The following is a 72,089-nucleotide window of genomic DNA, read 5'->3' on the forward strand; positions in this document are numbered from 1 at the left end:
CCCGGGGAAAAAAGATTATATATAATTATATATAAATATATATGATTATATATTAATTTTGTCTCTATATGATCATATATAATTATTACCGACTTCACCCCGGTCTCCCCTAAGCTATACATGTAATTTTATATAGAGTATCATTAAAGGAAGGTTGGTATTGACCACTAAAAAAAACGCATTAATAATAATATATATTACCTTATGGGTGACGTGAAAAGCTATTGAAAATGTTTATAAATCATACATTGGTGGATAAGATTAGCTAGAACACAAATGTAATAACACAAATAAAGTCATTTAAAAAAAAGACGCCCGGGCGAAGCCCCGGGTAACCAGTATATTATATATCTCAAAAGCTAGTACTTTATACTGTGCTGCAGGCTTACGATCCGTCTATCTCTTCCTAAGTCTATGGTTGAACAAACAATCATAATGCACAAATAGCTAGACACGATGTGTTCAGTTATTATAAGGCTCTATAAATGTGAGTATTCTCGTCCGACATTTTGTATCCAACCATATGTGAAAACATAACCTTTCAAGGAACCTTTTCGTAAACGTCAATACGCTTTTCGGTCTCGTATTTTCTGCTTCCAAAATGACTGGCTGCGTTGCAATTAATTGCAGTAATAGAAGCGAAAAAGGGTTTCGACTTTTTCCAATTCCAACAAATGTGGCGCGACGAAAAAAGTGGAAAACATAAATCTTTGCCGTGAACAGTAGTGGATATCAAGCAAGTCAGGTTGTGTCTGTGAAGTACGTCCAACGCTGTAAAAGCAAAGCATTATTTGTGCCTCATTAAATTGAAAATTAATTGTTTTCCTTATTACAGGTACACTTTGAGGATTCACAGTTCGAAAGTAGACGTGCCGACGGTTGGAGGAAATTGAAGCCAAATGCGGTTCCTACGTTATTTCATGTTCCTAATCCACCTCCCAGGATTGATTCACCTCCAAGGAAATCGCTATAAATTCTTGAATATATGCAACATATTTGATAGCATATCAATGGTTTTCAGAAGCTACGAAATGAAGTTACTGCCACGTATGAACCCTTTGAAACTGCTTGTTACTCTGTAATAAATATTATAAACAGTTTATAAGTATATGTATTGTATGAAATAAAGAATTGTTTTTAAAAACCAATTCCTCTGGAGATATTGTGAGCATGAGTTTTTATTAATCAATGTACATTATTATTATTATGCAGTTACAGTGTTATTTTTGGAGTAACAATCTTTTGGAAAATGAAATTCATTTCATACAGTTCAAAATTATTTTATTTGATACAGTTTGTACAAAGTATAATTAAATAAATTATTTGACATTGTACTGTTGCAAATATTCAGTAACTTTCGGATAATAAGAGAACATTTTAAAAATATGATGTAACCGTTTCAGCTGACTCTTCAGGTAGAGATTTTCGGCCAACAAGCTTTCAATTTTTTCATCTGTGTAATACTCTTGAAGCTTAGGGTCCTAAAATGAGTAAAAGAAAAGGTCTTTCGTTTACTAATTTAACACTCCATTTATCATCTTTAATATACACTCATTTTAGGACTCATTTTAGGAGTCAGCTGAAACGGTTACATTATATTTTTAAAATGTTCTCTTATTATCCGAAAGTTGCTGAATATTTGCAACAGTACAATGTCAAATAATTTATTTAATTATACTTTGTACAAACTGTATCAAATAAAATAATTTTGAACTGTATGAAATAAATTTCATTTTCCAAAAGATTGTTACTCCAAAAATAACACTGTAACTGCATAATAATAATAATGTACATTGATTAATAAAAACTCATGCTCACAATATCTCCAGAGGAATTGGTTTTTAAAAACAATTCTTTATTTCATACAATACATATTTATAGACTGTTTATAATATTTATTACAGAGTAACAAGCAGTTTCAAAGGGTTCATACGTGGCAGTAACTTCATTTCGTAGCTTCTGAAAACCATTGATATGCTATCAAATATGTTGCATATATTCAAGAATTTATAGCAACTTCCTTGGAGGTGAATCAATCATGGGAGGTGGATTAGGAACATGAAATAACGTAGGAACCGCATTTGGCTTCAATTTCCTCCAACCGTCGGCACGTCTACTTTCGAACTGTGAATCCTCAAAGTGTACCTGTAATAAGGAAAACAATTAATTTTCAATTTAATGAGGCACAAATAATGCTTTGCTTTTACAGCGTTGGACGTACTTCACAGACACAACCTGACTTGCTTGATATCCACTACTGTTCACGGCAAAGATTTATGTTTTCCACTTTTTTCGTCGCGCCACATTTGTTGGAATTGGAAAAAGTCGAAACCCTTTTTCGCTTCTATTACTGCAATTAATTGCAACGCAGCCAGTCATTTTGGAAGCAGAAAATACGAGACCGAAAAGCGTATTGATGTTTACGAAAAGGTTCCTTGAAAGGTTATGTTTTCACATATGGTTAGATACAAAATGTCGGACGAAAATACCTACTTTTTTAGAGCTCTAGTTATTATCTGATTCGGATGCGACTAACTTATTCGTATGATATTAGCCGATGACACTTTTTAAAAAAAATTAGGTGTGAAATCGATTGTATTTCGTTTGTAGATTATTGTAGTGCATTTATTTTTGTTTGTTAGTTCATAATTAATTTTTAATTAAATATTTAAAGTGACGGTCGTCGGCTAACATCATACGAATGACTATACACTTCAGATGGAAGACATTACCCACTCGGCATGTTATGTTGCTGAAATATTGAAATATTCGGAAACAATGCAGAAACACTTCATTAACATGTCACTTGCAACTATGCATCTAAAATATTTCAAAAATGTACCTGCACCATGTTTTTTGCAATATTGCATTAACAATATGTCTGAAATCTTTCAGAAAGTTGTTTACAATATTTATAAGTTTCTGTAATATTGCAAAAAAAATGTAGCAGATGCAATATTTCAGAAACATTTCCAAAGCACTACAAAAGCACTATTACGTTTACTTTGCACGAATAATATTTCTGTAACATATCAAACGCAACACCGCATCTAAAATACCTGTGAAAAATCTCCGAAAGATTGCGTCGGTAATGAAAAATTGAATTGCAGGCAGTGAATTTTCTACAATATTGCGGGAGAAATATTGCAAATGCAATGGTTTAGAAACATTTCTGATACATGATAAAACTATTATTACGTTTGCATTGCACGCGTTATATTTTTGAATGTTTCACATACAACATTGCATTTGTAATATTTCCGAAAAGTTGCTGACAGACTTTAGAACTTATAAAAAATTAAATTTATTATTATATTGTATAATTATTGCATTTTTTCTCTTTTATTAAGAATTTTCTGATATTCCAAATTTTGTCATATGGCATTTTTAATATAAAATATAAAATATTTAATAATATTTAATATAAAATAATATTTGACGCTAACTGGCAAAAAAGATTTATTCGTATATCTGTATTGTTAATATTGTTATGCGATAGCTTTATGCTCACCAAAATAAGCAAGTATATAAGAAAGAAAGAAGCGTCAGAGTCAGAGGATCACCACTACCCTGTTCGATCATCGATGTCAAGCGACAAGGCGCCGGTATACTACTTGGGTGACCGGTTGAGAGAGCGGATTTCTTCGGACAAACGCGCGACGGCTATACGCACATATATACGGCTTAATATATTTTTTTTGTTCCGGTAATTAAATATTTTATTTTTCACATATCAACAAATAGTTTTTGCGTCAGTAAGAAAATTTTGTTTGCTAATACGAAACATTTTTTTAGTGTAAAATGTATTTGAAACATCTCTGAAGTGTTTCCGCAATATTTCGTAGATATATTTGAGAAATACTTCATAACATTGCCGAAATCTTTCAGCATGGTCGCATTTGAAATAATTGCGGACATTGAAACATTGCCGAAATGATGTAGAAACGGTCGTGAAAAATTTCTGAAATATTAATGAAAGATGTAATATTTCAAATGGAATTTTGCAGAAATGCCTTTGAAATATTACATGCCGAGTGGGTATTGACTACGTTTACACGGCCCGATGTTAAATTAAATTTTTAACAACTTCATAGCATTTTGACTAACTGGAGAGTTAGTCAAAATGCTATGAAGTTGATAAAAATTTAATATTATATTCTGTATTCTCTTTCAAAGTTCGGGGCCAAATTTCAAATCGATTCAAAATTTAGATAAAAAGTTATCAATTTTGAATATTTGTTTTACAAAGAGTTTTACAGAGAAACATTAAAAAATGCTACCAATATAATAAGATTTTACACACCAGGGCTCCGTTCGAAAACTTTACTCGGGTCTACACAAGCGTCGTTCTGTCCTTGTTCAACTTTTAGTAAATAACAAAGATAGAATGACGCGGTGTGCACCCGAGTAAAGTTTTCGAACGCAGCCAAATAGATCATCAACAAACAAAAATATAGCAACAAAATTTGAAACAATTTACAACAATTTTTCAAAATGTTTTTTGAAAAAAATAGTAGTAACAATTATTTACAGTCACTAAATCTACGTCTTTTACATTCTATTAGCTATGCCGTAACTATTTATAGGTATACATTTTTTTGTCTTTGGATCCCTGGAGAATTAATATCGGTGTTTTTAATATTTCCTGCATACTTTTGATTGAGACGGTACCTTCAGAACATCCTTAAGGTGATGCTGGAGCCGTCTGTATAACCGACAAAATTACCATTTTCTATGTTATCGAATATATCTGTCCTTGTATAGACAAAGATATAGACAAGGATAGCACGCTACATTGCACGCACGATGCACACCGACATCATACTTTTATATTACGCTTCCAAATCTTGATTTGGGGGGTTTATCGATGTTTTTCTTGTTGTGCAATTCAGGGAAGCTTGTTTTCGCGTTCGTATCAATGGTATATCTCTTATATGAAACACATCTTGTGATGAGCTGACAGCTCGCCGCAACTCGAGACGCCATATTAGGATAAAAGTAGATAAGAAAATCTGTACTTCCGTAATTTTTTCTCGTTTTCTATGTAAAATCGAAGTTTCCCTGAATCATTGATGTATGTATTGCAATTCTGGAAAAGGAATTTTAATTCTGTCAAATTAATACGACGCTACGTGACGGCAAAAAATGCCGGTAAAACAGACGACTCCAGCATCACCTTAAGCCGAAGTTATAACATCGATGTTATAACTTCGGCGTAAATCGGGCCGTGTAAACGTAGTCAGTGACGCAGAGTGCACATACTGTACATACATACATACATAGAAATGATTATTAAAAAGGTCAATCTAATAAATTTTTGGTACATTTGGCTTGAGTTTATAGTGTTTTATAATTTATTAATAAATGTTTTTATTTTACAATGTTTTACAGTGGAGAGATATTTTTTACGAACCTACGATAATCATGTAATCAAGCGTGTACGGTAAATAAGTTACGAATCGCAGATAATCTTTCGCGATGAGATCCATGGATTTCGCATAACGCGATAAACGGCGCGTTCAATCTGGGTCATGTTCCAAAACTCACTCTGGGTAACTAAAATCTATAGTTTACGTCACGTACACTATAGCATTTTAGTTAACTAGAGTGAGTTTTGGAACATGACCCTGTAAAGATATTTTTCAACCTGCTACGAAATGTATGCCGCGGCTAATATAATCTGTCTTGTTATCATAGGAGGAGCCATGTTCCTTCTTGCATCTCGGATAAATTTTTGATTGATCAAAGAAAATGACGATTGCGCATCCTTGGAAATGCTGTACCTGTCTTTTTACTAGGTGCGCAACTAAGTTTCCGGGTTTCACACATAGATGGCACCAATAACACATGTACTCGACTTACATGTCTGAAGTTGTCTGAAGTTATAGCTTGGACATCTGTTAACAATAACCAGTCGTTATATAAACACATATCGCAACGCAAAAATATTTTTTCTAACAACGGAGATGTCGAGTTTTGTGCCAAATAAACAGCATTTGCGGGAAGCTTTGCTTTTCTGCTTTAACTTGAAAAAAAATGCAGCTGAAGCACGTCGTTTGCTTGAGGAGGCCTACGGCGAACATGCACCATCGAAAACTACCTGTGAAGATTGGTTTAAACGCTTCAGAAGTGGCGATTTCGACACTGAGGACAAGGAGCGCTTTGGTGGGACCAGAAAGGAATCGTGTACTATGAGCTGCTGAAACCGGGCGAAACTGTCAATGGGCATCGCTACCGACAACAACTGATCAATTTAAACCATACATTGCTCGAAAAACGGCCAGAATGGGACACGAGACACGAACGAGTGATATTGCAGCACGACAACGCTCCGTGCCATCGCAGTTCCATCGTCCAGGACACCATCAAAACGCTGAAATGGGATCTGCTACCGCACCCGCCGTATTCGCCAGACCTGGCGCCTTCCGATTATCACTTGTTCCGGTCGATGGCGCATGGCTTGGCTGGGCTACACTTGACCAATTTCGAAGAAGTGCAAAATTGGTTGGATGAATGGTTTCGGTCCAAAGACGCGTCGTTTTATTGTCGCGGTATTCATGTATTGCCAGAGAGATGGCGAAAATGTATAGCTAGCGAGGGACGATACTTTGAATAAACCATTTTTTGTATTTCTCTTGAAATTTTCCATTTTTTATTGATCAAAAAAACCCGGAAACTTAGTTGCGCACCTAGTACATTATAATTTTATCTATGTTGATACAGCGCATCTAAAACCTAAATTTCCAGCTGATGTATCGGGTGTGTTTTGACTACGTGCGGCGCATCTGTATCTATAGCAATAATTTCTGTGACATAAATAGGAGCCACCTTTCTTCACTTTATCACTACCACTAGAAGGACCAATCTAAAAATATAAATATCCAATAAAAAACGTTTTACTACAATATGCAATATATAAAATACATATACTTTATACAGGGTGTTAAATTTCGAACGTAAAACAGTTATCGAGATATCGAATATCTCGATAATTAAATAAAATATCAGGGTCTGGTTTTTTTTAGGTTGTATTGTTTCGAGGCGGACAAATTTTGATAACAAAAAAATTGATTTTGGGTGGAAATATCAAGGTCAAATAAAGGTCAACTTTATTTTTTTAAATGGCAACATAATTTTTTAAACACCTGTGTTTGTAGCCCTTCTCATTACGAGTTCAACGCGCTATGACCCAGGGTTGCCGAAGGTCAAATAACCAAATGCGAGTTTACGATATTATTGCCTTCGAACTACTTGCAATACGGCTAACTAGAGTCTCTATATAAGAGTCTGGCCACTGAATGGACTTACGCGTATTGGCTCAATCAACTTTTTGTAACAAAATGGCGAAACTAATTAGAATGCGACTAAAGCTCCCTTCTCCTTCTTCTTCTTTAGGGCCGGTATTCATAGTCGGATCTTATATTTAAGATCGTCTTAAGTACGATTTTAAGATGTTATGAACCAATCACAGAACCGTATTAGCATCTTAAGATATTACTTAAGACGATCTTGAAATAAGATCCGACTATTGTCGTTTTCGATTTGCGACTCAAACTGACTCAGGTCGCATCATGTATACAGGACTCTAGCATCATTGACGTGGAATACATACATATCTATGTATGTATTCCACGTCCATTGATGCGACTCGAGTCGGGTCGAGTAGCAAATCGAAAACGCCATATGAATACCGGCCTAGGTTAAGGCTGGCGACTACAGTTTCTGAGTGTCCTTGACTCTAAATGCTAGAGTCCCTGTATAAGATGTAAGACGCCATTTTGTTACAAAATAGCCTCAGTGGCCAGACTCTTAAGGGACTCTACGGCTAACTGGCTCAGCGAGCGCCCTATAGGCGCCTTGATACTCTCTTCGCTACGTTATTTACATTTTTGGCAATTTTTTTCTGTGTTTCCTGGACTCAACTCCGGCTTTCTTTCTTGTGTTTCCTGAAATCGACTCTGGCTTTCTTCCCTGTTTTCCGGACTCGACTCCAGCTTTCTTTCCTGTTGAACTCGTAATGAGAAGGGCTACAAACGTAGGTGTTTAAAAAATGATGTTGCTATTTTAAAAAATAAAGTTGACCTTTATTTGAACTTGACGCCTCAACCCAAAGTCAATCTTTTTGTTATCAAAATTTGTCCGTCTCGAAACAATACAACCGGAAAAAGCAGACCTCGATATTTTATTTAGTTATCGACCTGTTATGTTTGAAATTTAAAGGTCGACAGGAGTAACACTACCGACCTCTGTCGGGTTGCTTAGCTGCGAGTCCGTATTTTATTTATTATAAATTTTTTAAGAATCAAAATGGAAAATCCGGCTCTGTAGCGGGTTGCGGCTGATCTTACTGATTATGCTTGTTTTAATCAGTAAGATCAGCCGCAACCCGCTACAGAGCCGGATTTTCCATTTTGGCTCTTAAAAAATTTATAATAAATAAAATACGGATCGCAGCTAAGCAACCCGACAGAGGTCGGTAGTGTTACTCCTGTCGACCCTTAACACCATTTCATGAATCATTAACTAGTAACAGTTACTAGTTACTTTTTTTACTTGGTAACGAGTAATGGTAACCAGTTACTTTTAAAAAGTAACTTTTCCATCTCTGATAAATAAGGCTGGTTTCACCATGTTCGATTAGTTTAATCGGCCGATTAATCCATTGGAACGAATCATATTTGTCGTTAAGCAAATTAACCAATCATGGTTGACACTTAGGGCCAGTTTTATCAACGTCGGTTAACTGTAACCTTCAGTTAAATTCACTCTTCGTCTCTTTCTAATGCCCATTTCTGCCAATATAGATTAACTTTAATCTCGGTTTAACTTATACTTTCTATTTTTTTCTAACGCTTAGAACTAGGAAAAGATGACAGGTAAGTTAAACCAAAATTAAAATTAACCTACGTTGATAGAAATAGACATAAGGGGGCAGAAAGAGATGAAGAGTGAGTTTAACCGAAGGTTACCGTTAACCGACGTTCGTGAAATTGGCCCTTAATCGGTCGATTAAACTCATCGGAGATGGTAAAACCGGCCCATACTTACTGGATTTGTTTGTCGATCATGTGAGTGCTTTGTTATCCACCAATCTGCTGTCCATTCCCAAACATTTCCAACAATATTATGCAAACCATATTTATTTTGTGAAAATATTGTAACTGGTGACGTGCCTTTGTATCCATCTTCTTCGGTGTTTTCTGTAGGAAAATTTCCTTGCCAAATATTGGCTCTACAACATAATGGTAAAATATAAATTTTTATAATATTATAACCAATATTATATAATAATACACATATACAATAATAGCAGAAATAATATATTTATAGAAATTTAAGTTTTATAAATACAAGTTCAATTTACTTATGCTGATTATTTGGTATCAATTTGTTTCCCCAAGGATAGAGTCTATCAGAGAGTCCACCACGGCACGCAACTTCCCATTCTGCTTCAGTTGGTAATCTCTTTCCCATCCAACTGCAATAAGCAACTGCATCGTACCAGGAGACATGAACAACAGGATGATCCATTCTGACTAAATACCTTCCAATTAATTTGATGATTTAAAGTTTTATAAAACTTGTTATGAATATATCTCATAAACAAAGTATTCAATTTTTCTTTTTCATTTTTATACGTACAAATGATATTTGAATTTGGACCTTCTGGATGTTGCCATGACGCTTGATTCACAGGTAACCACCAAGGAGCTTGTGCAACTGCTTTATGGATTTTATCCTTTGTGCTTTGTGTCAAAAGACCTTCAAAGACAAAGGAATCTCCAAAGTTTTCTGCCTCAGTCACATATCCAGTGGCGTTTATAAAAGCCATAAATTCCTCATTACTCACTTCAAATTTGTCTATGTAAAAATTATTTAATACTACTTCGCGTTTTGGTGCTTCTCCATCGGCTGAAAAAATTGGATTGTTTGTTCCTATGAAATATGTACCAGCGTTGATTTTGACCATTTTCTTCATTTTCTCCTCTTTTACGCTAGTTGCGTTAAATTTAACATTATTCACAACACAATATTCTTCCCGGGAATGGAAAATTGACTGTCGATTTAGTTTGCTCATGCATTGACAATATGCATTATCCTTCTCGGCATTTACACACAAGCAGTAATATCCGATTATTATTTGAATTTTATAAAAATAATTCAAGAGAGTCATTTTAGTGTAGTAAAACACGTTTTTGTTTTAAATCATTCCCATCACGAGACAAATCACAAATTTAGCAACAAGTTCTTTGTAACTATTATAAGCACAGATGTCTATACATTACTAAATCGCTACATTCATCAAAAAAGGTGGGTGCATTCGTTTACGCAAGGCTGCGTGCAAAAACATCACCCGAGCGCTGAAAATCTATAGTGCACGTAACATATGCATATGCTGTAGGATTTTTAGCACTTGGGTGATGTTTCTGCACGTAACCCTGCGTAAACGAATACACCCGGTTAATCCGGCTAGAGTCCCTAGTCCCTAGAGATCTACGTTCGTCTAGAGTTCCTATAACAAGAGTTGCGATATAGTGTGATGACTTCTGATTGGTTGAGCTATTGCATATGGCGGATCGGCATAACTTTCTTTTGTTGATAAAAATGTCAATGTTTTGTGATCTTAAAATTAGGAATATGGAACATGTGTATACTATTGAACATCTGTATACTATTGAAAGCGTTTGTATGCATGCTAAAATAAAATACAGTTATTTTGTGTTACCTCTTCTCTTTTTACTCTATTCTACTCTATTTCTACTTTTATAACAATTCACAATGTTTGAATTCGCTTTCGAATTGATGCCGCGTATTTTGTAGATTTATTTCCTATATGCGTTTCGTAAACATTTTAATGTATTTAAACTAATAACTATAAAGGCTGGGATCGGATTTAAGATCCTTCAGTTCTAATTATCCGCGCTTACGCGAAACCACACGTCATTCCTATATTTATATTTACACTACTGTTTTCTACAGTTGTCAAGTATATACTTAATTAATTGTTTCCAAATGAGCCCTAAGATCAGCCGCAATCCGCTACAGAGCCGGATTTTCCATTTTGGCTCTTAAAAAATTTATAATAAATAAAATACGGATCGCAGCTAAGCAACCCGACAGAGGTCGGTAGTGTTACTCCTGTCGACCCTTAAGCTATTTCAACCTGCCCCGGGATTCTCTAACTCCTTAACGACAGTTTCGGTATCGTTGCGCAGGTATTATATATGATAAAAAAGCTGTTTGATGTATGATTGTATGATAAAAAATTAGAGAATCCCGGGGCTGGTGGAAATAAGAGAAGACTGAACGTGTAAAGGCTGATTTATAGAGGCCGTAACCGTTAACTTCTGCCGGAACCGGTAAAGATCAACATTGCGATTTCAATGCTTTAGTTTATACTAGAGTCTCAGTAACTGGTGATTTATGCCATAAATATAATATGATTCAACTTTATTCTGATTTATAGGCCGGTATTCATAGTCGGGTTTTAAATTTAAGACCGTCTTAAGTACGATCTTAAGATGTAATAAACCAATCACAGAGCCGTATGAGCATCTTAAGACATTACTTAAGACGGTCTTGAAATAAGATCCGACTATGAATACCGGCCATAGAGGTCGTAATGGTGCGATCCCATGGTACGGAACGTATGCGCAATGCGGAATTGGCGGAACGTTCGTGATTGGTTCGACCTCTTTTACGTTCGTTCCGCCGACTTTTATCCGCAAGTTTTTATTTTATCCGCACTGATCGTGCGGAAACTGCGGAAGCCTACTTGTGTCCTTGTGTGCGAGTGTGAAAAGACAAAATGTCAGAATCTCAACAGAGATCCGTAAGAATATTATTAAAAACTATTTAAATTTTTGGCTTTGGTGGCAATTGGTGACAATTTTGTAGGTTATGAATGGAATTCGTTAATGTGACAGATGTATTGCATGTATGTACGTGTGATTCCGTTCCGCTGAAATATAATTTTCCGTGTCCCATGGAGCGGAAAATGCGGAAGCGTAGTCTGTACGTGCCAATAATATACACTGTTCCGATAGATACAATGAAAGGATCTATGGGAAACAATCTTGTGATTGGCAAGAGTCAATTGCGCTTCCGCGAATTCCGCTCCATGGGACATCGAAAAAGATATTTTAGCGGAACGCAACTGGCGGAATATCTGCGATTGGACAGACTTTATTCCGCCAATTCCGCATTGCGCATACGTTCCGTACCATGGGATCGCACCATAACTGTTAACGTGTGCCGGAAAAGATAAAATTTAAGGGCTCAGACACAATGAGAAAAATAAGGAATAAGATAAAGGAATAAGGAATAAGGCATGTTGCATCTCACTTTAATGTATGTGTACTGAAGTGAGATGCGACATTCCCTTATTCCTTATTCCTTTATCTTATTCCTTATTTTTCTCATTGTGTCTGAGCCCTAAACGCTACTCACCTTAAATAGGAGTTATAACATCAACGTTACTAAATCGAAGTTAGAAGCCGTAGGTTTGTTCGTTTTCGCTGCACGAGAACTGCACTAAAACTGAACGGAACTGAACTGAACTAAACTGGATAGGGCTAGTACAGTACTAGTTCACATCAGTGCAAAAGTACAATAAAGAATAAAAAAACGCCAGAGTGCAGTAAACAACATGGCGCGTAACTTAGCATTATTGGATTCCTCGAAAGACGAAGAAGATTTTATTATAATGCCACCGTTACAACCGATTATAGATGCAGACGATGATTGTAATATATGACTAAATATACAAAATTTATTGTTATTAATTTATATTATTACATAAATCTCAGGACAATCTAACTATAACCTGTATTATCTGTTTGTAGATCAAAATACCCTAAGAGCACAGTTGACGGAAAATCGACGGCAAGTCGACTTTTATAAGTCGACTTCTAGTCGACTTCTAAAAATGGCGGAAAGTCGACTAAAAGTCGACTTCTAAATAGTCGACTTCTAAAAATGGCGGAAAGTCGACTAAAAGTCGACTTCTAAATAGTCGACTTATAAAAAGACGGAAAACAGTCAAGCGGCGCGTCATGCATCATCAATATGGCGGCGAATCTCGAGGAGGCTGGAGGACCAGATGAGTGGACCAGAGTTTACGCGAGTGCGAGGAATACGTGCCGCGAGACAGGACACGATAAGACGCCAGATAGTTCTTGCAGGTATGGCGCCACAAGTCGCGAGAAAGGTTTTGCCCGACGAGGTAAAAGAGGATCAGGATAAGGCCAAGTGGAAACATGCTTACAGGTTAGGTATGGTGTGTTATTAATTATCATCGATAATTAAGACCTATTGAATGCGACCTCTCCATTCTGTATCATCTTTCAGAACACCAGAAATGAAGGAACCTGTGTTCATGCATTCTTCGTGCGTTCTACGGAAAATCAGTCCGGAATAGGTGGATTATAAAGAGGTGTACGAAACAAATAAGATGTACATGCGAGGTGTCACGGTGATAGAACCCGAATGATTGCCGAAATTCGCCCATGCTATGCCATCTTAGTGAACCATTGGTTGATCCACCGCCAAGGTATTTTTATCACAATTGTTGCTTTATAATGTTTTTCCTACTTATTTATAAATATATTTATAGATATAATCAATGAACCGGGAAGATCATTTGCCGCGTGTCTGGTACATTCGGAAAGGCCGAATGGGCACTACCATCGATGGATATAGAGCATCCGTGGACGGTGTCAAGTGGTTAGCGTATTTCTTCTTGGAGGGTCAAGTGTGCCCTAAGCTGAAACGATTTGTCCCGTCGCTGCTGACGACACCTGGGAGCATCACCAAGTCATGGGCCAGGTAAATCGTTATTCTATCTCCTTTTGATTTCACGTTGATTCATCAAATAGATTACATCAATTTAATACGATTTTTTCAGGTTGATACCACGCACTCAAGCAATAGTACAAACGCTGCAGTCGCAGGGAGTCGTGTCCAAACACACACTGCTAGAAATCTGGGGTTCGGATAAAAAATGTGAGATTTTAATTTATAAAATAATATTTAGATATTATCATAGACTTCTATACAATACTAGACCGCTGACAGACATCTCGGCCGTGATGCTTGCCGCCATGTTGATTTTAGTCAAGATATGCTATACTACTATTCTATACAAGTGGTTTTATACAAGATTTCTATACAATAGTCTGGCATATACAGAATGTCCAAAAGAAAGGTTTTAATACTACAGGAGTAGTGGTTTAATTTCGGCATCCAAGTACGCTACACGTCGAAGGCATGACTTACAAACTTATTGATAACATGTACCAATATTTAACACAAAAACATTCGCCTGCTTCGTTATGTACTGTAATAACGAATGCAGATAAACGCACATCATGAGCAACTGAACACCCGATAGTGACTTATTGTTAATTCAATATGGCCGCACCCTTCACTAACACCTGCACCTTGCACTCGCATCAGCTTTTCGGCAGTGCGTCCATAGATGTTAGTGGTCTAGTATAAAAGTCTGTGGATATTATGTATTTATAATAATATATATATATATATAAAACAATATTATTATATATTTACAACATTATGATAATAATATGATATATATTTATATAGCTAATTTTGCATATTGTTTCGCGATTAACGCTGGAATGTTTTAATTTTAGTTCTGTTATTGTCAGCTTACCAGAAGTGGCTGCCGGAATCCGCGCACGCAGAAGTGGCACAGATATGGCCGCCTTTGTAATTAAGAATAAAACATTAGGATTGTAATTATACAGTTTTTTAGATAATTAAATTATTTTATATATGAAAAAAATCGAAATGCATCAGTTTTAGCCCTCCAGCAAGGGGTCGATTGTGTATCTTGAAATAATGAGGTAAAAATTACAAAAGTGAGAAAATTCATTAGCGCATCTACGATTTTATTTATCAAAATCTAATAAAATCTGTTAACTTTTGTTATTTTTACCTCGTTTCAAGATACACAATCGACCTCCAGACGTACGCGGCGGTTTATTTTATCGACTTTAAAAGTTGGCGGGAAGTCGACTTTTCGTCATGACGGGAAGTCGACTTTTCATCATGACGGGAAGTCGACTTTAAGTCGGTGGTTCTTGCGACATTCGCCGACTTCAAGTCGACTTCAAGTCGACTTTCGTCCTTAAAAATGTCGACTTCTCTGCCAAGTCAGTTTCGGTAGAAGTCGACTTCAAGTCGACTTAAAGTCGACTTTTTGCTCTTAGGGTATTTAAGCTCTAAGCCGTAAGAAATTGACCAATCAGAGTTGAATGTGAGGAGAATACTCGACTGTGATTGGTCAATTTCTTAGGGCTTAGAGCTTAAAACACCTATTGTAGACTGAGACTTAACCAGCGCCACAGTAAAGGCTGATTTATAGAGGCCGTAACCGTTCATTTAAGCCGTAATCTTTAAGAAATTGACCAATCACAGTCGAGTATTCTCCTCACATTCCATTGTGATTGGTCAATTTCTTACGGCTTAGAGCTTAAATATCCTTTAAAGCAAGGTTGTAGACCAGCACTTACGGCCTCTATAAATAGTAGTAGTAATAAATCAGCCTTAAAGCCTTGTGTACACGATACTAGAAATCGGTCCGAGTTTCGGTTTAAGCCAATCAACTTGCAGCTCTTACAGAAAAGCAGCAGTTTCATTGGCTTAAACCGAAACTCGGACCGATTTCTAGTATCGTGTACACAAGGCTTTACAGAGTAAAAAAATTTGCTCGACATACATATCTAGTCTGGAATACATATTGGCCGTATTGTCCTTTGTAAAGAGGCAGGACCCAATAACCAAAAAGGACGGAAGAAAGATTCACTTATTACTATAGATATCACTAATATCTGTCAGTATCTTTTCATCGATACGTTTATCGGAGGTACGAAGGGTGAGCAAGGCTTGTTGAAATGCTTGATTTTTTCCACGAATATACAGAATATTTATATTTTTATACGCGGATAAAATTATTAGAAACTCGTAATTAAACGATAAATTAATTAAGAGAATTGAAGTAATATTGATGAGATAGCAAGATAATAAGTTATTTGAATTAAATATTTTATTTTTTAGTTTGTTTTATTATTGACAAATAATGTGATAATATGTATTAAATTTTAATTGTATAATGCCAAGAAAAATATGAAACAAAAATTGACAAGGTCATGAATCATGATAACCTAACCTTGAATCTGAGTGTGCTAATCAATAATCACATCTCGTGACTGTTGGATGAAAGTTATAAAAGTGTTAAATTGTTTTACTTTTCATCAATATTGTGTAAACTCTGATACCTGGAATTTATAGAAAAATGGTCAAATTTAATTTAAGTAGTAATAAGAAAGAAAGAAAAAAATAGAAATATTATGAAACACTTATGATGTAATGCAGACAAAGTCATGTTCTGCTCGGATAGAACTAATTTGTAATTAATTATTAGTTATAAGACACATATATGTATACAGGATGTTTCGTTTTAAGTGATACAGTCGATTAAGGAGGTTGGTGCGTTTGATGAAATATAATAAAAGTCTATAATATATACAAAAGGGTTAATTATATCAACAATATGTAGAAAAAATTTCATTGACTTTTACTGTCGCGTTTCTGAGATTCGCTTTAAAATTACAGAAATTGTATTATATAAGGCAATTTTTGGCGATTGTTTGGTATGGTTTGGTACATATACCAAAGTTGCTATCCGTGGTTGCTATTGGTGCTGGTGCAGTTTGGTACACTTTGGTTTCTTATATCAGAGTCACGCCAAAAATTGCTTATAGATATAAATATATTATGTATCTTTGCTCCTATGTGGAAAAAATGAATGAAATTTTTGTTACACTTCTGTAACATCGAGAATTGCAATTACGGTTTTTTTTATTTTTTAAGTTGGTTTTTTTTTTATTTTTAAATGATTTATTTAAACAATAGCAAGTATAAAAATGGGACAATATTGCGATTTTTACGCTTTTTCTGTCCCAATGATAACATGCTGTTTATGAATCATTTATGAGACTAGCTTTACACTGTTTAATCAAGAAAACAAAATTATATTATACATATATAGCAAACGTGCCAACTTCCTTAAGGTGCCATTTCACATTGACACTCAACGCTCATTTTCAGCGAGCAAAAATCTTCAAAAATAATATTATATATATATACATATATATATATATATATATATATATATATATATATTATTTCTAAAGATTTTTGCTCACTGAAAATGAGTGTCGAGCCGGACGAGCGTCGACGTGAAAATGCACCTTTAAAATAAAACATTTTTAGGAAAAATGTTTCATATAAAAGTTGTAGGGTTTCGAAGAGGACAAATAATGGTAAAAGAATCACATTATGTAAAAAAATCATACAATTCTATTTCAGAAATGGCAATAATTTTTTAAATAGAATTGTATGATTTTTTTACATAATGTGATTCTTTTAATTATTCTACATATAAAAGTATTAGGGTAGAGTGTTATAAAAAATTAATAGTTTACGAGATACAAAAGATATGCAGTTATATATTGCAAATTGAATGATTTTTTGCAAATCAACTATGTTTTCTCTTTATACCAATTAATTCATTTTATTATTCTGTATATAAAAGTGTTAAGGTACAGTTATGAAAAAGTTAATAGTTTATGAGATATTTTATATTTTATGTCAAAATGTGCCAGAATAAAGTATAAAATATCTCGTAAACTATTAATTTTTTTTATAACTCTACCTTAAAACTTTTATATGTAGATTAATTAGAAGAATTACATTATGTAAAAAAAATTATACAATTCTATTTTAAAAAATAGCGATGATTTTTATGTAACCTTAAAAAGTCGATTTTTTCGAAAAATTTTTATCATTATTTGTTTTTCTTAAAACCTTACAGCTTTTATATGGAACATTTTTCCCTAAAATGTTTTTACGATAATCGACTGTATCACTTTAAACAAAACACTCTGTATACAGGGTGATTGAGGAGGAATCTGGAATATTCCGGGAGGTGATAGTATTGATGATTCTAAGCAAAAAGAGTCATACAAACATGGGTCTTATTCCTAACGGTTACCAAGATATTCTGGTTATAACGTGAAAAGAGCACCATTATGCGTATGGAGGGATAGAAATGAAAGACAAAGACTGACAACGATGTGCAATTGTTAGTAGTTATTAGTTGTTTGTTCTATTGCCTATAATAGCTTTAGACTGGGCGCATACTATCGACTTTACATCAACTAAATTGGTAAATTGTTACACGCAATGATTAGTGGCGCTATTCAACTAACGTCAGTAAAAATGCAAGTGTAAACACTTGATACAAACTGGCGCTAGTAATGTGGCGTTTACTGGCGGTTCTTGGCCAAAGCATATATATAACCTCAAGAGGTTATATGCTTGCTGTCATTTACTGTGTGTTTAATTAATAAATGTTAAATATTTTCCATATTATACGCCAATAGCATCACTGTAAACACTTGTGAGTTTGCCAGTCGGTTTCTGGCGCCAATGAATGCCAGTCAGTTGGCGCTACTAATCATTGCGTATGTAAACTCCCCTTTAGGTTTAGCTAGGTAACGTAATTTTGAGATATAATTTTGTTAAGGAAAAATAAAGCTACCACTTAGGTTGGATTTTTGAATTTACAAAATACATTGCGTGTACTTGGCGCCTTTTTTTCCTTTTTTTGAAAAAAGTAATTTTGTACTGATATCACGCATTTTGTAGTGTTAAGCAAGGATCGGCAAAACAATTTTTATTTTTTATTTTTTAATTATTCACGAAATTAGCAATAACAACAAATTAAATTTTTATTGAATTAGCAAATTGGTAATTAGTCACAAAAATTACTAATTACATAAAAATTAATAATATTTGGGTAAAAGTGAATTACAGATTACATAAAGAATTGATAAATAATTTGTCAGAGAAGAATTTCTAGTTCGTGAAAGTTAGTATTTAGGTAAAAATGAATTAATTTCTTTTGCAAATTGGTAATTAGTAGAAATAAATTCTTTATTATTTAAGTAATTAATAGTTTGTCAAAAATGAATTACTACTTATTTGAAAATTAATAATTAGTGGAAAATAATTATTAGATAAGTTTTTCAATAAAAAATAAATAGTCTCAGGTAAATTATTTATAAAAATTATTAATTGGTTGAATACAAATAATTTAATTATTGCATTTAAAGGTGGTTTAAAAAATAATTATGTTAATGTTTTATATATTATATATAATTTGTAGTGAGACTAATTATTCATTATTACAAAAATTAGTAATTATTTTCCACTAATTATTAATTTTCAAATAAGTAGTAATTCACTTTTTATAAATTATTAACTATTTTAATAACTATTTATTTCTACTAATTACCAATTTTCAAAAAGAAATTAATTTATTTTCACCTAAATACTAATTTTTACTAGTAATTAGACATTTTTCTCTGACAAATTACAATTTTTTAAGTAATGCGTAATGCACTTCTACCTAAATATTATTAATTTTTACGTAATTAATAATTTTTTGTAACTAATAACTAATTTAATAAAACTTCTAGTTTTCCTAATTCAATAAAACTTTAGGTAAATATGTAGAATAACGGCATTCTCTCCGATTCTTTTAAAATTTTCAAATATTTGTGTATTTTGGATAGTAAAAAAGATTCTCAGAAGTTAAATTGTCGCTTATTCCGTTTGTTCATAATTAATACTTAAAATATCACGATGTCTGTAAGTGAAGAAATAATCATTTATGGATATATATTTCGCTTCTTACTATCAGATCATGATCACATTATTTTATAGAACTTTATTTAAGGAGGTTGGTTAGTTCTCGGTGCGGGGCAGGCGGCGCGGCAGGGGGAAAGCATATAGGTTAGATTTTCGTCGCGTGAAATAAACGAATTTTAGCAAATAAATATGTGGAATGCATTTAATTGCTGTTTCTTAAGGTTTAAAAAGAGTTGTTTGTACAATTGAAACCCAAATACGTTATTATCCACATTGAAATGTGGAAATAATAAATGTGGTCCTGTTTTATTTTTACAATTTCTTGATAACTATAAAGACGAATCATTTCAGTCTTCGAGAAAGTTCTTCCTAAATATGTAAAGAGTTATTTGCACCTATTTTCACTAAATTCTTATCATTTTTAATATGCTTTCGAGAGTTACATTACAGGTTAGGTAACATTTCTGCTGTGTCGCCCGTGTATAAGAGAAAGACAAGAGTATAACTTCAATAATTAATTACTCGACAACCATGCAGACGATTGTCTTCAACTTTGGCATGGACAACAGATTCCCATAGACGAATATTCTTCGTAAATTTGAACTAATTCTTATCAAATTGATTTAACTAACCACCCTCCTTAATTATATATTTTAAAATTATAATCTTTGTTAAAGCAGAGAATAGTAGAAATTAATACAGAGTATTCTCTGTTTTAACCAAAAACACAAACTGTTGTCTGCTTGTGATCCTTTAAATTTTTATCCCAAAACATTTTTCGAATAAATTTGAGCCATGTATTTACATTACCAATTATATCTTGAATTGCAAGCAAGAACTATTGTTCTACTGAATATAAATATATCAGTCAGATACTATATTAAAGTTGTAAATAACGTAATATAATATGATCTAATTGAAGTAAGAAGTGAAATATACATATATTCATAAATTATCGTTTCAATTATCATTTCCTTACTTACTGACATCGTGATATTTTAAGTATTAATTAGAAACAAACGGAACATGAGCGACGATTTTCCTTCTTAGAATCTTTTTTACTACACAAAATGTAATACTAAAAAGTAATAAACATATCTTTATTACGCGATAGTGCCTGTCACACGTGCATACAAATACGATAGATTTTTCAGAAAAATAGTGCCTGTCACACGTGTGTATACAGATCACTTTCTCGTTCTCTTTAACTTTTATAATGGTGCGTGTCCACTCTCTCGAGAGTTATTCTGACACTGTCCATTTGAGAGTAATTTTTCTGACATTGTATTCTCGCGAGATGCTCGCGAGAATCCGGAGAGTATTCTTTCGGAGAGTTCTCTCAAAACCGTGTCCACTTATACGTATTTTTTTAGTCGATGTCTGAGAGTGGTGACATCATAATGTCGCGTAAACGAAAAAACTTGTGGCCGCTATAGTGGCTAGTATTATTTTAAAAAAAGGGTGTTAAATAACAACAAAATGCCCCGTTGGGTTAAGCAATGGATTGATCGCAAGTGTACATTCGGTGCCGGATCTGCTCTAATTAGAAAGCTTATTAAGATTGAAGACTCCCAACAATTAGAAGTTTCTGCAGACTTACAAGTTGTGAAGTGGAATACATAGTGCGATATTATTATTTAGTTTTCAGTTTGCGAAATACCTTGATGTTAGATTTTTATATGTAAATATTTAATAATTTTATTTAAAATGTACTTAATTCGCGATGTAAAAATGTATTTAATTTCAGCACTGTAAAACTATAATGTAACTAAAACGTGCAAACTATGGGTTCGTTCCGAGTTGCGCATGAAACGCATAGACTGCATTACTGTTGCGTAGCGCTTCGAAATCGTTCCGTTTTGTCAATGCGCATGAAGCGCTTTAGTAATTCGGAACGGTTGTCTGCCGGCTCTGCGTACTAATGCGAATTGAAAAGGGATCGACGCCGTTCTAATCAATGGCTCTTGCCTCATTCGTATGATGTTAGCCGACGACTGACACTTTTTTAAAAAAATTAGTGACATGTTTTTAAAAAATGTGAAATTGATTGTATTTCATTTGTAGATTATTGTAGTGCATTTATTTTTGTTTGTTAGTTTATAATTAATTTTTAATTAATTATTTAATTGTAGATTATGAAACTAGCCGACATATATTATAAAATTAAAAAATTTGAACATTACTTTCTCACAATTTTCAAGTATGCAAATTATAAATTTGCACGTTGCTTAATCAACATTTTATTTAGCTCATAAAGCTTCCTCTTATGAGGAAGCCTATTTTTTAATGTATAATTATTAGTAGATATTTATTAATTTGGCTTCCTCACAGAGGAAGCTTTATGAGCGAAATAAAATGTTGATTAAGCAACGTGCAAATTTATAATTTACTTGAAAATTGTGAGAAAGTAATGTTCAAATTTATAATTTGTACACTTAAAAATTATGAGGAAGCAATGTGCAAGTTTCTACTTGCACACTTTTTTATTGTGATAAACCTTATTGCGACTAATATTTGTTATACTATTACAAAAATCAATTAAATAATTAATGTTTTTATTAAAATGATCCCTACTAATTGCGGATATTTCTAAATTTTTCCATTTTGTTTCATTTTTTATTTATACATTACTTAGTTTTGTATTTCTACTTTAAAATAATTTTTTAAATATGTAAAAAGTGATTTTATTACTAATTAGTGGCATTATTACAAATGGAGTTTTACAATCGACACAATGTTAAATCGATGTTGACTTGAGTAGTTCAGGCTACATGGTCCATATATGGACTTGAAAATATAAGACTGAAGAATATAACAGATTTAGAATTGAATAAATTGCGACTGGTTTGGCGCAATTTTTCTAATTTTATTATATTTTTAAGTCTTTTCTACCCGTATTTCATATATAATTCTTTAAGATTTGGTTGATTAGTTCTTGAGGCATCCTGTCTTTTTATTAAGAACGTTCAATGAATTTATTCAATCGCAATCTGTAAACAAAACACTGTTGCTGCTAAGGTGACGACAAGCGTCTTGAACATTCAAAGGAGTATGAATGTGTTAAGAATTGATGAAATTTGACAAGTATTAGATGAAGTTGTAGTTATTCTTTAATTAAATAAAGATTAAATACTATTCTTTTTAAATTTAACATATCTTTGAGATGCTGTGATGTAATTGTGTCCGAAATTATTTTTCTAATACCAAAATTAGTGGCTGCTATAATTTTGGTACTATAAGTACGGATCATGCCCCGATCTTGGCTTAATTGTCTGGTTCGTCCCCCGATCTTGACTTAATTGTCTGGATCGTCCCCCGATCTTGATTCAAATCATGCCCCGATCTTGGCTTAATTGTCTGGATCGTCCCTCGATCTTGGCTTAATTGTCCGGATCATGCCCCGATCTTGGCATAATTGTCTAGATCATGCCCCGATCTTGGCTTAATTGTCTGAATCATGCCCCGATCTTGACTTAATTGCTTGAATCATACCGATTTTAGATCATGATCCGATCTAGACAATTAAGCCAAGAATATAATAAAACTATAAATAGCCCGATATTTCAAAATTTGCTACACATATTTCTAAAAAAATTATGGACCTTTGATCGCGTATAAAAATTGATCTAATCAATCAAATCTTAAAGAATTATATATAAAATAGAGGTTAAAAAACTGAAAAATATAATAGAATTAGAAATAGATCGATATCTCAAATATTGAGAAAGCTACAGCGTAAAACACGCTTTTCTGAAAAATAAAAATTCCCTTAAAATCTATACCGGTCGACGGATTTTAATAAAATTAGAGGAGAGCATACTTTCTATGATACTCTATTTGTGTGCAAAATTTCAACCCGGTATCTAAAAAATTGTAGAAGTAGATGGGTGTACAAAAAAATAGATGTGGAATCGATTGTATTTCGTTTGTAGATTATTGTATTGCATTCATTTTCGTTTGGGAACACAAAGATACGTACTACTTGGGTATTACTTTTTAAAAGTAATTGCACAACAATTATTTTTCAAAGCAATATATATATTTTTTCTTTGCAATTGGCGCAATTTAAAGATTTCACATTTTTTTAAAATAGGGGAGACCGGGGCTAAAAGGTCAACGGGGTTGAAGCGTCAAATCAAATATCTCGGAACCTGTATATTGTGTGAACTCGCTATTAACATTGTAAACGCTGCTTATGGTACCCATGTGACCAACGGAGTTTCGGCAGGTTACCTGCCGTATTATGATTTTTACGAGGGCAAACGTGTTTTCGGAAGGTGAAAGTTACATTTTCTGCGCGTGGAAATTTTGTAATATCTGCAATAATATTTGCTCTCCAAATCTCGAGGTACGTGATTATAAAGAGTAATGCATGCTGAACACGAATCCAGTGTAGTTTTTTCATTATCGTTGATGTCTAATATTTCGTGGGCGATCAAACCTGAAACTTGTGTTTGGGGCTAATCGGTCAGTAAGCAGTCCAGATGCATTTCCAAGGCATTTCCGGGCATTTCCAGGCTCATTGCATATGGAATATGGATGAGACGGGAATTACAACCGTTCAGACACCGAATAGAGTCATCGGACGTCGAGGAGTGAAACAAGTCGAGCGAGTGACTTCTGCGGAAAGAGGAACCCTCGTAACTATTTTTTAATAATGTTTCGCATAAAAATTTTAAATAAATTTTTATATTTTTCTTTTAAAAAACAATTATTGCATGTATCCTATTATTTTTTAGAATTAGATGTACGTATATGTATTGAAAATGCAGTGCAGACTGTTATACCCCGGCATTTTTGAGATTTCAATTTTTCCACCGTTGTCGTTTTTGCTCTATACCGGTTAAACAAAGCGACGTAGACAAAAATTTCCTATATAAATTTTGTAGCTAAAGGTTCACTCTTTACAGTGGTATACCATATTTAACTAAAATTATTTATTTTGTTGTTAAAAATCGGCACCGAAAAAAAACTGACCTTTTAGCCCCGGTCTCCCCTACATATTTTACTTGGGTTGAGTTAGGTAACTCAATTTTGTGAATTATTTTGTTAGGGAGAAATAAAGCTACTACTATTTAGGATTTTTGGATTTACAACATACATTGCTCGTGTACATGGCGCCTTTTTTTACCTTTTTTTGAAAAAAGTAATTTTGTACTGATTATGAAAATATTTGGAATAGAATTTTAATAATCTTAGCGTACTTTTACAGTATGTTTCAGTAAACTTTTAACAAATTTTCTTATAAATAATATGTAGTTATAAAATAACAAAAAATTTAATTTTGAAGTATTAAAGTTTTATTTATTATTGATTCTAATAACAATTGGATTTCTTTGCAGTTTTATGATAATTATAATAATAAAAAAATTATTTATGATGTATTAATATAGGTACATAGAAGTAAATAAAAAGGCAATGCTTTTGTATTCAATGTTATTGTAATTGTAAAAAGTAAACAAAATTAATAACAATAAAAATAAAATTAATTTAAAATATCCGTACATTTTTGTAAATTTTCTTCTTTAAAAATATTTATCTTATCGTGCTTTTTATTGCAAAAAAAATATTTTGAGCAGCCATCTCCCACGACTTTCCGAATACGCTGTAACGCTCCAACTGACGAACGACTGACGAAAATAAAATCACCGCTATGATTTTATTTTTATTGTTATTAATTTTGTTTACTTTTTACAATTGTGTTACGATTGTGTTTCTCTTAAAATTTATATACTAGACTGTTATTTAAAAAAAAGGTCAGCTTTGCGGATATAGGCTGTGCATGAAGAATAGTTCTTGAAATAGTATTGCGCGGTATGGTGCGTGCGACTCGCCGCGCTTGCCGCGCTGCATCTTTAAACGCGTCATCAGTTAGACGTTTGAACACTCTGACGACTGGCTGACTGCGTTTTTCTTATATTTTATGCACTAAACTATAATTTAAAATAAATTTCAGCTTTACTGATATAGGTAAGTCAACTGATCATATTTTTTTAACATGTTTACATGCGTAGCTGACGCATACCGAACACGAGATAAGGTGGCTGACTACATTTTTCTTACGTTTTATGCAGTAAACTAATATTTCAAAACGTTTCAGCTTTGCCGATATAACTCAAGTATATCATTATTTTTTACATATTTCAGACTTTATTGTCGGGTCCTTAACACGTGGTGCGACAATTTTGCTATATTTTAGCACAAATACTGTAAAAAAAAAAGATAAACTAGCCATGGTGAAATTGGGGTGAAATTAGTGTCGCTGCCTTCCGGACTAAAAAAAAACTATTAGGCTGTTATAGGCAATAGAACAAATAACTAACTAACTACTAACAATTGCAAAGAGATAGCGACTGGTAGAGGTCAAGCTGTCTCTTTCTATCCAATAGTATATAGACAAAGAGGGAACGAGGTAGAGGTCAACACTCTACCGGACACTTTTTGAAGGCTTTCATGTAGGGATCGCGTAATCTATACTATATGTCGATGTTTTCACCGAACCTTATTTGAACCTTACCTTAAAATTTTGTTGGGTAGGGTTCACAGATTCGAGTTTGGCGTTTCCACCGTAAAAGCGCTCACCCCAATTCGACTCTGTCTGACCCGACTCTGACTCGATTCTAACCCTTGATGGAAACATACTCAATATAGTCACTTTTACATAGATTGCACGTACAATAACACATCACATGAATCAACCCATGTTATAACATATATTTTACGCAATAAGCTCTAGTCTTAAAAACCTCCACATGATACAGCGTCACGATTAAAAGCGAGATCGCAAAGGGATTTGCTTAGCGTCAATTTGCGACCTCCGCTCCGTTGAAAAATTTTAGGTTATGTTTAGCCAAGAAAGCAGATCAGTGAGCGCTCTGTGATTTGGAGTATTCTTTTAGACCTTTGATAGATCCAGAAGAACGTATAATATATGTGGCAGCCGTCGTCAGCCACCGGGAAGTCGCGGAAAGTACGATACATTGTACGACGCGACGACAGGTTAAAAAGATCGATACATTCTGTCAAATTACAATTACTCCGATTTGTTTGACAGGACTTCGTGTCTCCTAGCAACCGAGTTTTGCAAAAAGTCGCCCATAGATGGATGCCGAAACTCGTATTTCAAATTCAGCCGCGATATAGATATAAAGGCGTCCGATTTCGAGGAAATTCGGCGATTTGGCGAATTGTCCTTGCGTTACATATAAAGGATCAATACGCCTCGTCTTTTGGATAGCAAGATTCCTCCTCGTTTCTACGAGGAAGGGATCACCAAGAGGCGCAAGACTCGCCCTCTTCCTCTTGACCAGATCTTCGCGATCAAGAGGAAGGAGGTTGCGCCAACCGCAGCCCCAGGCGCTAGACGCCCTGTGGAAGGCACTCAGTCGCTACCTCTTGGTGCAAGTCGCCAGGTTACCGGCGCAGGACGCCTGGCTCACGGCTCCAAGCCGTCTTCAGCCGGCGCAAGGCGCCCTGCTCCCGGCGCAGGTCGCTCAGACTCCGTCGCTCCGCCCGACTCCAGGCGCTAGTCGCTCCTCTTCGTCTTCCGGCGCAAGGCGCTCGACCTCTCTGTCCCTGCCGACCCTAAGCGCTAGTCGCTCTCCGACTCCCTGCGCCAGTCGCTCGTTCCCCGGCTTAACGCCGACTCCCGGCGCCGGCCGCCCTATTACCGGCTCATCGCCAATCCTCGGCGCAAGTCGCCCAACTCCTGTGGCATCTACAACGCCGAAGAGAAACCGACCATTCGAGGTTGGGACGTCGACGCCGGACTCGGGAGGATCCACGCCGAAGAATTCATGGGTTCTTCCGCCCCTGATATCTCCTCCTCCTCTCTCTCCAATACGAAGGAGTTCTGAGAGAACTCAAACTTCGCAGAGAGAGCTACGGAGCACGGCTACGCAGACGTCGAAAGTGGATCTACAAGGAGCAGCAGCGCAGACTGAGGAGATTCTCATCAGGAAACTGGAGGTCTTCACCAGGTCAACTCAGACCAAGCAACGAGGAGACCGAGGTCGTCGCGGAAGATATAATTTAATGTTCAGCAAGAAATTAATTTAAATGTTGTAATAAATAAATAAAATGTTAAAATAAATAACAACAAAAAGAAAAATATTAAAATATCTTAGCGATTATTCAATCGGACGACGTTACGTCTAAAATATACATATACTAATCAGGAACAATAATCACTAAACGCTCACTGAGCTGCTTTCTCTGCTGAACGCTACCATAATTTTTCAACGCTCCAAAGCCTAAGTCGATCCTACTTTTAGGTTAGGTGGCTATTCCATAACTTGCGCATGCGCATTAGAAAAAGAGTCATGTAAGACATCTTTTAGACGACTTTTCACTCACAATCAGTTAAACAGTCGACTTTTCGTGCAGGCGGAAAGACGTCTTTTAGACATATTTTCGTCTAGCCGAAAAGATAACTATAAAAAGATATCTTTTCGTCATCTTTTAGTTTTATGTGCTGTCTGGGATGGTGCCCTTTTCACGTTATAACCAGAATATCTCGGTGACCGTAAGGAATAGGACCCATGTTTATATGATCCTTTTTTTCTTAGAATTATCAATACTATTACCTCCCGGAATATTGCAAATTCCTATTCAATCACTCTCTGTATACAGGGTGTCCCATTTTAAAGGAGCCAACCGAATATCTCGAAAACTGAGTCCGGCAGACAAAAATGTTTTAGACAAAAATTGCATGGTTTGGAGGGGGCCACATGATGAAAATATGGACTTGACCTTGAGTGACATTTTCAAAGCCAGGTTAATGATTACATCGATTACGATGTTTTCTTAAATTAAACACCTTATTTTTTATTGCATACTAGACATCACAGACGCGCACTGTTTAACTTTAATATTATACTATTACTGTTACACTATTAACCCTTGACACATAAAACTATCAAAATATGCGATGACAGATGCTCACGAAGTCAGCGCAATGACAGAACCAATCAGCATCGCGGAAAAATGTCAACACTAAAATCTTTTATACGGCTTTTTTATGAGTGGATTCCTGTAGCCCTTGTCGAGACGTTTTTAAAACATTACAATAAGTCCGGATTTACAATAGGTGTTTTAAGCCCTAAGCCTTAAGAAATTGACCAATCACAGTCGATTATTCTCCTCAAATTCGAATGTGATCAATTTCTTAAGGTTTAGGGCTTAAAATATGTAGGGGAGACCGGGGCTAGACCGCTAACGGGGTAAATCCGCCAAATCAAATATCTCGGAACCTGTATATTGTGCGAACTCGCTATTAACATTGTAAACGCTGCTTATGGTACCCATGTGACCAACGGAGTTTCGGCAGGTTACCTGCCGTGTTATGATTTTTACGAGGGCAAACGTGTTTTCGGAAGGTGAAAGTGAAATTTTCTGCGCGTGGAAATATTGTAATATCTGCAATAATATTTGCTCTCCAAATCTCGAGGTACGTGATTATAAAGAGTAATGCATGCTGAACACGAATCCAGTGTAGTTTTTTCATTATCGTTGATGTCTAATATTTCGTGGGCGATCAAACCTGAAACTTATGCTTGGGGCTTATCCGCCAGTAAGCACCCGGGGCTGGTCCACCAGTCTCGTCACTGTGGCGCGCCGGGCGCACGACTTCAGCTCACGGCGATTTCAGGTTAGGTTTCCCTCGAGCGTGATTCTGTCTTCCCTTGCACGTGCGTCAGTTTGTGTAGGAGGGAAATGGTACGCACGTATCGTCGCAAAACGGGTGTTTTGGCCGACCGAAAAGATGGCGGACCGTTGTTTTCGAGATCGCTCGCGCTCACGGCACGTCGGCGAGGTACGGCGAGACACGGCACGGCTCTGAGATCCTGCGATTTCCACGCGAGAGTTGACATGCCGCGCGCGCGGTAGACTAAATTTTGACCTGAGCCCAGCCACCGAAGGACGTATTGTAAACAGGACATTGTAAACAGTGAGATAATCGTCATAACTATATCTTTTAATTTATTTAAAATCTTGGATGCTCCTAGCTTTTAACAAGGAGTGTACTTATAGCATTGTCGAGTAAATAATACAAAGCCAGATGTGTGAAACGACAACGGTTCACTAGCACAATAACAAAGCCATTTACCTGAGAAGTGAGATACGGCGAGATAGAGTCGCTAAAACCGTTTGTTACAAAAAGTATCCTACTCCTCCCGACTTTAGCGCCAAAACTATTGGTCGTAGGAAAAAACCTATACTTCCTTTTTTGTAGAGAATTTAATTCCCTGCAATATTGTATTAAACTATTTTAGCCTAAGTCTAATGCAAACCGAGATATTCGCGAAAAACCGATTTTTTACCCCTTTCTTCCAAGATGGCGGCCGAAACACAACACGGGGGAGGTCGGAAACTTAGTATGTCATTACTGACACCCAAATAAAGAGATTAAAATTTTTTGCAGCTTTGTCGTAATTAGTCGATTTTTTAATGTACTTACCGACTGGACTACACACGAAATCTTAATATTGGGCGCCAGACGCGTAAATTCGCGTCCACTAATTCACGCTAAGATCGTGAAAACCCGAAAAGAATCACCAAACGCAATTAATCCGGCCTGCGAAGGATCGGCCAGCTCGACCTAACGGTGGTGGGCGGGGTGATGAAGGGCAGCGCGATATTCGGCGGGGTGACGCATAAATCACGAACTCAGGTCATTAAAGAATGGAAAACAAGGTTTATTGCATATTGGCCAGAAAGAGCCGTAGTGGATAACAGTCGCTGGTATAACTTTGAAATACTATGAAACCAAATAATAAATACATGTTTGAATCGCGGAAATCAGACGATCGAGTCGGATTAGTAAATGAAACGGTCCGGCACTAATGTTACCAAGGTGGAATTAACAGAATCATATAAAGTCGCCGGAAAGACATCGATTACATAATAGAATTGGACACGATAGACGTGAGCGCGAGATACTATGTACTGAAAAGACACTGAAATTCGAAAAGATATTATGTGCGTGAGCTAAAAACTGAAATAAAAACCAAACTTTCTCATCCGCCTTTGTGCATGCAAGTTTGGCGCGCGCCGACCATCACACGTACAATCAAATTCCAGCGATTCAAGGCATCTGATCTTTCTTTTTATTGCTCAAACCGTGTAATACTTATACTTACCTTGACACTGGTTTCAAAGAAAAAAATAAAGTTTTAATCGAAGTTCTGTGCGGTGACTCATGCACAATCACTGGAATAAAGCGCGCAGAGTAAAGAGAAACAGAGGAGGGAAAATGTATCGGTAATGAATTAAGGTTATAGGCTGACGAAAGTGCGCCAAATTGGCGTCAGTGCTGCCACACTGGATTGGCGCTGGGCTCGCAACGGCCAAATTAATTAATATAAGATTATACTCGCGAATCATTCGGTCATTCCGAACAACCTCGCAACGTTCGGGCGGCGTGCGAAACGACCTTCGCTCGAGCATCTTCGCTCGGCGATTTTCGTTCGGTTGGTTCGGAGGGCGGACGATTACGCGCGATCCAAACGAGAAATCGTTCTCCAAACGTTCGCCCGTCGTTCGCGTACTGGTGGGGTAACGTAAGGGGGCTTGAACGCAACTGAAATTACGGCCAATATCACGCGAATAGGAGGTAAGCTTGATTGCGAAGTCACAGAAATAAGCGCGAGATAATAATAAAGTCAGTAATTGAATAGCGAAAGCTACTCAGCGAACAATAGAGTTGCACTAATTACTAGAGGCACCAAAGTGCTAAACGCGAATCATTCGGTGCCACGCCCCGCTGGGCGCGCAAGGACGCAAGTTCCGCAATCGCGAAGAATTCTGTCGCCAACGCGAACCATCGTATGACCCTCGCTAAGAGGGTATAGAGCTCGCGAGAATACTCACGACGACGCAATATGTAACGCCAGAACGCTCGGCGTAACGCGGAATATCGCAACGCTCACCCGAAGTGGACAAGGACACTACATACTATCTAACGCGGGAGGAAAGATACGGAGTTACCGCGAGTAATAATTGAACGCAAGTAACATTCGAACGCAAATGATAAGTCGATTGAACGCAAGTAACATTTGAACGCGAATAATAAGTCAACGCGAATAACATTCTAACGCAAATAATAAGTCAACGCGAATGAAATCTAAGTCCCGACTACATGAATTACGACGCACAATGAAACACGCGGTCGCGAACACGAAGGTCGCGAGAAATGGCGAATTCGCGATATCGAAATCCGTTTCGGACGCGTCTACCACGATCTCCAAGGGTTTGCGAGTTCCGGTCGCGATCCCATGGCCACGAGACCATTCCGGTGCCCCTCGCTTTCGCTGTCGATCGCTAATTATACGCCTTGTGTTGCGGCTCGATAGCCGGGCGCAGTCGGAAACGCACTACCAAAATTTTAACGCTTTCACGCCGGAGGACGACCAGGAAGTGATCGCCGAAATTCGCTCGATGGCGGAATCGATGGTGCGCCCCACTCGGGACTTGCGCGACCCTTCGGCGCGATAACGCGGACCAATGAGGGGCGGGCTCGCGGGCTCATAATAGATCCTCGCGCAGGGCGGTCGGTCGCAGGTCCTGTGCGGCGTCTGCTGGCCCCGTGCTTTTGCAGCGGTTCCTCGTCCCTCGGCACCCATAATTAGCGGTTTGGGCACACCGATTTCTTCGTGATGCCTCCCTGAGACCCAGGGGTGCTGGCCAGCCACCCCCGAAGTCCGGTTATTGTAGTGGGGGTTAGCCGGGGAAACTCGTTCTTTCCCGGCGCCGGGGCCCTGCCGCGTCAAGCTCCGTCCGCTGATATATCACGCGTCGCGCGCGTGCTTTCCTGCGCCTCTTTTGCGCTCGGCTGCCCGCGAGCTTCGCCTCGATCCGCTTTCGATAATCGATTTCTCGCCTCGATCCTCCTGGCCCGCTCCATCTCTCGTAATCCCTCGTATTCCCTCGGAGAAAATCCGTGTCTCGTCTCGGTGAGGCGCCGCGTATTATACAAAATAAGAAAATAAAAGGGATCAGTAAATATAAACGCGATTAAATTATGCCCCTGGAAATCTCGCATCGACTCTCTGGACCGTCCTCGGGCGCGAAACCCGCGCCTTGTGACGGCGACGGGGCGCTGCCACGATGCAGCGAAACTGCAACGTCACAATACATACAGGGTGTCCCATTTACATGTGTATATACATACAGGGTGTCCCATTTTAAAAGAACCAAGCAAATGTTTCGAAAAATATGGAAGATACGGGAAAACATTTCTGACAAAAGTTGTACTGTTTCAAGGGGGACATGAGATAATGGCAATAATTTGACCTTGGGTGGTTGTTTGAAGGTCACGTAAACATCACCTTCCTTTCTTCAATATATATATATATATTGATTTTAATTATATATATACAGGGTGTATCAGAATGTTTGGTACTTTTTTTATATTTAGATAGAGCGAGCCAAACTGAGTCGAAAAGTCATGTACTATTTTGCAATTTTCGCAATAGTTGATGAGTTATTAATGATTAAAAATCGCCGTATTGGCCCGGCCCACCGCCAAATCCAAGCGCGCGGCGAGATGCGGCCGCTTTGCGGTCGGCGCGCGGGCAGTTGTTTACTTCAAGCGGCACGAGCGGCGCGTAACGCCGGGCCCCCGTCCTGAGCGATGATAGTTTCTCGCCTTTTTTAAATAGAAATAAAATTTTCTAACATCATAGAAAAATTTTTTGTGCGTACGTATGTACATACTTGTGTACATACGTGTGTACATGCATACACAGTAAAATATCAATTGTACTGCTTAAAAAAGCGATTACTCAATTTACTTTTTTTTCTGTTAGTAAGTAACGGTTGTCTTTAAGAAAGAATATTTTCTTGATAATAGTCTTAAAATGTACAAATTTTAGAAAGAGTCTTTATCATGTACTCGAAAGAAGAATTTATACTCCTTCAAAGAACATAATAAAATTTTATTAAAGAAAAGTCAAAATAATAAATAAAGTAATATGAGGACCCTCGAGATTAAAATAGGAGAAGTCAAGGCTATGAGGGTCAGACGCAGATCACAGTGCGTAATATCAGAAATAACTGATTTATTCGTCGTTTTGATACATTACATCGATCTGTACGTTTCGGCTCAGTTTTGAGCCATCTTCAGCGGCAGTTACAGAAATTAAGTTACACGTTCTCCGTACCGTATGGTGAGTTTACTGATTCAAAGTATCAGAAACATAGACCAATTGATCCATATCTGTAAATTTGTTCAATTAATGTTGAGATATTAAAAAGATTCCTTAGGAAACTCACCATTCGGTCTGAATAACGTGGAATACAGAGCCATGTACATAATGAATACTCTCTGGGAGAAGACTTGACGATCTTGTCGACACGACACACAATAATATGAAAGGTCTTGCAAGAAGAGGCATCTAATTGTTTAATTCTTCAATTAAGAATATAAAATTAAAACAAAAATTCGATTTACTTATTATTTTGACTTTTCTTTGATAATATTTTATAATGTTCTTTGAAGGAGTATAAATTCTTTTTTCATACAAAGTACATGACAAAGTACATGACAAAGACTTTTTCTAAAATTTGTGATAAGTACATTTTAAGATTATTATCAAGAAAATATTCTTTGTTAAAGATAACCGTTACTTACTAAAAGAAAAAGAGTAATTCGAGAATTACAATTATGTACGTAATAAAAATTTAAGAATTAAAATTGTGTACATAATTAAAATTCGTGAATTACAATTATGTACATAATTTTAATTCCCGAAAAATGTTTATGTTATAACATAAAATAAATTCAGAATTAATATTTTGCCTAGACATAATTTTAATTCTGCATTTTTAATTATAGCTTAATAATAATTCGATGAATTATAAGTATCTAGACATAATAATAATTTCTTTTCTTTGAGTATCAATTTAATTTGGTAGAATTTTTATGATGATATTAAATAGCAAAACGGCGTGCCGTATACGCACACGCAAAAAAATATCATTCTATAGTGCTAAAAAAACCAATTACTCAATTTTCTCTTCCTTTAAGTAACGATGATCTTTACAAAAAATGTTTTCTTGATAATATTACTTAAAATAAATAATATTCTAAATTCTAATTATTCAGTTCTTCAGTTAAGAATATAAAATTAAAACAAAAATTCGATTTGCTAATTATTTTGATAGGAGAAGTCAAGGCTATGAGGGTCAGACGCAGATCACAGTGCGTCCCTTATGAAAAAAAACTATTGAAAAACTATTGAGAGCGAATTAACTATTGGATAACTATTAGATTTGAATAGTACGTACTATTCAAATTTAATAGTTAACTATTGAAAGTCCAATAGTTAATTCGCTGTCAATAGTTTTTTTTCATAAGGGGTAATATCAGAAATAACTGATTTATTCGTCGTTTTGATACATTACATCGATCCGTACGTTTCGGCTCAGCTTTGAGCCATCTTCAGCGGTAGTTACACAAGTTAAGTTACACGTTCTCCGTACCGTATGGTGAGTTTACTGATTCAAAGTATCAGAAACATAGATCAATTGATCCATATCTGTAAATTTGTTCAAATAATGTTGAGATATTAAAAAGATCCCTTAGGAAACTCACCATTCGGTCTGAATAACGTGGAATACAGAGCCATGTACATAATGAATACTCTCTGGGAGAAGACTTGACGATCTTGTCGACACGACACACAATGATATGAAAGGTCTTGCAAGATGAGGCATGTCGTAGGTCAACACATCGGCGAGGATTATAACAAAGCACGATTTGACACCGTCACAATATTGCATGTACCAATAGTAAAACCCCGATTTGCCAACGACCAAGTTCATGAGCATGGATTACAATTTGCTCAAAACCGTGACATATGCATGATGCAAAAAATCAGTGTCATTTTGAGACGGTGTCAAATCGTGCTATGTTATAATCCTCGCCGGTGTGTTGACCTACGACATGCCTCTTCTTGCAAGACCTTTCATATCATTGTGTGTCGTGTCGACAAGATCGTCAAGTCTTCTCCCAGAGAGTATTCATTATGTACATGGCTCTGTATTCCACGTTATTCAGACCGAATGGTGAGTTTCCTAAGGAATCTTTTTAATATCTCAACATTAATTGAACAAATTTACAGATATGGATCAATTGGTCTATGTTTCTGATACTTTGAATCAGTAAACTCACCATACGGTACGGAGAACGTGTAACTTAATTTCTGTAACTGCCGCTGAAGATGGCTCAAAACTGAGCCGAAACGTACAGATCGATGTAATGTATCAAAACGACGAATAAATCAGTTATTTCTGATATTACGCACTGTGATCTGCGTCTGACCCTCATAGCCTTGACTTCTCCTATTTTAATCTCGAGGGTCCTCATATTACTTTATTTATTATTTTGACTTTTCTTTAATAAAATTTTATTATGTTCTTTGAAGGAGTATAAATTCTTCTTTCGAGTACATGATAAAGACTCTTTCTAAAATTTGTACATTTTAAGACTATTATCAAGAAAATATTCTTTCTTAAAGACAACCGTTACTTACTAACAGAAAAAAGAGTAAATTGAGTAATCGCTTTTTTAAGCAGTACAATTGATATTTTACTGTGTATGCATGTACACACGTATGTACATAAGTACGCACAAAAAATTTTTCTATGATGTTAGAAAATTTTATTTCTATTTAAAAAAGGCGAGAAACTATCATCGCTCAGGACGGGGGCCCGGCGTTACGCGCCGCTCGTGCCGCTTGAAGTAAACAACTGCCCGCGCGCCGACCGCGGGGCGGCCGCATCTCGCCGCGCGCTTGGATTTGGCGGTGGGCCGGGCCAATACGGCGATTTTTAATCATTAATAACTCATCAACTATTGCGAAAATTGCAAAATGATACATGACTTTTCGACTCAGTTTGGCTCGCTCTATCTAAATATGAAAAAAGTACCAAACATTCTGATACACCCTGTTGTATAATTTAAAAAAAAATTTTTTTTAAATAACCACCTATGGGTGGTTTTTATTTATTCGACAAAAAATTTTTTTTTAATTTTTTTTGCGACACTCCCTAAAATGTTTCCAATTCACAAAAAAATAATCCCTGCCAAAGTTCAGCTTGATCGGATAACAGAAACCCGTGCCCCCGGCTCTTTAAACATTTGAATTCCCTTGTATTAAACTGTTTACACAATTAATATTGATTTTTAAAGTGTATTTTCCACAAAAATCGGCCTAGAGGACTTTTCTTTTTTATTTAACATGTGTGCCTTGCTTTTCTGCACTATTTGAGACCTTATACGTCTCATTTAAACAATTAGGTGAATTATTAATAACTAAAAATAAAAGTAAATAGTTATTGCATTTATTGTATCCTGACATAGTTGGGAGCCCCTCGGACCCTTATTCTAGGAGGGGACCTGAGGAGACTTAAGAGGGAAACCACTGTGATGGCCGGAAAAAGAATGCTATTTTCGTGAATTTTTTTCCCGAGAAATAATAAATTTAATGAAATTGGTTTTTTATTTCTTTAAAGTACATATATTGAATATATTGCAAAAAAAATCGTTGCAAAATATTAATATTTGCGCCTTTAGCGTGTGGTACCGTGTACCTCCGCAAAAAAATTGTGGGTACGCGGGCGCTCATGTTCCGTCAGAACGGGATGTCTAAAATAAAAAAATTTGGTGTCATTTTAAACTATACGAATGTAGTTTTAGTTAAGCGTACGAATTTTTTAAAATATTAATCTTTAACAAAATGGCGCAGTTCTAAAAAAAAATTCGAAATTTAACCGAAAATTTTTTCACTTTTTTAATTGTTTTTCAAAAACTAATTGTCCAATAAAAAATCGTACGCTTAACTGAAGACAATTTTGTTATAAACATTCTGTCCAAATTTCAAGTCATTCGGATAAAAATTGGCCGAGATACGCGAGCGCCCAGCTAAGGTAAACGGCCCGATTATGGAACGAATTCAGTAGGGGTTTCAGATGTTATTCAAATTTAAATTAATAAAGACATTAATGTAAAAACTTTTTATCGTATTCTGTAAGCCAACTCTTCCGAAAGTTGAAACAATTTTTGAAATCTCAAATCAACCATTTATAAGCTAAATATCAATAAAAACTGAAGCAGCAAATATGTAGGTATTTTGGCACAGCATTTGCGTGCTTGACCCAATGTTTGGAACATTTTGTCCCGATTCTGGAACAAGTTTGACCCAATGTTTGGAACATCTTGTCCCGATTTTGGAACAAGCATTTGCATATCTTGTACTGTTACGAAATGAATAATTTCGATAAATAATTTACACTGTTGTTTGTATTTTTTGATTTTACTTATTTATTTTTGTTTTGTGAAAAATTTAAGAACATTAACATATATATATATTAACATATATAACATATCTAATATCACATATGTTTTTAATCGTAATCCTACATATAATAAACACAATCGTAACTATAATAATAATGAATAGAAATGTTTTAAATAGTCTCTGTTTTAATTTTTTTTTGAATTTCTTTCATTTTCTCCTGTAACTTCTTCTTTTCTTCTGCTATTTTTTTTTCTCTTCTTGCAACATTTTCTTTTTTGCTGCCTTCTCTTCTTTTATGTTTTTTTGTTGTTCCTTTTCAAGTTGCGCCTTCCACCAGTCATCGGAGGTCCCAGCAGATGGTAGCTTAGCTTTACCGCTAGCTTCTAACTTAATTTTCTTTTTCTTTGGCAAATATTTATGTGGTAAAGTAAAAGCGTTAGCGAAAATTTTACTTTGATTGTCATTATTGCTATCTGTAAATAAAAATTTGTACGTAATCAATATTTATACCACACAATATCATATTGAAGCCTTCCTTTCAAGTAAAAAAAAAACGAACCTTTGTTGAAGAACGTCTCATTCTCCTTGTTTTCTTCGACAACGTCTGTTCCTTTATTATTTACAGTGGCAACAACATTATTTATGCTAATCTCTTTTTGCTGTAGATTATCTTGTAAGATATTGTCAGGTACATTCACATTTGCATCAAAAATAGACTCTAAAAGAAATATGATTTGAAAATTAAGTTTTGCATTCACAGAAATTATTACATTTTTAAATTAAATAAATTTCTTTACAAACCTGCTTGGTTACTGTTCAGTACTTCAATATTGCTTTCGGAACTACTGTGAGTAATGTCTATGAATTCAAGCGAATTCGAATCCAGTTCCAGTGTTAAATTTTGTATGTCATTGAAGTGGATATTAGAAGTTCCATGGCTAATCTGTAGTGGTACGATGTGTTCATTTTCTAAATAATTTTGTTCGAGACCGTTTTCGACTCTAACCACAGTGACGATTGAGTCAATGCCTTGTTGACTACATGATGGCATATTTTCTTCGAAAGGTACATCTTCAACTAACTTAGGTATGAGTTTTACTTTATGATTTTCTATCTTTTCAATACTCGTAATTGTAGGTTTCATTTTAACACTTTCTTCTATATTTGTAAAAAAATCATACCACATAATTAGTGTTAGAGATCATCATCGAGTAGTGATATGAAATGTAAAAATCGGTCCAATTTGTAAATATTGTAAAAAATTACTTTTGTGAATAGTTGATGGAATTTGTAGATATTGAAATTAAAAAATAAAGCAATTAGGCAAATAAGGCAATTATGTATATATTGAATTGATTTTGTAAACATAAAACTTGTAAATATTTATTAAACTTGTAAATATTATAGAAAAATACGTTTGTGAATAGTTGATAAATTTGTAAATAATAGATGAACTGTATAAAGAATTAATCTAATTTATAAAAGTTAAGTTGAAAAAAATAATCGGTACAATTGATTTAAACTATTATTAACTTAAATAATTAATGTATTGTAACCTGTGCTGTGACCTCTTTTCTTAATTTCAAGCCAATACTCAAAGAGTCCTTTTTTCTCAATACTGCCAGTCCATATCTCAGTCGACTCGTCATTTTTAAATTCTTGTAATAATTCAGGACGTAAGGTTTTTTCAAACATTTGCAGATAATGGTCTCTATCTTCGTATACAGTATTTGAAACAAACTGCTGATTCGCTGTTACATTTTCCTTTTCTTGTGGTTCATTATTTTCTTCAGAAGCAGTCGTCTTCTTTTTCTTACGTAGTACGTTATATTCCACAGCATCAGGATTAAATGGCATTAATCCACATGTCTTAAAGCCACTTTGTATAATTTTACGTTCTTCTGTAAAAGAGTCCAAAGCTATTTTCAACACCGCAGGAAATTGTTCTTTCTTTAATCGAAAAATTTCATTTTCAAGTTTCCATTTGGGTACGGTTTTTCTCCAAAGATCCTTGAACGGATGGAAAAGTGCAACGTCAAGAGGCTGTATAATATGTGTAGCGTTAGGGTACAGTGATATTAATTCAATTTTCTTCTCTCTGCAAAACGATACTAGAGGGATAGTCACATGCGACGAATGCCCATCCAAATATAAAACAATTGGGAAATGGATATTTTCTTTTAACAACCATGGATAGAACACATTGGCTATGTATTCATAGAACGTCTCTGTCGTCATCCAGCCACTTTCAGAAATTCCAATGCCCCAGCCACTTGGGAAATTCTCAAGTACTTTCTTTGGCACACTCTCTTTATAAGGATATATTATCAAAGGAGGAGCTCTGGTACCTTCAGCATTATACATAAATAACGATGTAACACTTTCCTTCTCGTTGGCATCGACTACCTTATAAACTGAGCGTGCACCCTTTTTCGCAAGAACCTTCTCTGGCTTGGGACACAATTGAATATTGGTTTCATCGCAATTAAACACTCTAGAAGGATGGATGTTGAGCAGATCTTTACTTGTCAAGTAGGTTCTTATTTCTTGAAACCACCCTCTTAAATCTTCTTCGATAACTGAGGCTCGTACAAGCGTTAGATGTTGAGCTGTTCTAGTTGACAAATCAGGATGTCGTTTTTGGAAGCCTTCATACCAATGTCGCCCTGGCCTATTGTCGATAAAAGGAGTATTCTTTTTGAGACATGTTATGTAGGTTTGCACACTGTCCAATAAATCTGTTTTAGTTATTGGAAAACCCCTCTCAGATCTGTATCGAATCCAGTTGACAATTTCTGCTTCTTCTTTTTCTGACAACACTGTCGGTGGTCCACTTCTACAATTTAGTTTGTCTGGATTCTTAAATTTCCTAAAAAGGGTTGTTGGAGGAACTCCATATGTATCTGCAGCTTTTCTCACTGATAAGATTCCTTCAGCTACTGCCTGCACAGCACGGTGGAGTGCATCGGATGAATACTTTGTTCTCTCTTTTTTCTTACCACTTTTTGTGCCTGTCTTGAGTTTATTCTTTGAATTTTTTCCCATTTCTTCTTAAGTAATGTCCGCTGTTGTTTGAAACACAATTTTAAAAATATTTATAGTTAAGAATATAATTTATTTGTACATAGCTGTCAATTTTTGAGGTTATCTTTCGTTTACGTGTTACTTTCTAACAAAATTTTGCATTACAATGTACTTACTTGCTGTGAAATGACGAAAAAAGTATACTCAAATAATAATGCACAATTAAAATCGTGTTTGTTTCAATAAAACGATAAAAAACTTATGCCAAAAATCTAGGACCATCAAGCGTGCATACAAAGGCCGGAACTGGGGAACGCCCTCATTCGGCGTTCCATAATACGGCAATTGAAAAAATAAAAGTTCCTAAAAGGGAACATCTATTTAATAAATAAAAAAAGATCGGACTTATAAAAAAATGATAAAAATTAGAATCTACGATTCTTAATCTTCAAACTATTAAATACAGATTTGCAAATTTATGTGTATTTAACAGTTTATACCAAATCGCGAGCTGTTCCAAATCAGCTGCTTTGCTTTGAATAGGAGTCAATTTTTACGAGTGTAGAGACGAACATCTCTAAAAGATTTTATTTACACTTAAATATTTATAGCAACAGTACTTAGTTCTAGATAATTATATAGTTGAAGACTTGTACATAATAACGCAATTTTTTTTATTTTTTTTTTGTTATTAAATATAAATTTTATGAGACTTTCTTTTAAAAGTGTTCCACAACTGGTTCCGTTCTACGAATCGGGCCGTTTACCTTACAAAATTGTAGTTTCGAGAAAAGCGCGTTTAAAGTTTTACAACTGATTATTTTATATAGAGTAATAGAGTAATCTTTTAATTTTTGTTCTTCTTTTGGCTCTAAACATACTACTATAACTTTTGTAGCCCATACATAATTTTTTCCAGCTGATCAAGCAATAAATGCAATAACTATTTATTTTTATTTTTTAGTTATTAACAATTTACCTAATTGTTTAAATGAGACGTATAAGGTCTTAAACGATGCATAAAAGCAAGACACACATGTTAAAAAAATAAAAGTGCTTTAGGCCGTTTTTTGTGGAAAATACGCTTTCAAAACCAATGTTGACGGAATAAACAGTTCAATACAAGAGAACTCAAATGTTTAAAAATCCGGGGGCACGGGTTTCCGTTATCCGATCGAGCTGAGCTTTGGCAGGGATTATTTTTTTGCAAATTGGAAACATTCTGAGGGGTGCCGCAGAATAAATTTAAAAGTCGAAAAATATATAAGGACCACCCTAATATATATATATATATATATATATATATAGTATATATATATATATATATATATAAAGTAAAGGTATATATTTTTATATTCTATTAACAATTAACATTGAACCTTAAACAGAAGTGATAAATCTATAAACAGGACTGTCTAAGATAAACTTTTGGAAATAACTTATCTTCAAAATCTTTAGGCCACTTCGACCAAACTCCGATTTTTAACGTAATCGATTAAAGGTGCGATTTCACGATGACGCTCGACGCTGGATTCGAGCGTCAAATCTGGTCACGTGATAGATTCAGAGGGACGCAAAATATAACCTAACCACTGGATTGGCTGAATCTAATCACGTGACCAGATTTGACGCTCGAATCCAGCGTCGAGCGTCATCGTGAAATCGCACCTTAACGTAATCGTTGATTAAAGGGTTGCCAACATAACAAAATAATTAGTGCGACCTAACCTAATCATTTGTATTTCTGGCGATATAATCGTCCTAACTCAATCTTTCGTTACATATCTTTCTTTTCTACAATACACGAAAAGATATGTAACGAAAGATTGGGTTAGAACGATGATATCGCCAGAAATACAAATGGTCATACTAATTATTTTGTATTCATGTTGACAACTCTTTAATCAACGATTGAGTTTGGTCGAAGTGGCCCTTTTAATCTTTGCTGTTTTTGTAACCAAGCTAATCTAGAATTAATCAATTTTCAGGTTGGCAGATATTATTACTATTTTCTTTTTCAAAAATGGCTACTACTGATGATGACACAATAATAGATCAAACTTTGTCGGAGAGATTGTTAGAGAAGGGGCGAAAGTCACCATTTCTTGTTGCAAGTATGTCAATTAATATAAAAATATAAATATTTGTCATTAATATATGATGCATATATTGCTTTCTAAATAGGTTTGATAAGTTTAGCGGGTATCTGTGGCTATGGTGCCTATGCTTTTAAGAAGAAAAAGATATCTACACAATTATATTTAATACAACTCCGAGTTGCTGCACAAGGAACAGCAATAGCTTGCTTAACAATAGGGATGGGATATCATATGATAAAAAAACATATTTTGCACGATGAGAATGAACCATAATGCTGAATGTTACATTAATAGTTTAATTATTAAATTAAACTATTTATTAAAATAGCTATTTAGAAATAAAAAAAGATATGTAGTCAATTTATGAAAAAATATAATATATGTAATTTATTTTATTACAATACTTTCCTGATATAAATTCTACATCCAACAATATTTATAAAGTTTATTTTTATTAACTAAATATCCTTCTTAGCTAATAATAGTATAAAATACATTATTTAATGTTTATTGACCCTTTTATTGCAGTGTGCCATATTACAATATATAACAACCACTGTATACGGTCGTATATCCGTTACTGTGATAATTGAATTGTTTATCTAGGCAAACTTTTTGTCTCAGCTTTTGACTACAGTCAAAGCTCTTAGACATCGACATATAGTACTGGACGGACTTCTTCTTCTTCTTCTTCTGGTTTATGGCACAAAAGTTCCTTCACGGATAGCATCGGCCATTATTCAATTCGTCTGTGAAACTGCGTAGTATGGTAGAAACTGGTGCAATTAAATTGTTCTTCAAACTCGGGAATGTGTATATGTTTGTGCGTGCGTATAAATGTGTGTGTATGTCCGCGGTGTCGGAAACTCGGGTTGATGCCGTAGGTTCGTTAAGCCCAAGGAACTGCGCGGATCACTTCCCCCTGCGGCCAGTACTGGACGGAGCATGGAACCGAAATCAAGTTGACATACATAGAAAGAGACAAGACAATGTGTGGGTAGTAGCAGCTCATGAAGCCACAGAGCCATAATCCTAAGTAGCAGAGTGACATCAAATGACGTATTAATAACGTCTTAATGACGTTTCTGACATCAATAATACGTCATTAAGAGATCTTTAGATATCATCCTGCTACCTAAAGAGCTATACCGTCGCCACGCTTAAAAATTGTATACATAGCAATACACTAAGAATGTTTCCAACTTACAAGTATACAGTACTGTTTCCTTTCTCCTTATACATAATTCAACCAATGAAAACAAAGTAGAAAGGGAGATCCATGCCCACACATCTACTTCTCTTTGTGACGATACGCGCGTTCGTCACTACAGTTACGGCCCTGACGGCCACCCGACACGTGCTAGGCGTCCACGCCGCACGTGCTTCCGTGACCGAGCGGTGGGGCAGCCCCCACTTACACCGCTCGGGGTATAAATAGGGGACTCAAACCGGTTCGAGTCACCGAGGTGGAAGAAGCTGCGGTGGAGCATACTTGGTATCGCATTTCTCAAGTACTGATTTGTGACTCTGAGAGATATAATAGAGCCTGGTGTGCGCTTTGCCGACGAGGGCTTTCTTGGTGTTGCTGAGAGGACGGACGGCCGGACGACGTGGTGTCTCCCGAGAAGCAGGTGCTTAGACACCCCTCCAAATTGGAGGGTAAGACGACGACGAAGCTGCCGCACAAGCGACAAGCTGACGAAGAACTTTCTGGCCCAACCGGCTCGGATAAACTACCCCGCATCGAAACAGATTCACTTCAAGGTAAATTCAACTCTTTTAATCGTTTTCAATGTCTGGCGGAGACGGTCGATGTACTAGTGCGTGATGAGGAGGCTTTTTCTGATCAACCAATGTTTAATCATAAAGCGCATGTGAGTAACTCTAACAACCTAATAAATCGCGACGCGGAATCGGTGGCAACAACAGACGGCAATTAATCAAATAGAAAACCACCCCCAATCTATTTTGCATCTAAGATTAATGAATATGCTGAGTTATCGAATCAATTGAAACAAAGTGTCGGAGAAAACTTTCATCTCAAGTTTCTTGGAAATCAAATAAAGATTCAATTTCTTAACTTAAGTGACTATATCGGCTTTAAGAAATTTGCAATCGACAAACAGTATGCTTTCCATACTTATTCTCTTCCTGAGGATAAGACGCTAACAGTCACCTTGAAAGACTTACCAAACATTCCAAATTTAACTGTCTCTAATGAAGTAAAGAAACTTGGAATAGAAACTAACTCGTGTGTTCAGCTTAATGATGAAAACAGCATTTAAGCTACTTATAAAATTAATTTGGGTGCTAAATTCTCTCTTACTCATGTTAAGAAAGATCCGATACTTGTTCTATTCGAGAATCTACTGGGATAAATACATTAATCGTAAAATTATTTTGCAATGTTACCGATGCCAAGCGTTTGGCCACACGTCCGCTAATTGTTTTTAAAAACCTAGATGCGTTAAATGTGCTGAGAATCATCTCACTTCAGATTGCAAAAAAGACTCAAATTCCCCGGCAAAATGTTGCAATTGCCTGGGGGAGCACCCCGCGAGTTATTCGAAGTGTCAATCGTACTTAAAATTATTTAGAAAAACGGACAACCGCAACTCGCCCGTCTAACCCGGTTTATAACTTACATGAGCTTAATAAAAACTTGCATGCCAAATCTAGCGAAATCTCTAATACACGGTATAAATCTTTAAATTCAAACTTTACTGGACATGACTTTCCTTTGTCAGATAGATTGGCTGCCTCAAAAAACAAACATCCCGGGAAAAAAAATTATATATAACTATATATAAACATATAAAATTATGTATCATTATATATTTAAATATGTATTTTTTTATATAATTTAATATAATTATATATAGATTCTTATATAAAATTTTATATAATTTTATATAATTATATATAAATATAGGGGAGACCGCGGGGCTAAACCGTCCGTTTTTTTTCGGTGCCGATTTTTAACAACAAAATAAATAATTGTAGTTAAATGTGGTATACCACTGTAAAGAGTGAACCTTTAGCTACAAAATTTATATAGGAAATTTTTGTCTACGTCGCTTTGTTTAACCGGTATAGAGCAAAAACGACAACGGTGGAAAAATTGAAATCTCAAAAATGCCGGGGTTGAACCGTCCCCCCCGGGGCTAATCCGTCAAACTGCATTTTCAATACATATACATACATCTAATCCTGAAAAATGATAGGGAAACACGCGTGACGGCGTTCCGGTGCCATAGGATCAGCGCGGGCCCTCGAACAACCTAACCAAGCCGCGTTTCTCGCGGGGGAGCGATAAATAGCGACGTTAGAAAAGCTCGCGGTGGAGCGCGACCATTTTACCGACTCGACGGCGTCCTCGCGCCGATTCCTCGACGCGCCGACGACGACGGCCACGACCACCACCACCACCACCATCACGACGACGACGACGACGACGACGATGACCACCACCGACACCACCATCACTACAACGGCGGCGACAATGACGCCGAGACGATGCGGCGAACGCTGGACGATGCGGTCGCACGCGCGACGGTCACTGACGCAACGACCAACAACGACGATCTACCGCGCGCGCGGCATGTCAACTCTCGCGCGGAAATCGCGGGATCTCAGAGCCGTGCCGTGCCTCGCCGTACCTCGCCGACGTGCCGTGAGCGCAAGCGATCTCGAAAACAACGGTCCGCCATCTTTTCGGTCGGCCAAAACACCCGTTTTGCGACGATACGTGCGTACCATTTCCCTCCTATACAAACTGACGCACGTGCAAGGGAAGACAGAATCACGCTCGAGGGAAACCTAACCTGAAATCGCCGTGAGCTGAAGTCGTGCGCCCGGCGCGCCACAGTGACAAGATTAGCCGGATTAGCCCGGGGTGCTTACAGACGGATTAGCCCCAAACACAAGTTTCAGGTTTGTTCGCCCACGAAATATTAGACATCAACGATAATGAAAAAACTACACTGGATTCGTGTTCAGCATGCATTACTCTTTATAATCACGTACCTCGAGATTTGGAGAGCAAATATTATTGCAGATATTACAAAATTTTCACGCGCAGAAAATGTCACTTTCACCTTCCGAAAACACGTTTGCCCTCGTAAAAATCATAACACGGTAGGTAACCTGCCGAAACTCCGTTGGTCACATGGGTACCATAAGCAGCGTTTACAATGTTAATAGCGAGTTTGCACAATATACAGGTTCCGAGATATTTGATTAGACGTATTTACCCCGTGGACGTTTTAGCCCCGGTCTTCCCTATATATTTATATATATATGTATATATAAGCATATATAATTTTGTATAAATCAGAAAATTTTAAAATATATATTTATATATTATTATATATAAATATATATTAAAATATATAATTAATTATATAAAATATATAGTTTTCTATATATAGTAATTATGTAAAATTATATCTGATTTCTCACGTAAAATTATATATAATTTTATATAATTATATATATTAATATATTTTTATAGAAATGAATATAGAATTTTTCTAAATAAGTAAATCCTAAAATATATAAATTTATATAATTATATATAATTATATATAATTTTATCTGTCAAAGATATAGAAATAATATACATGCAAATTATATATAAGAATTCATGTAGATTATATATGATTATATATAATCATATATGTATAAACTTTAAATTCGGATTATCCAATAGATGGCATTCTATAGGATTCGTTTCTCGTATTTAAAATTTGACGAACAGTGGTATAAAAACGGTATTAAGAGACACGGCACTGTCTCACGTCAAGCAGTGCCAAGTTATAATATATGGAATAAATCATTTCACTTTTTATTTATTCATTATATATTATTATATAAAATTATATGTAATTTTATATAATAATATATAATCCTTTGAAAGTAAACCTTAATATAAAGTTATATATAATTATATAAAATTATATAAAAATTTGTAGAATTATATATTTTTATACATAATCAGATAAAATTATATCGTGCCAATTTTGAGATATAACTATATATAATTATATATGATCATTTATATGTATATAATTATATATGATTTATATAATTTTTTTGGTAATTATCTTATAATTATAACTTATCTTGTTTAATACCACCTCTACTTAAACGAGCTTGTAAAGCGCGCCACGAACCCATGTGGCACCTCGTTTCGCGTGGAAAGTGTATGCGTGAAACATATATGTTTCTTTTTTTTCGCAGCTTGTTTATATATATATATATATATATACATAATGAAACATTTTATGTATTACTAGATGACATAAAATATGTGTATTCAGGAAATTAATAGAGAATATATCATGTTTCATTATGTATATATATAAACGAGCTTGTAAAGCGCGTCACGAACCCATGTGGCACCTCGTTTCGCGTGGAAAGTGTATGCGTGAACTATTTCGACATATATATTAGTCATTTATGCCTTCCAATACTCAAAATAGCTGCTATATTTTCCAAACTTTTCTTGTTAATAACTTTTTAATGAATAACGAGCGACGGCTAAAACCTACCAAAGGTCACTCAGGAGGGTGACCTTGACAACATATGTCAAGGTCAAGGTCATCGGAGGGTGGTCCGTCCTGTTGTGAGCGCACAACGTATTAGAGATTAAGTAAAGCACTTGGCAACTCCGAGTTTCCTCCTATCGGAAATATGACCCTAGCGACGAAGACCGCTGACGCGAAGACCTGCACAAGCCTCGGGAATGACCATATATGGGCAGGCCGGACATCACCTGCCCGTTAGGCCGTCGCGAAGTCAAAATCCGCTGACTGCTAGGTCAGCAAATACCGAGGTGATAAAAAGCCCGCCCTTCCAAGGAACGGCGGGCAGTCTAAGAACAGAGCGCGTACCGCGAGTCAACGAAACGTTAATTGTAACCCGCAAGTCAGGGTAGTGAATATCCACAAGTGTATTAATAAAACTATCCTTTATTAAACGTGACTGCTAACTAAATATCGCCAGTGTCCTCTCTCCCTCTAATCGGCGGATCCAAAGAACTCGGTGCCGGCCCTGATCTCCAATTCAAGGCGGCGGCACAACAATTGGTGGCAGCGGTGGGATCTGCTAACCGGACGAGAGGACATCCTGCCAGACTTACGCCTGCAAAAAGGAGCGGATCATCAAAAGGCGGTAAAACATCCCGGAGAGGAACAGCCGACCGGATCCAGAGCGAGAAAAGCCACGGTAGTAGCCCCCCGCGTGTTATCAGCGACACCGGAGAAGGCCCCGACCTACCGTACGGACTCGCCAGCCCGAAGCAGCAAAGCAGAGGCGCAGCGAAGCAGCGACGACGAAGCAGCGAAGCGGCCCTGCAGGACAACGACTTAGCGGAAAATGGACGCGATGCGCTACACGGCGTTACTGTAAGTCCGTTACAATTTAAAAAATTACAATCAAATTACAATCGCCCCGACGAAATAGGTCGCCGCGTACGCAGCCAAGGTCCTTTCGACATAACTTACGGACGAACGGTGGAAGACGTCAGAAACCAACACGATCCCGTAAATACGTACCTTAAATTAAAGGAAGCTCGCGATATGATTCCGGAAATCGACGGAACTTCGCGCAGTCAAGTACAGAAATTCTTAAACGCAAGCACCTATGCGATGAACGAAATTAATCCCACAGAGGAAAAATCATTATTAAAAGCAATACTTTGCACGAAATTAACAGGAAAGGCAATGTACGATTTCCAAACGCGAGACATACACTCTTTCGCTCAATTGAAGCAGGAGATAGAAATGTGCTATTTGGCAAAGCGAAGCACCACGCACATTCAGAAAGAATTTAATATGCTCCGGCAAAAGCCAGGCGAAAGCGCGAGAGAATACGGACTCCGTGTAGATAAATTATCAATGGAGCTATATCAATCAATGATCGAAGGCCGCGAACAGTCTTCAGAACAAAGAAAAACGATATTAGATACGATACAAGAACTAGCACTAGAAAATTTCCAGCTAGGACTCCGAGATGACATTCAAACTATCGTGCGATCACGAAATTACGCTAATCTCACAGCAGCCATTTTAGGCGCCACGTCCGAGGAGAAATTGAAAGGACCTCCTCAGCGCTCGACATATAATACCGACCGAAACAAAAACGGTCAGGAGCAAACCCGACAATCTCGAAGCGTTGGAGTTGAATGCGATAAATGCGGAAAGCTAGGCCATACCGGGCAAGAATGCCGTACGAGCCGATACGCAAACAGATATCCTCTCCCGAGAGCAGAAAAGCCCAGCGGAATAAATACCGTCGAAAAGTATTGCAAGTATTGCAAAAAGGAAGGGCATAAACGGGAAGATTGTTGGCAGCTGAACGGCCGACCCGAAAGGGAAAGAACACGCCAATCCAAAACTGATGGAAATAAAAAACCACAGGTATATACCACAGCGAAAGCGTTTAAGCATACGTCAGACAAGGACGATGAAACATCGAATAGCAGCAGCAGCGGCAGCAGCAGTAGCAGTGAAGAGGAAAAGAGACCGAGAAAGCATAAGGCGCGAGCCGTGAGCGAGTATCAAGTTACTCAAGTGACAAGCAAGACTAGTAAAAATTATAATCTAGATCTCGTGACACTCCCGATGCAGGAAACCAAAACGGGAAAAATGAATTTTTTGATCGATTTCGGAGCAGCACTAACCTTTATCAAAATAGGAAATTTGAAAGGCAATACACAAATGCGTGAAAAGAAACTAGCACTGACAGGGATAACAGGACACCAACTGTACAACTGTACACCCTTGGAAAAATAAAAGCCACAATAAAATTGAGAAAACAAGTCATACTCCACACAATATACGTGGTAAACGACGACTTCCCGATGGATTATGAAGGAATACTAGGAATCGATTTCATCAAAAAGCACAGAGCTGACTGTCTCCATGGGAAAAACGTATTGAGAATCGGCGGAGTAAATCTTAAACTCCGACCGTATAAGAAGCTAATTCAACCCCCCCGCAGTAAAACAATCATACAGACGACAGGTGCAAATCGAAATAGAAGAGGTATTGTAAAACGTGTAAAACCTATTTCTGGAGTTTTCATCGGAAGTTGCATGATAAAACCAATAGATTCCAATTGTCTGAGAAGCAAATTAAACGTCACCGGGAAGACAGTACAGATGCTCACACCGCATGTAACTCGAGAAGAGATGCCGGTGAATGATACGGTTGACGGACTCACATTACCCGCGACTGAAGAGCGCAACTCAATTCAAGAACAACGCGAGAAATTACGTAAAAAACGCATGAAAATTAAATTAAATAATAAAGAGGAGAAGGCGTTAGAACAGAGATGCGACGATTTTTGCGATATATTTCATTTGGAAAACGATAAGCTAACACACACCACGGCGGTGAAACATGAGATCACGACGCGAGCTAATAGCGCACCGGCGAACGTCCGCCTACCCGAGAAGCATAAAGAAAAAGTAAATAAAAAATCTGACGTTTCAAGAGAAATAAAATTACGCATCGTTATAAATTTTCTCATCCTCTATCAGCACCTCACAACAGGAGCGTCGGCGTCGCCCGTACCACCGTACGAAGTGACGCAATTTATCAACGAGCCAGGTATCTATTTCGAGAGAATCGGACACCTGCAGCAAACGAAAGCAACATGGAAATTAGCGATACGCATAGACGTAACCGCATTAAAAACCAGACATCAGCAGCTTCAAAGATACCTAGGGCACACCGAAGAACTTTGCAATTATGCCACGGGAGACATCAAAAATACATGTCAAATTGCTCTCCGAACCACGAAAAGAGAAAATGATAGAACGACACGCGCCCTAGAACATCTACAAACAATTTACAAAGCACCCGTAACTAAACGAGGCTTAATCGATGCCATCGGTCAGATAAGTAAAACTTTATTTGGTACCATGGATGCTGAAGATGCAAAAATAATCAACGAACAAATACAAATGCTTGATAACCAGCAACAAACGCTACAGCACGCAGCAAAGAACCAGCTGAAGATCATCAACGCCACATTAGGCCACATGGAAAAATTAGAGCAAACGCTATCACACAACGAAAATTTACTGGCAAACGTTACAAGGAAACTGCACGACCAATTCATACACCGAGAGGAAATAGACGAACAAATACTATTAATAACCGCTATCCTAGCTGACCTCACGACAGACATAAACGATATTACAGACTATCTAACATATGCACAAAATGACATTCTACTTACACGCGTACTTCCATTAGAGAATATAGTCGTAGAATTAAAGGAGGCAACCTCACACTTAACCAGAGGACTAAACTTTCCATTTAAAATCCAGACAGAAAACTGGAACACTATCCAAAAATACGTAGTCGTAACCCTGCTAAAAATGACCGATTGAATCCGATTAAAAATTTTGAATCTGCATGAATCTGGATTCTTGATCCGGAAATCACGGATTTATAACAATTACACCGACTGAAAACGATTGAAACGGATTGGTATTCAAGGATGTAATTTCAATCGGATTCTATCGATTTAAATCGTTATGATTTTATAACGATTACACTGATTGAAACGGATTAGTATTCAACGATGTAATTTGTAATTTCAATCGGTTCCTATCGGTTTGAATCGTTATGATAACGATTATACCGATTGGAAACGATTGAAACGGATTCGTACTCAAGGATGTAATTTCACTCGTTTTCTATCGATTTGAATCGGTCTTAGTCAATCGTTTAAATCGTTATGATTTCGTGAACCCCGAAATTACGAAATTATAATAATTTAAACGGATTGACTGACCGATTCAAACTGATAGAATCCGTGAATTCCGGATATATAAACAGGATTATTTACTACTTTATTATAATTCCATTCTTTGTACTACAAATTTATTACAATGTGCAGTATTTATTTAAATGAAAACATTTTACAGTTTTGCAAATATAGAACTCATGACTTTACCAAAAGGAAATCCTGTAGTAAGAACTCTATTACGTAAAAATTATGTGTTATATACAATTTTAATGATTAAGGGCTTACATTCGAGTAGACCACAAGAAAAAAAAGTGAAATTCGGGAATTTTTATCTTGGAAACTATTAATTCGATTCGATCCGGGTTTTTTTATTTAAAAGTATCTACATTGAGGCACGTTCACAAATTTTTTTAAGGGAAGTTATTCCCTCGGAGCGCTGTTCTTGTGGCCGGCGTTAATGTGTTCCTCGCGGACGGTTCCCAGAATATCTCGAAAACGGCTGGACCAATTTGCTTCAAATTTATACACAATGTTTTGCGATAGTTTTTCTCGTTTCCATCGGGAGAATTTTTTTTTACTCAACTAGTTTTTTTTTATCAGACTATAAAGGTCGAAAATTTGGGTCGAAAAAAATTTCGACCTTTATAGTCTGATAAAAAAAAAACTAATTGAGTAAAAAAAAATCTCCCGATGGAAACGAGAAAAACTATCGCAAAACATTGTGTATAAATTTGAAGCAAATCGGTCCAGCCGTTCTCGAGATATTCTGGGAACCGTCCGCGAGGAACACATTAACGCCGCCACGAGAACAGCGCTCTGAGGGAATAAATTCCCTTAAAAAAATTTGTGAACGTGCCTCAATGTAGATATTTTTAAATAAAAAAAACCCGGATCGAATCGAATTAATAGTTTCCAAGATAAAAAATTCCCGAATTTCACCTTTTTTTCTTGCGGTCTACTCGGATGTAAGCCCTTAAAGCGGATTTAATCCGATTCACATTATAGCTACTTTCATTACCCGATTTAAATGGATTAAGCGCAGATATGATTGAAACCGATTCAGTCAGATTCAGATGAATCCGGAAATATCGCATTAAATCCGATTCCGGTGTTGTATTAAAATTTCACGATTGATGCGGATTCAATACGATTCATGTGGTCATTTTATTTACCCGATTAAAATGGATTGGCATTAATACGATTGAAACCGATTCAGTCGGATTCAGATGAATCCGGAAATATCGCATTAAATCCGATTCCGGTGTTGTATTAAAATTTTACGATTGATGCGGATTCAATACGATTCATGTGGTCACTTTATTCACCCGATTAAAATGGATTGGCATTAATACGATTGAAACCGATAACGGCGGATTCAGATCAATCCGGAAATGCCGAATTAAAAACGATTCCGATTGATTTGTTATTAGAACCGATTCACTTCCAATCGGGCATCCGATTAACCGGATTGAAAACGCATTTATTCCGATTCAATTTCACCAAATTTAATACGGAACCAATCGGATTTAATCGGTTATTTTTAGCAGGGAAGCGCGTACTACGACAGTGCGAACGTATACACTATCCTCGCGTTTCCAATAGTAGCATACTCGATATACGAAATTATAAAAATTACACCCGTACCAATACACAACGACCATAATGTATTCACATTACTAGAACCCTCACACACGCTATTAGGAATAAACCGAGAAAATCATAATTATATAATATTAAAGGAAAGCGAATTAAATAAATGTACGCGAGAAACTACTAAATTTATATGCGATCAAAATTTTCCCGTGTATTTTGTAACTGCGAATGCACCAAGCGAGGTGCAGCTTTATGTAAAAGCGCCTAGATACATAGAAAATCGTGGACAACGCCACATCATCGCAAACGTAACATTTTGGATAACAGTAGCCGAACCCCAAACATGGTTATATTTCACTCCAAAAATATCGGAAATAATAATTCAGTGTAATGAGATGCCAGAAAATAAAATTAAAATTGAAAAAACCGGAAAAATAACATTACGCGATAATTGTAAAATAACTACACCAGATATAATTCTAGAAACAAAAAACAGAATTTATACTAAACATGTACAAATGTATTTACCAGAATTGAATGTAACTAATACCATAGAAAAAAGTATAACCTTAGACAACAAATTAGATTCCGAAAAAGAAATAAAGTTAGAACAATCAAAGATCCGTCGGAATTAATAAAATTAAGTTTAAGTCTAGATAAAATTAAAAAAGAAGTGGAAAATAACCAACCCAGCGTTTTTTCGAATAAGAATATTGTATATCCTGTAGGTTCCGCGACCATAATAGTAGTAATAGTAAGCATTATACTTGTAATTATTTATGTAATAAAGAAAAAAGGGAATCATTAAGAATTTAAAAAGAGAAACCGCAGCATATTAGCATATAAGAAAATTAGATTGTAACCTCTCAGGAAAAAGAAAAATGCAAATAAATAAATAACGAAAAACTTCGAATACCTCAGTTTTTCTTTTTCCGCGGGGGAAGGGATGTTGTGAGCGCACAACGTATTAGAGATTAAGTAATGCACTTGGCAACTCCGAGTTTCCTCCTATCGGAAATATGACCCTAGCGACGAAGACCGCTGACGCGAAGACCTGCACAAGCCTCGGGAATGACCATATATGGGCAGGCCGGACATCACCTGCCCGTTAGGCCGTCGCGAAGTCAAAATCCGCTGACTGCTAGGTCAGCAAATACCGAGGTGATAAAAAGCCCGCCCTTCCAAGGAACGGCGGGCAGTCTAAGAACAGAGCGCGTACCGCGAGTCAACGAAACGTTAATTGTAACCCGCAAGTCAGGGTAGTGAATATCCACAAGTGTATTAATAAAACTATCCTTTATTAAACGTGACTGCTAACTAAATATCGCCAGTGTCCTCTCTCCCTCTAATCGGCGGATCCAAAGAACTCGGTGCCGGCCCTGATCTTTAATTCAAGGCGGCGGCACAACAGTCCCTTATGAAAAAGTAGTACTGGTTTTAATACTGGAAAAAGTATTGGTGAAAGTACTGGAGACATAAGTACTCAAAGTACTACTAAATTCGACCATACTGACTTTGTCAGTACTCCTTCCCAGTACTCATCCAATACTCATTCAGTACTCCCTTCAGTACTTCCTCTAGTACTCCCTCCAATACTTTCTCCAGTACTCCCTCCAGTACTCTTTTAGTACTTATCGAATACTCGTGGGATACTAACGTGTGGTACTGGCGCAGTATTTGCGCAATACTATCCAAGTAGAACAAAAAGTCAAGATGATATCAAAATAACGTCATATTCATAGTTCAGTGTGTTAATTTAGTATTTTATTAATTTAGTATTTCCAAGATACGTTACGAAAAAGTAGTACTAGCAATCAGTACTCAGTACTGAGTGATCAGTACTCGTAGTATTGACAGTATTAGTATGTTAATACTCAAGAATATTGCAGAATGGTCAGTACTGTGCCTATTAGTTCTTACAGTACTGGCAGTACTATCATGATAGTACTCCGAATATTAATCTGATAAAGTACTGACCACTTCAATACTTTGAAGTACTAATGAGTATTATTGCTTGTAGTACTGCCAGTACTGTAAGCACTGACAGACACAGTACTGACCATTCTGCAGTATTCATGAGTATTAACATACTAATACTCTCAATACTACGAGTACTGATCACTCAGTACTGAGTACTGGTTGCTAGTACTACTTTTTCGTAAGGGGTATTACTACATAATTACCATTTTTTTTCCCGGGATGTTTATTATTCACCTCCAAAAACATATATATGCTGAGGCTTTGAAGAATAACGTTCAATTACATTAGAAATTATATAATACTGAACAACTATGTCCTAACTAAATATACCATTTTCTATATTCATCATACATTCTGCATATTTAAAAAATAAGTAACATATTTTTAAGTCTGTAAATATGTAATACAACTATAATGTAAATATATAATAAAAAATGTTACATCTAATAAAATAATTGATGAATACCCTGCTGAAAATGACCGATTGAATCCGATTGGTTCCGCATTAAATTTGGTGAAATTGAATCGGAATGAATGCGTTTTCAATCCGGTTAATCGGATGCCCGATTGGAAGTAAATCGGTTTTAATAACAAATCAATCGGAATCGTTTTTAATTCGGCATTTCCGGATTGATCTGAATCCGCCGTTATCGGTTTCAATCGTATTAATGCCAATTCATTTTAATCGGGTGAATAAAGTGACCAAACGAATCGTATTGAATCCGCATCAATCGTAAAATTTTAATACAACACCGGAATCGAATTTAATGCGATATTTCCGGATTCATCTGAATCCGACTGAATCGGTTTCAATCGTATTAATGCCAATCCATTTTAAGCGGGTAAATAAAATGACCACATGAATCCTATTGAATCCGCATCAATCGTGAAATTTTAATACAACACCGGAATCGGATTTAATGCGATATTTCCGGATTTATCTGAATCCGACTCAATCGGTTTCAATCGTATCTGCGCTTAATCCATTTAAATCGGGTAATTAAAGTAGCTATGTGAATCGGATTAAATCCGCCTTAATCATTAAAATTGTATACAACACATAATTTTTACGTAATAGAGTTCTTACTACAGGATTTCCTTTTGGTAAAGTCATGAGTTCTATATTTGCAAAACTGTAAAATGTTTTTATTTAAATAAATACTGCACATTGTAATAAATTCGTAGTACAAAGAATGGAATTATAATAAAGTAATAAATAATCCTGTTTATATATCCGGAATTCACGGATTCTATCAGTTTGAATCGGTCAGTCAATCCGTATAAATCATTATAATTTCGTGATTTCGGGGTTTATGAAATCATAACGATTTAAACGATTGACTAAGACCGATTCAAACCGATAGAAAACGAGTGAAATTACATCCTTGAGTACGAATCCGTTTCAATCGTTTCCAATCGGTATAATTGTTATGAAATCATGACGATTCAAACCAATAGGAACCGATTGAAATTACATCGTTAATTGATTACGAATCCGTTTCAATCGGTTTCGATCGGTGTAATCGTTACGAAATCATAACGATTCAAACCGATAGGAACCGATTGAAATTACATCGTTGAATACCAATCCGTTTCAATCGTTTTCAATCAGTGTAATCGTTTATAAAATCATAACGATTCAAATCGATAGAATTCGATTGAAATTACATCCTTGAATACCAATCCGTTTCAATCGTTTTCAGTCGGTGTAATCGTTATAAATCCGTGATTTCCGGATCAAGAATCCAGATTCATGCGGATTCAAAATTTTTAATCGGATTCAATCGGTCATTTTTAGCAGGGTAAATACATTATTTTTTATTTCTAGGATTGTGAACTTGTGCAAACATGCGGAGTATGCGAACAGATATGCAATCAAAAGGATATTGCAGAGCATGGTTGCCTAGAAGTATACAGTTCTTATACCATTGATCCAAATACTTTATATTTTTATCCGTTAGCAGGTGTGTGTGCGCGCGCGCGTGCGCGTGTGCGTGTGCGTGTGCGTGTGCGTGTGCGTGTGCGTGTGCGTGTGCGTGTGCGTGTGCGTGGGCGTGGGCGTGTGCGTGGGCGTGGGCGTGGGCGTGTGCGTGTGCGTGTGCGTGTGCGTGTGCGTGTGCGTGTGCGTGTGCGTGTGCGTGTGCGTGTGCGTGTGCGTGTGCGTGTGCGTGTGCGTGTGCGTGTGCGTGTGCGTGTGCGTGTGCGTGTGCGTGTGCGTGTGCGTGTGCGTGTGCGTGTGCGTGTGCGTGGCGTGTGCGTGTGCGTGTGCGTGTGTGTGTGTGTGTGTGTGTGTGTGTGTGTGTGTGTGTGTGTGTGTGTGTGTGTGTGTAAAGTTTTGATGGAGGAGAAAAGATTATATTGTTCTTTTTTATATATAGCATCTATTTTTCTTTCTATTGCACTTGTAGAAACATAATTTTTTTCTTTTTTCACTGGAACCTATAATATAAAAAAGCTTTTTTCTTAATTATTGAAAATAATTTGCTGTTTTAGCTGTATCTATTTGAATGCTTTCTGTGTCATTTTCATTATGCATTAAAGATGAGTTTGAATCATCCTCAATGTTAAACAATATTATATTTATGTTAGACAATGTGCTGCAATGTTTGTAATTATAATTATTCAAAAATTTTAATATATGATTAATATGATATGATTTTTATTTTCTTTCTATATTTACTGAAACAAATGTTAATATTTTTAATATTTTTTAGATGATGGCACAACTATTGTGAGACGAAGCAATATAAATAACGTGGAACAATTAGTAGAAGAGCCGTTTTATGATAACTGTGGAAGTAAGTAAAAAAACAATCTTAAATAGAGAGATATCATCTTTCTAAAAATAATTTTTATAAATAATTTTTTTAGATAATATTGTACACATATCCCAAAAAGGAAAACGAAAAGTTTCTGGACAAATAAAACAAACGTTCAAAATTAAATGATAGCGCAGGAAACAAATTAAATTTTGATGATGTGGAATTCTTAATTCTCGAAGTGCAAAAACGCCCACCATTGTGGGATTATTCTTTACCTTTGCTACAACGCAAATCTACAATAAAACAACGGTTATGGTCAGAAATAGCTTTGGCATTAAATGGTGAGTATAAAAATAATATGAAAAATATTTAAACAAAATAATAAATTTATATTCTTTGTAGGTAAAATAAGTGCAGAAGAAACGCAAAAAAAGTTCAAATCATTGCATGATACGTTTCGCAAAATCAGAACAACGAATGAATGGATCTGCTAGGAAGGACACAATCCAAAAATGGCCTCATTATTATTCGATAAGTTTCCTTAAGGGGACTAGGAAGGGTTGAAAATGCAGAAATTGGCTCGTGTTTAATTGTTTATAACAAGGTCGCGAATGAACATAAAACTTTTTTATTGTTAAGGGTATTAATTATAACATTATAAAATGAGAAAATTCATTAAAAGTCATTCCCAGATCAATAATATCGGCGTCCCAATATAATAAAGAAAACTGTCGAATCCACGGTTTTACCACGATTCCAGTCGAACGGATAAAGGTTTTGGCAAATTTCAGGAATATTTCTTCTCCTTAGGCTTCCCTCTATTGATTATAACTAAAATCAGATTGAAAAAAAATATTGCTACAATTTTATAATAACAAATAACTCGAATTTGTCCAAATTTTTCGTTTTCTGGACGCCATTTTGTTAATTTTATTTTTATTTTTAATTTTTTAGGTATAATCAATAGAGGGAAGCCTAAGGAGAAGAAATATTCCTGAAATTTGCCAAAACCTTTATCCGTTCGACTGGAATCGTGGTAAAACCGTGGATTCGACAGTTTTCTTTATTATATTGGGACGCCGATATTATTGATCTGGGAATGACTTTTAATAAATTTTCTCATTTTATAATGTTATAATTAATACCCTTAACAATAAAAAAGTTTTATGTTCATTCGCGGCCTTGTTATAAACAATTAAACACGAGCCAATTTCTGCATTTTCAACCCTTCCTAGTCCCCTTAAAGACTCTTGTCTTCAAAAAATGTAAGCATAAATATTTTAAAAAGACCAAAACCTGTGGTCGAAAACGTCTTGACAATTAATCTGACCAAAACCAATGGTCGATTTGTCACGACACTAATAGCCAAACGTTGTCGATTATAAAAATAGATTTCTCGTTAATCAACTATTGGCGGAACAAACATATACTTTTCTATAAATATTTAAATTTATTAAATAATTATAAGACATATATATTAAAGTATTTGATTAATCCTAAATCACATTACAGCACGGTGTCTAATATAAATAATGATGATTCAAACTTATCGTTAATGGATGATGAAAATAATGCAGAAAGCATCCGAACAGGTACAGTTGAAACATGTCAAATTATTATCTATATATATAAGTACCGTCTGTCTGTCTGTCTGTCTGTCTATCTGTATGACCGCGAACTACTCATTCGTTAGTGGACCAAATTTTTACCAAAAGTATATGAAATAGGGGTAGAATTTTCCGGGGAGTGCCATGATGTGTATAGTTTTTTGTTACCGATTTGGAAACCGGTTTTTCTAATTTTTCTAATTTTTCGGGAAATAATTGACCGAATCTCAAAGGATTATATATGAAACAGGGGTAGAATTTTCCGGGGAGTGCTATAAAGTGTATAATTTTTTGTTACCGATCTTTTTGGAAACCGGTATCAGAAATTTTTCAAATTTTTCGGGAAATAATTGACCGAATTTCAAAGAATTATATATGAAACGGGTAGAATTTTGCGGGGAGTGTTATAAAGCGTATAATTTTTCATTACCGATCTTTTTGGAAGCCGGTACCGAAATTTTTCCAATTTTTCGGGAATTAATTGACCGAATCTTAAAGAATTATATATTAAATAGGAGTAGAAAGAACTAAAGAATATAATGAAATTTTTGGAGGATAAGTTTAATTTTTCATTAATGGATAATTTTTTATTAATGGATCGATTTTCTTGAAACCGGTGCCAAAATTTTTTATGAAACTGGTACCAAAAGATTACTAATTTTATGGGGATGGCTACTATGGGGTTAAAAATTGGGGGTTTTATGGGGTTCTATTGGTGCTCCTAATTAATGGGTGAGTTTGGGGAGAGGGAAATAGATTTTTCGCCCGCGCTTCTTAAAGAATTATATATGAAATAGGGGTAGAAAGAACTAAAGAATATAATAGAACTAGCTTTTTCGCCCGAGCTTCGCGCGGGCTCAAAAGCTCTTCGTTCTTTTCCTCGAATAGTAATATTTACCCCCCAAAAATTTTTTTTGAAAAAAGGGATCTTTTTTAGACAATTTTGTATGGGGGCCCCTTATCCCCAGGCTCAGACCCCTTCCCAAAACCCTCTACGGTCTAAGTTAGAGTATCATGAGATAGTATATACACCAAATTTAATAATATCGGTTTACAATACGGAAGGCTGGAGCAGTATGGAAGAGATTTTGGATAAGTGGTTAGAAAATAAGGATAGAGAACGCACATTTATTGGTGGGGATTTTAATATTAGAATTGGTGAATTAGGGGGCGGGGAAGAAGAGGAAGGAGGTTTGGAAAGGAAAAGTAAGGATAAAACTATAAGTAATGGAGGCAGGAATTTGGTAGAATGGGTGCAAAATAAGGGATGGTACATCTTGAATGGTATGTCAATAGGTGACTGGGAAGGGGAATACACATTTGTAAGCTCGAGAGGTAATTCGGTAATTGATTATGTGATTGTATGCGAAGAATTGTATAATAGCGTTAAAGAATTTATAGTAGATGCGAGGGTGGACTCGGATCACATGCCTGTAATTGCGGTAATGGAAGATAGCAGCAGAAGGAATGGAGACGATGAAGAATGGGTAGATGAAGAGGATGAGAACACTGAAAAAAGATGGAAAACATGTTGGGATAAGGAGGCTATAAAATGTTACAAGGAAAGGACAGATGAACTCGCTTGGGATGGCGCGCAACCAGTGGCGGATTTACCGAACTTGACGCTCTACGCATTCGAAATTTTGCCGCCCCTCAAACGAAATTTTAGATTAATTTTAATTATCAATTTATACTTTGTTTACGTTACTCCAGTCTCGAAAACCTTCTGTCGACAGTTGAGAAGTTCCACTAAATAATCGGCACGCGTACGATACACAAAACAAAGTCTTTTTTATAGGAGAATAAATCAAGTATTTCCGTAGCTGATTTTCTCCATTCGGAAATCGTCGATAAAACGCGCTTTTTGCCTTTTTGAAAGAAATCGATCTTGGTTACTAATTTCTTAAACTGTTTCATTATTAAACAATATTATTTTCATCACCCTGAGTGATTGGACGGAAAAACGTATGTAGCGTTTTCGTCTTTTCCAACAGCTCGTCTTCTTTCTTTCTTTCTTTCCCCTTTCCAATCTTCTTATATTGATATATCCTCTTAGTCTTTTTCGACCGTCGCTTATTTTAATGCTGAACCCGTACCGACTCGGTCTGTAAATAAAACTAGAAATTAGACTGTCGATTGTCGATGATCGGGCATTGTTTTTGTCAGTCGTGAACTCTCAGGAAGAGCGGAGTGCGTTATTTTACTGCATTTAGGTAAAATAACAGTTATTCTAGTTTTATTTACAGACCGAGTCAGTACGGCATTAAAATGAGTGATGGTCGAAAAAGACTAAGTGGATATCAATATAAGAAGATTGCAAAAGAGAAAAGAAAGAAAGAAGACGAGTTGTTGGAAAAGACGAAGAGGCTAAATACGTTTTTCCGTCCAATCACTCCAATCACTCAGGATGATGAAAATAATATTAACAAGCCCATTCTCGAGGGCCACGTACAAAATACAACCGAAAATGAAATTTGTAGTACTTCAAGCCAAGGTTCGAGCACTACATCAGAACAAGCACTATATCAGTCACAAAAACAAGAGATTGCACTGTCATTGACTACAGAAGACGTAAGTGGCTTAGGTTTAGGCTCGGTGAGTGACGATCCCGCGGAATGGAGAATTATTAACGACAATTTAATTGACCACTTACTTTCGAAGGAAATTAATCAAAACTTGCATGCCGATTTCTCGTTGTCGAAGACTCGTTTCGGTAACCAAGATCGATTTCTTTCAAAAAGCGCATTTTATCGACGATTGCCAAATGGAGAAAATCAGCTGCGAAAATATTTAATTTATTCTCCTATGAAAAAAACTTTGTTTTGTGTATCATGCCGATTGTTTGGTGGAATTTCTCAGCTGGCGACAGAAGGTTTTCGCGACTGGAGTAACGTGAACAAAGTATTGAGCGGGCATGAAAATTCAAAAGAGCATCTCCAGTGTCAAATTGCACTAATAAAGCGCAGTCGCGCGAAAGGAAGAGTTGACTCCGGTCTTTGTACACAAGTAAAGAACGAAATCGAATATTGGAGAAATGTCCTAAAAAGAGTGATTGTTGCCGTAAAAGCCCTTGCTAGTCGTGGCCTTCCATTCCGAGGATCATCTGAACGTTTTGGTTCTTTGAGAAACGGCAATTTTATGATGACTTTGGAAACGATCGCCGAGTTTGACCCGTTCCTGTCGACGCACATAGCGCAGTGTGGAAATCCTGGTAGTGGAAAAACTTCATACCTCTCCTCAACGACTTGCAATGAGTTTATTAATCTAATCGCATCAAAAGTAAAAAATACTATTGTGAGAGAAATACAAGCAGCCAAGTACTTCTCGATCGTAGTCGACTCAACGCCAGACATAGCTCACATCGACCAGCTCTCTTTCAATATTAGATATGTAAAAGAAGATGGTAGCCCGATCGAACGCTTTCTTGGTTTTCTACCAAACGTTGGACACAAATCTGAAGAACTCGAAACAGCTGTAACTTCTATGCTCGCATCGTTGAAAATTGACATAAGCAACTGCAGAGGACAATCGTACGATAATGCTAGCAACATGTCTGGTATCTACACTGGATTACAAGCACGATTAAAACGATTGAATCCTCTTGCCGATTATGTACCTTGTGCGGCTCATTCGTTGAATTTGGTTGGAGCCTGTGCCGCGGAATGTGTCACAGAAGCTGCATCGTTTTTCAGTACTCTTCAAAGTTTGTACACTTTCTTCGCTGCATCTACTCGACGTTGGGACCTCTTATCATCAAACGGCAAAAGTAGTACGAAAGTTTTAAAACGAGTCGATGGAACTCGATGGTCATCTCGCCATGACGCTTGCGATAGTTTGTGTAAGAACTGGGATGGTGTATTGCAATCTTTGATGATAATGATCGAAGATGTTCATGAAAAAGCGGTAACTCGATCCGAAGCTGCTGTATTAAAAAAACAGCTTGGCCGATTCGAAACAGTGTTTATGGCCATATTCTGGAACTCGCTATTGGATCGATTTAATGCAACGAGTAAAGTGCTGCAAAGTGTAGATATCGACGTAGGAGTTGCTGTAGAGCTTTATCGTTCGCTAATCGATTTCATGGAAAGCTTGAGAAGTGATGAGATGTTTGAAGTGTACGTAGAGAAAGCCAAATGCATAATTCCTGAAGAGTACGAATTCGATAACAAACGAAGCTGCAAACGAAAGCTTCAATTCGGTGAATCGAAAGAGAACGAAGTCATCATGACCGGAAAAAATAAATTCAGGGTGGAAACTTTCTACGCGATATTAGATCGCATCAGATCTGAATTAGAGAAACGGCATTCAGCGTATGAAAATGTCTTCAAACGCTTCGATTTTATTAGAAACCTTGTTCACTTGTCAGACAGCACGATACACGAAGAAGCTACGAAACTTTACAATTATTACGCCAAAGATTTAGAAGACTCATTTGCCATTGAATGTGTGCACTTTCGTCAGTTTCTTAACAAAACTGGCTCAAAGGATAAATTAAAACTGATCGACCTTTGTACGCTTATACGCGATCAAAATTTATTATCAGTATTCCCTAACATCGATATAGCTTTGCGAATATCTTTGTGTATGGCCGCCACAAATTGCTCAGCAGAACGATCTTTTTCCGCTTTAAAACGAATAAAAACGTATTTGCGATCATCGTTGGAGGAGGAACGTTTAAATTCATTGGCAATATTGGTCATTGAAGCCGAGCTTATGATGAGCCTAAAATACGACGACATTATCGATGATTTTGCAAGCCTAAAATCTCGCCGTAAACCACTTGATTATTAGGTAAATGTCAACATTGTTTATTACAAAACTTTCTAAAGCTGTATCTACTTGTTTTTCATTATTTATAAAATATGTTACAGACCCCTACCACTTCCACGTGCTCACCAAATTTGGAAAGAAAAATTATAATCTCGCCCAAAAATTTGCCGCTTCCAAAAATCTGCCGCCCTACGCTTCAGCGTAGTTAGCGTATGGGTAAATCCGTCACTGCGCGCAACAGGGAAGATCAATTGAGAAAAAGTGGAGTAAACTGAAGGAGCTTGTTCAGAAGTCTATGATAAAGAAGGAGACAAAGGTTAAAAAGTGGAAAATTGGATCCAGGGACTGGTGGGACAGAGACTGCACGAGGAAGAAAAGGGATGTGAAGAGAACATATATAAAATGGAGGAAGGGGAAGATAGCTAAAGGAAGGTACATTAAAGAGAAAGGAAATATGAAGGCGCTATATGAACAGAAAAGGAAGAAGAAGAGAGAAGAGGAAGAAGAGGAATTAAAGAACTTAAGGCAAGGTGCAGATGTTTGGAGATTTATAAACAGAAAGAGGAAGAAGAAAGTCTGGAAAGATAACAACATTGGCTGTGAGGAATGGAAAGAGTATTTCAAGGTGCTATTAGGCGGCACGGAGGAGAAGCGGGTTAACGAGGAAGAAGGAAGTTTAAACAAGGTAGGAGCAGTACAAGAAGAGCTTGTAGGATCACATTTGGAGGAAGAGGAGGTGGCAGAAGTGGTCAGAGGGATGAAAAAGAAAAAAGCGGTAGGAGTAGACGGTATTCCGATGGAGGCTTGGTTGTATGGAGGCGGCTCAGTAAGGAAAGGGCTGTTGGAGGTGCTAAATCAAGTTTGGAGTGAGGGATATATTCCTAAGGATTGGAGAACTTCAATTATAGTCCCTCTATACAAGAGAGGGGAGGTAAATAAGGTTGGAAACTACAGGGGAATCTCTCTTCTGTGCTCAGCTTACAAAATTTATGCTGAGATAATTAGAAGAAGGTTGGAGAAGATTGTGGTACAAGAAGGTTTGCTGCCGGAGAGCCAAGCGGGATTTAGAAAAGGTCGCTCAACGTTGGATAACATTTTTGTATTGGATCATCTAACACAGAGGGAGGATAGGGATGGAAAGAAAGATAAAGTCTATGCATTCTTCGTTGACTTGAAGGCGGCTTTTGATAATGTAGATAGAGGTCAACTGTGGAAGACTCTTACGGAGATGGGGATTGAAGAGGAGCTGGTAAAGAAGTTGGGAGTAATTTATGAAACTACAGAAGTCGCGGTTAGAACGAAGGATGGCTTGTCAGAAGAATTCAGGGTTACGAGGGGGGTGAGGCAAGGCTGTGTTTTGAGTCCACTTTTATTCAGCCTTTATATGGCGGAAATTGGGAAAGCATTGAAGGAAAGAGGAATCGGCGGAATTAAATTAGGTAATGATAGGGTATGGTCGTTAGAATACGCAGATGATATGGTATTTTTAGCTAAAAATAGGGTTGCGATGTTAGACATGATGGACACGATTAAAATATTTCTGAGGAAAAGGAAAATGGTATTGTGTACCGAAAAGACCAAGATGGTGGTGTTCAATAAAAAAGGTAGGGAAAAATTTGAAAGGTGGAAATGGAATAATAAAGAAATTGAAGAAGTTAAGCAGTTTAAATATTTGGGATTTGTGTTCAGCAGGAATGGAAAATATGTAGAACATGTAAAGGATTTATGCAGAAAAGGGAGGATTGCGGTAAATAAGGTATGGGGTTTGGGGGAAAGAATTTGCAGAAACGATTTTTGTAGAAGGTGGATGTTGTTTAAATATTTGGTTCAAAGTGTGATTTTGTATGGTGTAGAATTATGGGGATGGGAGGAAAAAAAGGAATTAGAAAAAATTATGTTGGATTACGTTAGATGGATTTTTAATTTAAAATTTTGTACACCAAGATATATGATGTCAAGGGAGTTGGGATTAAAGAAATTAAGAATAGGGTGGGGGATAAGGGCTATGAGATATGAAGAGAAAATTAGAGCGGCTGATGATAATAGATGGATTAAAATGTGCTGGATAGATAAAGAAGGAAATGATTGGAAAGATAGATATGGTAGAGAAAGATCAAAATATTTTAATAGGAATGGTTGGAGTATTGTGGCTGTAGATGCTTTAAGAAGGGAGGGAAGAGATTTAGTTAAGGAAATGAGTGAAAGAGATGAAGATGTACAAAGACAAATTGAGGAAAGTAGTATTTTAAATTCTAGGTATAATAAGAAATATAAGAATTTAAGTAGAGAAATAGTTGGCCCTAAATATTTAAGGAAGGAAAATATGGATAAATATGATAAAGGCGAAATTATTAGAGCTCTGGTGAACTTAAGATGTGGTAATTTGGAGGACGCGAATATGTATTGGTTAAAAGAGGAAAGCGGTATTTGTATGTTTTGTAAACAAGGTAGGGATAACACGAATCATTATGTGTCGGAATGCGATAAAAAATTGGTTTATAGAATTAGGTAAGAATAATAAAGAAAGATTAGAGAGGCTTTGGAATGATGATATGGACATCATCAAAGAGAAGATATTGTTAAGATTATATAGAGAACGGTCAAAGTTAGAGAAAGAAGAGCGAAAAAGAAGGTTGGAATAATACATGAAGGTCAATGTGTAACAATGTGCAATAGTTAGTTGTAAATTAGGATAGTAGTGTATGAATGGCAGGATGAATGATTAAGGTTATTTGTAAACCAAGTCCACTTCTTGGCTATGTAGCTGAAGTTAATAAATATATATATATATATATATATATATATATATATATATACACCAAATTTGGTTGTTCTAATTTGAAAACTGTGAGAGTAGAATAATAACATCACAAATTAAATTGATCATCAAATTCTAAACGCAACTGATGCTAATAAACATTCTTTCTCAGCAGACCTTTTTCCCTCGCTTTGACCCTTTCTTAAAACCCTCTACGGGCTAATTTATTAGACGATGTTTTTTTCCCCAAATAGTAGTATTTACCCCAAAAAAAATTTTTTTTTAAGAGATCTTTTTTAGACAATTTGTATGGCCCTTTTTAATTTTTATTTTTATTTTCTCATATTAATTTATTCTTCATTGACACCATCTCCGAAAAATTATACAAATTTTGGTACCGGTTTCCAGAAAATCGATCCACTAATGAATAAGTAGTTCGCGGTCAGACAGACATTAGAAAAATTTTGGAACCGGTTTCCCAAAAAATCGGTAATGATGCGTTTCTCAAAATACGTCTACGGTCTAAGTTAGAGTATCATGAGATAGTATACCAAATTTGATTGTTCTAATTTGAAAACTGTAGATTTGCATAGCGGACAAACATACATACATTTATTTTTATATATAGAGAGATGGAAATAGAGATAGAGATAGATATAATCTTTTTTTCCCGGGAGTATAGAACTTTCGTGATTAAAAATAAGCTTATATTTTATTTAATGCATAATTATTAGTATTTATTAGTCTGGCTTTCTCATAGAGGAAGCTTTATGAGCGAAATAAAATAGGAACAATGGTAACGATCTGTAATAATGAGGAAGCAATGTGTAAGTTTCTAATTTGCACACTGTTTTTAATTTTAAATTTAACCTTTTTATAAATTGATAGAAGGTCAGTTTAGTAGCACAAGTGGGATTTTACAATCGACGCAATGTCAAATAAATATTGCCTTTGGGAGTTCAGGTTACATGGTCCATATATGGACTTCGTATATGGACCTTTAATCGCATATAAAGCTGGATCTAATCAACCAAATCTTAAAGAATTATATATGAAATAGAGGTAGAAAAGACTGAAAAATATAATAGAATTATAAATAGCCCGATATCTCAAAATTGGCAGACATTTCTCAAAAAATTCAAAATTTTATAAAGAAAGAACCCTTTTACCGATCATCGCCAAATTCAATACCAACTTTCCTTTAATAATACTCTATATAAAATTACATGTATAACTTATACATTTCTAAAGCAGAAATCGGTAACCCCTTCACCGATCCTCGCCAAATTCGAAACAACCTTCCTTTAATGATACTCTATATAAGATGACAAATATGACATCTTATACACTTATATAACTTATACACTTTTTAGGCAAAAATCGGCAACCCTTTTTTTCACCGATTCTCGCCAAATTCAATATAATGATACTCTATCCATAAAAAAAATTAACTCGATATCTCAAAATTTGCGGAAATCAGAGCAATTACGTAGATTTTTTTAGACAGAAATCGGTAACTCTTTTATTAGCAATTTTTTGAATTCTATTATATTTCTCAGTTTTTTCTGCCCCTATTTCATATATAATACTTTAAGATTTGGTTGATTAAGAAAATCTGAATAAGAGTCATTGGGTACGACTCTTTTAAAGAATTTAAAAGTTTAGATATCCCGAATTTTTTTTCAAATTGGGTTGTAATCCTAAACAATGGCGGAAGTTAGAGCAACCACGGACATTTCTCAAAAAATTCAAAATTTTATAAAGAAAGTACCCTTTTACCGATCATCGCCAAATTCAATAACAACCTTCCTTTAATGATACTCTATATAAGATGACAAATATGACATGTACAACTTATACACTTTTTAGGCAAAAATCGACAACCCTTTCACCGATTCTCGCCAAATTCAATACCAACCTACCTTTAATAACACTCTATCCATAACAAAAATTAGCTCAATATCTCAAAATTTGCGGAAATCAGAGCAATCACATATACATTTTTTTAGACAGAAATCAGTAACTCCTTTATTATTAGCAATTTTTTGAATTCTGTTATATTCCTCAGTTTTTTCTACCCCTATTTTATATATAATACTTTAAGATTTCGTTGATTAGGAAAATCTGAACAGAAAAAGTTATTAAGTACGACTCTTTTAAAGAATTTAAAATTTTAGATATTCCGATTTTTTTTTCAAATTGGGTTGTAGCACAATGGCACATAGCCTATGTTACTCAGGAAGACATAAGCTATCCAACAGTATAAAAATTTTTGAAATCGATTCAGTAGTTTCTATATAAAACCCCTTGCACAATAGGCAATAGCGATAGCGATAGCGACAGCGACAAAGTTGCCGACAAAGGTATAGCTTTGTCGGCAACCTTGTCGCTGTCGCTATCGCTATCGCTATCGCCTATTGTGCAAGGGGCTTTAGATTACCCCGAACAATGGTACAAACTTTTCTCCTTTATATAATAGTAGAGAGTAGAGAAGTAGAGATTTAATTTTTGAAGGATAAGTTTAATTTTTCATTAATGGATAATTTTTTATTAATGGATCGATTTTCTTGAAACCGGTGCCAAAATTCTTCTAATTTGTTGTTGATGATTTTGATGAAACTGGTACCAAAAGATTACTAATTTTATGGGGATGGCTACTATGAGGTTAAAAATTGGGGGTTTTATGGGGTTCTATTGGTGCTCCTAATTAATGGGTGAGTTTGGGGAGAGGGGAATAGATTTTGAGCCCGCGCGAAGCGCGGGCAAAAAATCTAGTATTAAAAATAATTAAGAAAAAATGCTTTTTTTATATTCTAGATTCCAGTAAAGAAAAAAAGAAGAAAAGAAATGATGGGTCGACAGATGCGATAGAGAGAATTGCGGACACTATGTCAAGAAAACAATATAACCCTACCTCCACCACCAGAACCTGACGAAATAGATTCTTTTTTAAGTTTAGTGGGATTTAGATTGCAGAAAATGCCACCAAAGACTAGATTAGAAATAATGCAAAACATATTACAATTAACGTATGAAAGAATTATCCAAGAAAACATTTATGAATAACATTTTATATAAAAAGCAACATACAATAAGATTGTTTTTTAAGCAATTCAAATTTATATAATGTGCATTACTTGAATATATAAGAATATTTTATTTTATATTTTATGGTCAATGTTTATTATTAAATAATATATTTACATTTAGTAATCTTTAAAATGTTTAAATAAATATTTAAATGTTTCTAAATAAACTAAATTGAAGAACTGGTTATCAGAGGTTTTATTTCATTCCAACCCAATGTTTACATTTTTTAAATATTTATCACAACAATTATTAATTTTTACATTTTTATTTAGAAAATACAGTAAGTTATAATAAAAAAAAAAAGAAATCATAGAAAATGTTATTATAAATCTAATATTTAGAACGTTATAATCATGGATTTTTTAACGCAATGTTTCCTGTACAAAATATTTATAATTAAACATTATTAAATTGCCATGGTATAACTCCTTCAGTATTAAAATAATTGCAAAAGTTCTCACGAATTTCGATTGCGTTTCGTGTACTATTATTATTACCACATGTAGTAATATCTCTTAACGCGCTAATTTCGATGTCTTCTCCAAGAACCAGCAACAAACCCATCAGGTCTATCTTGATCAACAAGTGTGTCATCAACA

General features: G+C 35.9%; 4 protein-coding genes and 4 long non-coding RNA genes across 19 annotated transcripts; 5 read left to right on the top strand and 3 right to left on the bottom strand.

Annotated features, from left to right (window-relative positions):
- Positions 1 to 351: 351 nt before the first annotated feature.
- Positions 352 to 1,148, top strand: LOC139775953 (uncharacterized). The gene is made up of 2 exons (XR_011718966.1): positions 352 to 759; positions 836 to 1,148. It is a non-coding gene; the product is annotated as an uncharacterized lncRNA (long non-coding RNA).
- A 686-nt stretch (positions 1,149 to 1,834) lies between these two features.
- LOC139775946 (uncharacterized) lies at positions 1,835 to 2,525 on the bottom strand. The gene is made up of 2 exons (XR_011718962.1): positions 2,222 to 2,525; positions 1,835 to 2,145 (listed from the first exon to the last, which is right to left on the bottom strand). It is a non-coding gene; the product is annotated as an uncharacterized lncRNA (long non-coding RNA).
- A 2,806-nt stretch (positions 2,526 to 5,331) lies between these two features.
- Positions 5,332 to 10,446, bottom strand: LOC139775944 (formylglycine-generating enzyme). 8 transcript variants are annotated; one of them, XM_071712323.1, is made up of 6 exons: positions 10,287 to 10,442; positions 9,851 to 9,912; positions 9,643 to 9,762; positions 9,365 to 9,544; positions 9,049 to 9,232; positions 5,332 to 6,865 (listed from the first exon to the last, which is right to left on the bottom strand). In XM_071712323.1, exons 3-6 carry the CDS (start codon positions 9,678 to 9,680, stop codon positions 6,710 to 6,712), a joined length of 558 nt encoding a protein of 185 aa, XP_071568424.1. In that variant the 5' UTR covers positions 9,681 to 9,762; positions 9,851 to 9,912; positions 10,287 to 10,442; the 3' UTR covers positions 5,332 to 6,709. The 8 variants fall into 8 exon arrangements, with proteins under 8 accessions (XP_071568424.1, XP_071568425.1, XP_071568421.1 ...); XM_071712324.1 differs by having other exon boundaries at positions 10,282 to 10,439; XM_071712320.1 differs by having other exon boundaries at positions 9,365 to 9,536; positions 9,643 to 9,912; positions 10,287 to 10,444.
- A 2,445-nt stretch (positions 10,447 to 12,891) lies between these two features.
- Positions 12,892 to 14,806, top strand: LOC139775960 (probable ATP-dependent RNA helicase DHX37). Of its 4 annotated transcripts, none has more exons than XM_071712348.1 (5): positions 12,892 to 13,274; positions 13,351 to 13,552; positions 13,616 to 13,827; positions 13,907 to 14,004; positions 14,670 to 14,806. In XM_071712348.1, exons 3-5 carry the CDS (start codon positions 13,625 to 13,627, stop codon positions 14,732 to 14,734), a joined length of 366 nt encoding a protein of 121 aa, XP_071568449.1. In that variant the 5' UTR covers positions 12,892 to 13,274; positions 13,351 to 13,552; positions 13,616 to 13,624; the 3' UTR covers positions 14,735 to 14,806. The 4 variants fall into 4 exon arrangements, with proteins under 4 accessions (XP_071568449.1, XP_071568447.1, XP_071568446.1 ...); XM_071712346.1 differs by having other exon boundaries at positions 12,909 to 13,279; positions 14,655 to 14,806; XM_071712345.1 differs by having other exon boundaries at positions 12,909 to 13,274; positions 14,655 to 14,806.
- A 924-nt stretch (positions 14,807 to 15,730) lies between these two features.
- On the top strand, positions 15,731 to 43,600 carry LOC139775967 (HIG1 domain family member 1A, mitochondrial-like). 2 transcript variants are annotated; one of them, XM_071712351.1, is made up of 3 exons: positions 15,731 to 15,889; positions 43,055 to 43,180; positions 43,251 to 43,600. In XM_071712351.1, the coding sequence occupies exons 2-3, from the start codon at positions 43,090 to 43,092 to the stop codon at positions 43,436 to 43,438; spliced, it is 279 nt and encodes a 92-aa protein (XP_071568452.1). In that variant the 5' UTR covers positions 15,731 to 15,889; positions 43,055 to 43,089; the 3' UTR covers positions 43,439 to 43,600. The 2 variants fall into 2 exon arrangements, with proteins under 2 accessions (XP_071568452.1, XP_071568454.1); XM_071712353.1 differs by having other exon boundaries at positions 15,744 to 15,898.
- LOC139775962 (uncharacterized) lies at positions 33,786 to 34,109 on the bottom strand. Its single transcript, XR_011718971.1, has 2 exons — positions 34,015 to 34,109; positions 33,786 to 33,958 (listed from the first exon to the last, which is right to left on the bottom strand). It is a non-coding gene; the product is annotated as an uncharacterized lncRNA (long non-coding RNA).
- On the top strand, positions 35,444 to 36,037 carry LOC139775959 (uncharacterized). The gene is made up of 2 exons (XR_011718968.1): positions 35,444 to 35,808; positions 35,865 to 36,037. It is a non-coding gene; the product is annotated as an uncharacterized lncRNA (long non-coding RNA).
- Positions 43,601 to 60,865: 17,265 nt separating the features above from the next.
- LOC139775966 (zinc finger MYM-type protein 1-like) lies at positions 60,866 to 66,131 on the top strand. The gene is made up of 2 exons (XM_071712350.1): positions 60,866 to 65,663; positions 65,744 to 66,131. Exon 1 carries the CDS (start codon positions 63,141 to 63,143, stop codon positions 65,661 to 65,663), a length of 2,523 nt encoding a protein of 840 aa, XP_071568451.1. The 5' UTR covers positions 60,866 to 63,140; the 3' UTR covers positions 65,744 to 66,131.
- The last annotated feature ends 5,958 nt before the right edge of the window (positions 66,132 to 72,089 follow it).

Source organism: Temnothorax nylanderi, unplaced genomic scaffold, assembly GCF_030848795.1.
Source record: "Temnothorax nylanderi isolate EJ_2023f unplaced genomic scaffold, tnyl_v1.0 TNYL_tig0109_pilon, whole genome shotgun sequence".
NCBI lineage: Eukaryota > Metazoa > Arthropoda > Insecta > Hymenoptera > Formicidae > Temnothorax > Temnothorax nylanderi.

Coding starts and splice junctions, on each gene's coding strand:
- LOC139775944 (XM_071712319.1), bottom strand. CDS start 10,174: ATGACTCTCTTGAATTATTTTTATAAAATTCAAATAATAATCGGATAT. Junction 9,537..9,642: donor TCCAAATTCAAATATCATTT/GTACGTATAAAA, acceptor GAAGGTATTTAG/TCAGAATGGATCATCCTGTT. Junction 9,233..9,364: donor ATACCAAATAATCAGCATAA/GTAAATTGAACT, acceptor ATTATGTTGTAG/AGCCAATATTTGGCAAGGAA.
- LOC139775960 (XM_071712346.1), top strand. CDS start 13,625: ATGAACCGGGAAGATCATTTGCCGCGTGTCTGGTACATTCGGAAAGGC. Junction 13,828..13,906: donor ATCACCAAGTCATGGGCCAG/GTAAATCGTTAT, acceptor CGATTTTTTCAG/GTTGATACCACGCACTCAAG. Junction 14,005..14,654: donor CTGGGGTTCGGATAAAAAAT/GTGAGATTTTAA, acceptor TTTTAATTTTAG/TTCTGTTATTGTCAGCTTAC.
- LOC139775967 (XM_071712351.1), top strand. CDS start 43,090: ATGGCTACTACTGATGATGACACAATAATAGATCAAACTTTGTCGGAG. Junction 43,181..43,250: donor GTCACCATTTCTTGTTGCAA/GTATGTCAATTA, acceptor CTTTCTAAATAG/GTTTGATAAGTTTAGCGGGT.
- LOC139775966 (XM_071712350.1), top strand. CDS start 63,141: ATGAGTGATGGTCGAAAAAGACTAAGTGGATATCAATATAAGAAGATT.